The sequence below is a fragment of the Lactuca saligna genome, chromosome 8 (assembly GCF_052625555.1).
Source record: "Lactuca saligna cultivar CGN05327 chromosome 8, ASM5262555v1, whole genome shotgun sequence".
NCBI classification, from domain to species: Eukaryota; Viridiplantae; Streptophyta; class Magnoliopsida; order Asterales; family Asteraceae; genus Lactuca; species Lactuca saligna.
In genome coordinates this window covers 96,151,691-96,223,779 of record NC_136424.1, presented here as the reverse complement: position 1 = coordinate 96,223,779, position 72,089 = coordinate 96,151,691, and the positions used below count along the sequence as shown (strand labels likewise).

General features: G+C 37.4%; 3 protein-coding genes across 5 annotated transcripts; 1 reads left to right on the top strand and 2 right to left on the bottom strand.

Annotated features, from left to right (window-relative positions):
* The first annotated feature begins 43,792 nt into the window (after positions 1–43,792).
* Positions 43,793–54,525, top strand: DCL3 (dicer-like 3). Of its 3 annotated transcripts, none has more exons than XM_078971354.1 (25): positions 43,793–44,205; positions 44,303–44,347; positions 44,437–44,620; positions 44,784–44,927; positions 45,049–45,183; positions 45,270–45,339; positions 45,920–45,984; positions 46,089–46,220; positions 46,319–46,471; positions 46,557–46,686; positions 46,794–46,899; positions 49,220–49,412; positions 49,637–49,797; positions 49,878–50,096; positions 50,183–50,451; positions 50,541–50,815; positions 51,056–51,581; positions 51,665–51,903; positions 52,046–52,255; positions 52,335–52,811; positions 52,884–53,156; positions 53,348–53,674; positions 53,761–53,938; positions 54,016–54,130; positions 54,205–54,525. In XM_078971354.1, exons 1-25 carry the CDS (start codon positions 44,108–44,110, stop codon positions 54,404–54,406), a joined length of 4,926 nt encoding a protein of 1,641 aa, XP_078827480.1. In that variant the 5' UTR covers positions 43,793–44,107; the 3' UTR covers positions 54,407–54,525. The 3 variants fall into 3 exon arrangements, with proteins under 3 accessions (XP_078827480.1, XP_078827479.1, XP_078827478.1); XM_078971353.1 differs by having other exon boundaries at positions 49,866–50,096; positions 54,019–54,130; XM_078971352.1 differs by having other exon boundaries at positions 49,866–50,096.
* LOC145012557 (uncharacterized) lies at positions 54,458–58,355 on the bottom strand. The gene is made up of 8 exons (XM_078971355.1): positions 57,662–58,355; positions 56,849–56,940; positions 56,542–56,632; positions 56,042–56,409; positions 55,825–55,947; positions 55,211–55,467; positions 54,870–55,023; positions 54,458–54,787 (listed from the first exon to the last, which is right to left on the bottom strand). Exons 1-8 carry the CDS (start codon positions 57,852–57,854, stop codon positions 54,584–54,586), a joined length of 1,482 nt encoding a protein of 493 aa, XP_078827481.1. The 5' UTR covers positions 57,855–58,355; the 3' UTR covers positions 54,458–54,583.
* Positions 58,356–60,040: 1,685 nt separating this feature from the next.
* On the bottom strand, positions 60,041–62,226 carry LOC145009927 (uncharacterized). The gene is made up of 2 exons (XM_078968542.1): positions 60,756–62,226; positions 60,041–60,663 (listed from the first exon to the last, which is right to left on the bottom strand). Exons 1-2 carry the CDS (start codon positions 62,224–62,226, stop codon positions 60,041–60,043), a joined length of 2,094 nt encoding a protein of 697 aa, XP_078824668.1.
* Positions 62,227–72,089: the final 9,863 nt, after the last annotated feature.

Here is a 72,089-nt window from a genome sequence, read left to right as displayed (position 1 = left end):
TAAAGCATTATCTAGTCTATCAACAGGCAAGGCTAGTTTTCTACCAAATTCATGCGATATAAAGGAGTAGTTGGCTCCAGAATCAAATAAAATTTGGGCAGGCAATTTGTTTACGAGAAAGGTACCTGAAGCGACATCAGCTTCATCTTTAGCAGCTTCCAGTGTCATCTGGAATGCTCTCGCCTTTGGCTTTGGCGGAATGTTGGGTCTAGCTGCCTCCTTCTTCTTCGGGCAGTCCCTCAACATGTGTCCCTCCTCACCACAACCATAACAAACTTTCTTAGTGAGGGTACATTCATTGGCATAGTGACCTGGCTTTCCACACTTGTAGCATGTGGTCACTACCTCACACTTTCCATAATGCTTCTTCTTACATTTGTCGCACCATTTCGCTTCGCCCCCACTTCCCCTCGAACCAGACTTCGAGAACTTCTTTTTCTTATTGGACCCTGAAGTTCCATCGAACTTCCTCTTTTCGCCAACTTCTACCCTTTCCAGACCCTTCTCTTTCTGCTGGGCCTCCACATTCTTAGCTGCACGTACAGCCGTTTTCAGAGTAGTTGCCATCTTGACTATCGGGCCAAAGTCGCCAGGCAGTCCATTAGCAAACCTCTCAATCTTGGAGAGTTCCGTTGGCACTAGGTATGGAAATAATTTCATTTTCTCAGTGAATGCCATAGCATAGTCGTCTACGCTCATCCTCCCCTTCTTCAAGTTTTGGAACTCATTGTTAAGATCAATCAGATCTATCTCTGAACAATATTGCACCCTTAATTGTTCCAAAAACTCTTCCCATGACATTTTCAGGGCTTTCCCATGTGGCATAGTATCTGCCAACAACTTCCACCAACTTAATACTCCAGTCTTCAGTTGTCTGACTGCAAATACCGTCTTTTGTTTGTTGCTACAGTCGCAACTTTCAAATACCATCTCCATTTCGGAGATCCAATCCATTATTTCAACAGGCTTTGGGCTCCCAGAAAGACTTGGCGGTTTGGCGCCCAAGAAATTCTTGTACATTCGCCCATCGTTGTTGTTTCTCCTTTCCGGATTGTTCCTTCGTTCTTCTTGAGTCCCAACTTGACTCAAAATGCGACTATTGTTCCCTTCCTCCGACTGCTCGGGAATCAATTCAGGTTCCTCAATAGGTATGATAGGTTCGTCCCTATTGTTATGCAACATTTGTCGCATCTCCTCCCTTTGTTCGGCTAACATAGTCCGAATCATGGCTTGCACTCCAGCCATGGTGATCTGTTCTGGTGCTGCTGCTACAACAGGTATTTGCTCAATCATTGGCGGTTGATTCCTGTTTTCATCCGCGTTTCCAACGCCACTCCTTGTTCTCACCATTTTTGATCTACACACCGAATGAGGTGAAATTTAGATCTTCGATCATGATAGATTTCAAATCATCCTTATCACTCCGAAACGATTACATGCTAGTTCTAATATCGTATACATACGCTTAGAATCCTAAACACATAAACCTTCAGATCCGGTTGGCAACAAACCGTAGATCCGAACAAGTAATATCATATATGGCAACATATAACATTTAGCACATAAAAGCATTTTAGGCAACGTTCCTAAAAGAAACTAGTGCTTGTGTCTAAAATCCAACAGACACCCATCTCAAATTCCACTTAGCATTCTAAGTTTAAGTTTAGAAATCCTACAATTTCCTAGTTCGCTTAAACTAATGCTCTGATACCAACTGTGATATCCCCAAAATCATGGCCAGAAAAGACTGATTTTCATTTATGCTTTTAAAATAAATTCAGAGTAAATCCTTTTGATTTGAAAGAGTTGCGGAATTTGTTCCCAAAACAAAACATGATAAAATAATATTTATCAAAGCATTTCATCAAGAGATGAATTTTCATTATATAATTAAAACTCGGGGTGTCATGTTCCGATACAGACCATTAAGCATAAACAATAACATTACAAGTCATTCAACAAATATATACATATACAGACTTGTAGACAAAACAACTTGATGGTTCGTCCATCTTACGCCCTTGCGCCACTTCCTGTAATACAAATAAAATTGAGTGGGTCAGGCTTGGGAGCCTGGTGAGCATATAGGGTTTTCAACCCACAATAAATAAATTATATTTAATTTCACCAACCAATCACTATCCCGATTACCCATTCCCGTTATCCTCACTTTACGTCCCTAAAACAACATCTATCTCAAGGGACCTAATCTAGGATTTTCATCGGGACAGACATTACAGCCAATGGGTTTCCTCAACAATAGATATCCTAAGGCAACCATGAGGGGGATAGAGTACACCGGTGAACACATCGTTCACAACACCTACAGGTTATAAACCTGCTAGCGTTCCACGAGACTGTCTAGAAGGAGTCTGTGGTCGTTATCCATACTCCGCTGAATAACTAGGTCAACAACAATAACATCGAGGCCTCTCATCTGTTTATTACGCACCAACTATCTACCCATGTTCTACCCAACATATTAGTAGATAAAAATATATATATTTTTATACATAGTTTAAAACCTGTATAGCATTTTCATCCAATACATATTTCAGATAACAGATGAGGCATACCCACATAACACGTATTTCATAGAAAACAATTCAGATCTATGAGATTGAAAAGAGTGAATATACATTCATGCACATAACAACAAAATTATACACATAACACGTATTTCGTATAAAATACTTCATATTTATGCGTTAGAAGAAATTAACTACACACTCACACGTATAAACGATAATAAACTTAATACCCTCGAACCATACTTGTATTATTATTGCGTTTATGAAAGGTAGTATACACTCACTTGATCAGAAGATGATCGGACAGCACTACGACTTGCAGAAGTAGTAATCCACAGCAGATCTGGAAGATCTCTACGAAAATCGAACTTCTCGCGGGCAGAGCTTCGACTCGGAAACCGCACTTCTCGGGATCTTCGGGATCTCGGGACTCGCTTCGGGAGTCGGGAATATTACCGGGGCTTTGGGGTACAAACGGCACGCAAAACGAGGCAAAAGACTAGAGAGAAGGATGGAATTTGTAAAGGAACTAAGGCTGCCTTCGGATCCTTTTTATATAGGCTGGAAGCCCGAGTTACGCGGGGCGTAATTCATGTACGCAGGGCGTACGCAACGTCATTGCATGCGTATGTGTTTGAGTGACGTCAGTGCATGCATAGCTGAGGCGGTTCACGAGTACGCTGGGCGTACCCCAACTTACGCGGGGCGTACGCTATTAAGCAAACTTCAAACTTGCGTAACTTTTGCATACGAGCTCCGTTTTCGACGTTCTTTATATCCACGGAAAGGTGAGACTACGCTCTACAACTTTCGTTTAGACTCTGTCGGCTAATTTTGACCTTATTTTTATTATTTATTTTTAATAGGCCGGGACAGAAACTTTCGTTATAAATTCATAACTTATTCGTTTGACGTCCGTTCTCGCCTAACTTTTTATCGCTTTGATACTAACAACGAGATCTTCGATTCTCGTTTAGATCACTAAGGCTAAATATCGCTCTAACGTAAATTCACTTTTTACATCGTGCTGTGTCGTGTCGGTTCTGTCGCGAAACTTCGACAGGTCATAACTTCCTCGTTACAACTCGGATTTCGGCATTCTTTATATCTTCGGAAACCTTGTTTCAACTACTACAACATTATCTAAAGATATCAAGTTTATTTTACACTTAAATTTTGACGCTTATTTTTATTCTTAATTAATCAAACCACATAATTAAGCAATTAAGCACAAAACACATAATACTCAAATAATACAATCTTATTATTTCAAAACGGGTTACAAAGGTTAACCTAGACCATTACATTGCTAAAAATGGCAAGCCCGGAAACACAGGCGTTACACGCGGATAGGCGATGATCCGAGCTCGAGTTTCAGGTTGGAGATCTTGTAATCCTGAAAGTGTCTCCTTGGAAGGGAGTGATCCGATTCAGGAAAAGGGGCAAGTTGGGGACCCGGTAGATTGGACCGTTTAGGGTGATCGCGAGGGTGGGTAGGGTAGAATATCATTTGGAGCTACCTGCAGAGCTGAGCCAGATCCATGATACCTTCCACGTGTCTCAAGTGAGGAAATGTATAGCCGACGAATGGCAGTGGTACCATTGGAGGATATCCAGGTGGACGCATGTCTGAATTATGTTGAGAGACCGATAGCGATCTTGGACCGATAGGTCAAGGTTCTGAGAAACAAGGAGGTGCCTCTGGTTCACGTCCAGTGGCAGCATCGGAAGGGGTCCGAGCTGACTTGGGAGCCGGAGTCAAAGATGCAGGAGCAGCATCCGAAGTTGTTTTCGGCATGAGACTTTGAGGGCGAAGTCTGGTTCTAGTGAGGGAGAATTGTAACATCCCGAAATTCAGGTAAATCTATTTAACCCTTCCCTTTTTTCAAGTTGTCAAGATTAGTCCCTTGAGTGAGTTCTTGTAGCAAATGAGTACGTCGAGCGTACTGGGACGTACGCTGCGCGTACTCATGCACTTAAGTTGGATGCGAACCTCTGGGTGTACCCAGGGTTACGCTGGTCGTAGCGGGCCCATATGCAAACCCTAATATTTGGCTTGTGCACTATATAAGGGATGCTAAGGCTCATTTCTCAGCCTCCATATCGGAGAGTGAAACCCTAAGAGAGCCTTCCATTGTCCTTAGCTTGAGTGTGGGTGTTTTGGAGTTAAAAGTGCCTTGGTGTGTTAGTGAAAAAGGAGAGGAGCTTGTGGAGGCTAGGGCTTGAAGTGCAAGTTTGGATCTGAGATCTTCAGAGGAAGGAGCTTCATCTAGAGGTATAAAGTTCAAAACTTTCCTCTTTATTTGGTTTGATGTTGCATGGACCATTTCTAGGGTTAAAAGTCCCAAAGGTGGAGACTTTATGAGTGTAATGGACTCCATGGACCTAGATCTGTCCCATTTCAGTGATATTTGTGTTGTAGATCCAGAAAAATCCCAACTTGGTCGTTGTTATGGGGTCATGCTTGAGTTATGAGCTTTCTAGGGTTGGGAATGGAATGTTATGGGTGTTAGTGACTTGTCCAGCCATGCAAAGGCTTAAAGTCACCAACTTTATGGATTAAGAGGCTTAGGGGTGGTCAGATCTGAAAGTTGGACGTGTGTCTTAACTATTTGAGACCCCACTAGCTAGAGAGTCTGAAACTGGGAGTTACGCGAGGCGTAATCCTAGTACGTGCGGCGTAAGGGGTCGCGTACCCCATTTCTGTGAGGACGCCGGGTACGCCCAACGTACATGTTTGATACGCGCAGCATAACTCGGAGAGTTGACTTTTGTTGACTTTTAGGGTTTGGTCAACTTTAGGGCCTTTGAGCCACGAGAGGGGTAAAATGGTATTTTACACTTCTGAGAGTACTAAGAGAGGGAACAATCTAGCCTTGAGAGATGTATTGATTAAGAGTGTTTGTTTCATATGATTAGGCGGAGGCTAGATCAGATTTTTACAGAGTTCAAGATTACCGAGGTGAGTCTTCTCACTATACTTTACCTAGAGTGGTAATTAGAGTTATATGACAGAGTCTCTTGTATGCTATTTATGTGATTGTGATGCATTGCATTATTTCTATGTGATTTATGTTGTGTATGTTGCAGAGTTTACAGAGTTAGAACCGGAAGGTTCATAGAGTTAGGATCGGAGGGTCCACAGAGTTATAGCCTCGAGTGGCTAATATGTGTTATATGTGGTATTTTGGGGAACTCACTAAGCATTTATGCTTACAGTGTTGTGTTATGTGTTTCAGGTACCAGTGAGGATCACAGGAAGGCGCCGACATGATCAGTACACACATGAGGAGTTTTTATGCATTATGATCTTGGGTTTTGTTTCTATGGTTGATATGTGATACAATGACAATTTTTACAATATTTATGAATGAAAGTATGTTTTAGAAAATGTAAAAATTGTTTGAAAATTTTGGGTGTTACAAATAATGTGATAATAAAGTATATCTCGATCCTCCAAAACCACTAATATTATAAACACATATAAATCATATTTCTAAAACAATATATCCCATCCCGTCGATCCCCACATATTGACGCTATACAATGATCTTACGGGATCTAGCCTAAGGAATCGATATGAACCACAAACTGACGAAGCTGCTTCGGAAATTCCCTGGCAGCAAACGAGGATCAATAAAGACATCAAATGAGGGGAATGGAATAAGTTTCACCACGAACCTTTGTTCGTAAAAGAAAGAACCACGAGACATTTTAAGTCAGGGGTAGTTATCTAGATAACAATGCCTAGGCATGACCCGACTATCATGATGTATTATACCCCTAGACTCTACCTATCCCAACATCGAACTTTGCCTAGCAGTGTCCTGAATATCATGAGGTATTTCACCCCCATACGCACCCTATCCAACAATATAACACCAGACATACCTAGCAGTGGTCTATTACCGACACACTTTATTAGGTAGTCTACGAAGTTCCCTTAATTACTTCGTGAAAGAAAACGCTGACATATGAAGCTCGGTCGATCACTTCATAAAAGAAACGTTGACTCCAAAGCTCTCTCAAAATAAATATATGGGGAAATACTACTAGAGTACTCCCGTAACCGACACACAAAATTGTCAAAAAGACTTCGTACATGATAGTTACTTCTGGCACGTTATAGTACTCTGGTATGCGAAGGAGTCGTACCCGAGAACATAATAGTACCTTGGCACATGCAACACCAAAGACACAGAGCTTTGAAAAGGACTTCGTACATAAAATGTACTTCTGTACGTAGGACGTACTCCACCGATCATCAATCTCACAACACACATACTCTAAATAAGAGGCTACCCAATGTCCAAACTTAATGGAACTAAACACCCCTATTTAAGTCTTAACCCATCACTAGGCATGCCTATAATGCCTATAATCAATTTTCGATACTATCTACGTTTGGAAACGCTAACTTTGAGTATACTTAACACAAAGTTTTTAAGTATTAATATCATATATACACATCTTAACACATACTGGACCATAACTGGTTCGTACGTTGTATATCATCAATTATATATATAACATACGTTTTGAGCAATAGCAAATAATTCACACACACACACACACATATATATATATATATATATATATATATATATATATATATATATATCACACTTTAATCAATACTCATATTAAAATCACGTTCCTAAAAGGGACTATACACATGATACCTTATCGAATGAGCACATAGTTCAAAAATACATAATCCGTACTCCCGGATCTTAAATTTGCCTCATTACCTAATCCATAATCTCGGATCTAAAACTAGCCTCTTGATCTGACCCATACTCCCGGATCTATAACAAGTTTATCTCTTTACCCTTTTATCTCATGATCCAACTCATATTTTATCACATACTAACAATCTTATTTACCCACATTCTACCCAACATATTTGTAGATACAAAATACATATACGGTTTAACTCATTAAAACCTATATAATTCATCCATTCCACAATCATCTCAAATAAACAACAATATATACACACATAGCACGTATTTCATAGCAAATACTTAATATTTATGTGTTAGAAGAAAGTGACTATACACTCACTTGATCAGAAGATGACCAGACAACACTACGACTCTTCAAATAGTATTCTTTGGTGAAACCGGGATCACTTCACACACCGGACTTCTTGCGGGCAGAGCTTCGGCTCGAAAACTCTTTTCTTCTTGGGATCTTCGAGGCTTTGGGACTTGCTTCGGGTCTCAGGATGATACCAAGGCTTCGGGGGTACTTCTTTGCATGAAAATCGAGGTAATATGGGTGAGAGAAGGGTGAATTAGCAACCTTGGCTTGCTACCCCTTCAAATCTATTTATAGGGATAATTTCTCATTTTCCACATCGTGGGCTTGAACGTCATTGCATGCGTCATTGTCCACTTGCTCTGTCAGGCTCCAGAAGGCGTCAGAAGTCATGACACGTCGTGGGCACTGTTTCCACGTCGTGGCCACTGACACAACTTTTGGGTTCGCGCCCCGAACTTCAGAAAGTCATAACTTTCGCATACGAACTTCGTTTTCAACTTTCTTTATATCGAAACGTAGGTAAAAACAAGATCTACAACTTTCATTTAGACTTCGTTAGCTAGTTTTGACTTTATTTTTAATATATTATAAATATATTACTTTTATATTATTTTTAGTAGGTCGGGACAGGAAAACTCCATTAGAAATTCATAACTTCTTCATCTAACGTCCGTTTTTGCTTGTCTTTTTTCCGTTGGACTACTATCGACGAGATCTTCAATTCTCGTTTAGATTGTTTCAGATAAATATCGCTTGATCTCATATTCGAACTTCGGGCTGTACACTGCTAAGCCGAAACTTCGAAAAATCATAACTTCCTCATATGAAGTCAGATTTGGGCGTTCTTTTTATGAACGTTCTCGGTTTAACGAACTCTACAACATTCGTTTAGATCACTAAGGATAAATATCACTCTATCGTAAATTCCCTTTTTATGTCACACAGCGTTGTGCCGGTTCTGTCACGAAACTTCTACAGGTCATAACTTCTTCGTTATAACTCAGATTTCAACGTTCTTTATATGTACAGAATCCTTGTAACATATACTACAACTTAGTTAAGACTAATCCTCCTAAATAATCTTATATCAAAAGTTCATTTTCAACACTTATTCTCTCTTAATTGACTAGCTCGGATCTGCAGGCGTTACATTCATCACTTTCTTCGTCGAACCAGTCATCAAATCCTTCCCCAATATGATCTAAATACAGGTCTATTGGCTTTTCAGGTGATTGATAAGCAACATCGATAAACACTTGATAATCCATTTCCTTAGTTATTACCATAAGACCATTTGCCATAGTGAGATCACGTGCTAAGTAATAAAGTTTCTCAAAAGGTTCTCCAACAAATCTTTCTAGAAATTCACAACACCCGTGTAAATCTATTCCATAGAAATCATGATCAGTAAACATAAACGTTTCACCTCCAGTATATCTATGTGGGTGTCTTGTAAAAACACGGGATAGTGTAAACGCACTTTCAAGAAAATAGGGTCTGGGTTCACCATGAACTTTAACTAGAAAAGTACCAGATGAACTTTAACCACAAAAGAACCCTAGATGAGAGAAAACTTACATAAATGGGAGAGAAAAGCCCTAGAATCTTCAACACTTCAACACGATTTTGATAACCAACTGCAGTAAAGCCATTTTTTGAATAATTATACGAAGGCGTTGACATGTCATTGATGAGATGTCATTTAACTGAAGAAATCTAAAATATAAAGGCCACATCACATTTAATAAGGACAAAAAGATCGAAAAGGAAAAAAAGATCGAAAAGGACAAGATGGATGAAAATGACCAAAAGGACAAAAACCTCTTTCCTTCTTTTGTTGATAAACTCTTTTTTAGGACAATTGGATAACAATACATGTATGTTTTCTATTATTTTTTTTATAAATTTATTTTAATTAATGTGACAATAGTTATTTGTGGATTAAATGTAGCGCAACCAATTAAAAGGTGACTTGGAATGTGGATTCATAATAATTAAATATATGTGAGAGTTTGTTGAGACCGTTCAACATGATTTACAAAATAAGAGTGATTTGCATATATCAATTTTTCTATTTGGTTGTGTGTGTGCGTGTTTAAATATATATATATATATATATATATATATATATATATATATATATATATATATATATATATATATATATATATATATAATTTGTTTGTTTGTTGCAGCTTTGGAAGAAGAAAAAATATGCTTTGCGAACTTAAAAATTTAGTCTTAGAAATGATACCATGTTTAATTGACATGGTGAATGATGATTGGAAATATATATGTAAGAATTAGGATGTTTTGTAGTATTAAATGGTATTTTAATTGATGTTTGGGTTTTATTGTAACTAAACATGCAATTAGAAATTATTGGTATTTTGTGTCACTGTTTTAAAACGTATTTCTTATTTTTTGGTGCCATTGTTTTAATAATGCATTTTTCATTTTTTGGTGCTCTATTTTAATAGAGCTGGTTCCCAATTTTTGGTGCGATATCTGTAGCATCAAAAAAATAAATAAATAAATAAATAACCTCATCTAAAAAGCACCAAAAAAACGATATTTTAGTAGATTTGTTAAGGTTGTTTCCATTTTTTGATGTGTTTGTTTAATAGGCATTTCCTGTTTTTCTGGTGCTATTTGTAATATTTCCCGGACATTTTATAATGCGGTTTACAAAATTTTATAATGCGGTTTTGGAACCACATCAACAAATATGTTATTTTTGGTGCTATTCGTATTTTTTTCCCGGACATTTTCTAATGTTGTTTACAACATTTTATAATGTGGTTTTTGGAACCGCCTCAACATATATCTTATTTTTTGATGCTATATTTATTGGTGCAGATTGAAAACCACATCAACTAATAGTTTTAACCGCATCAATAAACGTCTTTTGTACTAGTGTTACCTCTTATGGTGTCATATATGAGGAATTATTGTAGATTGAAAACCACATCAACTAATAGTTTTAACCGCATCAATAAACGTCTTTTGTACTAGTATTACCTCTTATGGTGTCATATATGAGGAATTATTGTGAGTAGGCTTCCGCTTAATTAAACGGTTTGTCGTTATATATATATATATATATATATATATATATATATATATATATATATATATATATATATATATATATATATATATATATATATATATATATATATATATATATAGGATTAGGTTCAAATGGTTCTAACATCTATTGTATACCCCTAAGCGCAAATATGGACAAACGGATGAAATAGAATTAATGGTCATGATCTAATGGTCTATGATATCATAATAGGGTAATATGTACCATATAATCACACAAATTTCAACATAAAGGCATTTTAGTCAATTAAATTATATTAAAAAAAGGAAATTTTTGGATTTTAAGGGATAATTAATTCCCTTTTATTTATTTTTTTATAAATATGAGTATTTTAAATTAACTCAAATTAAATTCTAATATAATTTTTATTAATAACCGATTTTATTCTGTCAGAATGACCAAAAGTCAACCATAAACTAGTAAATATATTTTCGATTTTATTGTATCAGAATATGGTTCCATTAAAGATATTTTTTTTTATAATAAACTGCTTAAAGAATTATACAACATTTTATAAAGAATACAAATTTTATTTTTGAAGAATCACTAATTATATTAATTCATAAAGAATAAGACCAAACAATTATTACATTCATTCTTAAAAAAATATGACTACTAAGGTTTAATAATTACATTTATTCTTAAAGATTAAAACTAAGAATGGTTAGATAGAAAAAAAAACATCTAAATCTAGCAACACCACTAATCTATTCTCAAAGAATATTATTGTTAAGAAACATGTTATACATTTTGATATAATACATTCTACCAGAATAGTCTTGTTCTCCATGTTTTTTTTCCATATCCATGACAGCTTCTTTAAAACCTAAATCCATAAAGAAAACATAATCAACTTTCAAATATTAAAAAATTTAGTATATTATAATAGAATAAAATTATAAATTCTCACAGAATGTTATAGACTTTAAAGAATTATAATATACTCTAATATAATGTAATTCATTAGAATCCTAAAACATTCTACAAACCAAATTCAACAATTATCCCTAAAGAGAAATAAATCATTTATTCTTAATGCAAAAGATCAACAATTATCCCTAAAGAGAAATAAATCATTTTATTTTTAATGCAAAAGATGATGAAATTGATACAAATAGAAAATTGATATAAGAATAGTTAAAAAGAAAAAAAAAACATCAAAATCTAACAACGCTAATTCATTCTATAAAAATATTATTATTAAAAAAACCACTTTATGCATTCTGATAGAATACAAGAACACATTCTGCTAGAATATACTATTATTTTCCATGTTTCTTTCTTTCCCACATTAGAATGCAAACTATGACTATGAAATTGATTAAAAAAACTTAACAGTTGCATACATAGATAATAATAATAACATATCAAATTTTGAATTCCAAATCATATTAAGGTTACAAAAACAAATACTAAGAACAAGACAAACTCACTTTAAAATAAAGTAAATAAAAAAAATCATATTTATTTTACAAAAAGATTATAATTTTGAATTTCAAAGTAATTAGCAAGAATGATTTGCATAAAAAATGGTGATGGTAAAAGTTTCGATTGCATAGATTTCATTTTATTTAAAAAATAAAATTTATTTGCCTCATAATTTTGAATTCCAATTTATTTAGAAAAGATGATCGATTTGCATCTTGGTTTTAAATTCCAAATATTGGTTTTAAATTCCAAATCAATTACCTGGGAATGATTGCTCAACATTGAGTTGAATTCAACTTCACTTTTTATTTAGAAAAAAACCCTTCGATTTGCAAATCCACCATTCTTGTAAAAATAATCAAAATGCAATAAGTTGCATAAAATCAATGATGTCGACATACCTTAGTTTCATCAATATTGTAAAACACAATAAACTAAAAAACGAGATATATTCAATCTAAACAACGAGGAAAAGCCTTGGTTGTGATTCGGTGTTTGACTGCTGCTGTGGGGAAAGAACATGTCAGCAACCTTAGCAATGAGGAAGGAGGAGGACCGCGATGGTGGTTGCGTCTTGTTCTTGCTGTGAGGAAGAAAAGGGATCGGTTGTTTGCAAGTGAATTGAAAAGTGAAAAAAAATGTCCATTACTTTTGTGTTATAGTGGTTTTTGTAAGGTTTAAAAATTGATTGTAATTTTATAGAGATTTGATTTAATTTTAATTTTAGAATTTATTTAATATATATTCAATATAACTAATTTGCCCTTATTGATTTATTTAAAAATTTAATTTGTATTAAATTCTGATTGGTCCTTATGTGCACAATATATATATATATATATATATATATATATATATATATATATATATATATATATATATATATATATGTATCCATATTCTAATAAAAGAATAAGATTATTCTTCTTTTGATATTTGTCACCTTATTATGTCTAATAATTAATGTCATGTCACTTGTCAATATATTGATTTTCCATTTTAAATTTCAAAATTTAAATTTTCTCACTCTAATTACATTAAATTAGTAACATTATAATAAAAATTAAAATAAAGTTAATACAGTTTATACGGTGATATAATTTCACGTATTTATTTAAATCAACGGTTATAATTTTATATAACTAAAAAAAATATCTTAATTAATAATTTATTTCAAATAATTGATTAATAATTTTGAGTTTTTAGTATGAAAATTTAATTAATTTTGTAACTGTGGTTTCCACGGGTTATAAACTAGTGTGTGTGTGTGTGTATATATATATATATATATATATATATATATATATATATATATATATATATATATATATATATATATATATATATAAACACTATTACACCGAAAGGAGTGGTGCGATCTGGATCGCACTCCCTCTGCCACATAAGCATTAAACACCGCCCCCTGGGTACTCCCTAGGGTGCACTGCGGCTTTTGGAGGGTGCGCTCTATGGATGATTTTGATTGGTTGGTCACAATTGACCGTTGCAAACGATCCAAAATCTGATTTATTATTATTATCATTTTCTCTTTTAAACTTTAACACCTATTTAAACCATTGAACCCTTCTCATTTTTTATACTTATCTACTACATTACATTTCAAACAAATCAAAGAATGTCTTCTTCTGATTCTTCTGAAGAGTTTGATGTTATGTACAATATGTTTGTCGCTGCTGCTACATCTGCGGAACAAATGTATGAAGCGGCATGTAGTAGGGCATCTGCCAGTGCTGAACAGAGAACACAGAGATATATTTTTAGAGATCGTGAAGATGCAAACCAACGTCTGATACACGACTACTTTCAAGAAAATGTCACTTTTCAAGGATACTACTTTAGAAGGCGCTTTAGAATGTTCAAATCATTGTACGAACTAGGGGTGTGCACCAAACCGCATAAACCGCCCACACCGCATCAAACCGCACCGCCTAATGCGGTTTAGAACTAGTGTGGTGCGGTTTGCGGTTTGAAATTTTGTTAAACCGCATTATGCGGTGCGGTTTGTGGTTTCCAATTATAACAATGCGGTTCAAACCGCACCGCATATATATATATATATATATATATATATATATATATATATATATATATATATATATATATATATATATATATATATATATACAAACACATAAAAATTACACAGAAGATACGAATTTGGTTTTATTACTAATGAATTTTGATATCACCAATTTCAATTTTTGTAAACAAATTTGTGATAGATTATTTATCTGATTGTCTAATGTAACAATGACTAGTATTGTTAAAACATTGGCAAAACCAACTTATCTTGATTCTATAACTAATATATTTATGTATAAATTTTATGTACATAATATTAAAAATACATATCCTTTTTCAAACCGCATAAACCACAAAAAACCGCACAAACCGCCCGCACCAAACCGCACCACATAACGCGGTTTAGAACCTTCGCGGTGCGGTTTTCTAAAATTTCAAACCGCACATGCGGTGTGGTTTGCGGTTTCGACTCGAAACCGCACCAAACCGCACCGCGAACACCCCTAGTACGAACGTATACTCGAAGATGTAACGAGGGAGTGTGATTTTTTCGAGCAACAACCTGATGCTAGAGGTACACCCGGTTTCACCCCTTTATAAAAATATACAACTGCACTTCGTCAGTTAGCATATGACATCCCTCCTGATGCGTTGGATGAGGGTTTTAGGATGTCAGCTAGGACCACACGAGATAGTCTACACTATTTTTGCAAAACTATTTTTCAGTTTTATGGTCCAAAATATTTACGTAAGCCTACACGCAATGACATTTTGAAATTGCAATCTCATCATGCTAGCGTACATGACTTTCCTGGAATGTTAGGAAGTTTAGATTGTCTACATTGGACATGAGAAAATTGTCCTGCCTCACACCATGGTCAATTTACCCGAGGCTATCATGGGCATCCAACGGTCATACTTGAAGTCGTGGCATCACAAGATCAGTGGATTTTGCATGCTTTTTTTAGTTCTCCAAGATCCCTCGACGACATTAACGTTCTTAATCGGTCACCTATATTTAACAATATATACGACAGATCTGCACCGGATTCTTCTTTCCAATTGCGTGGAACGCCATATAAATATGGTTATTATCTAGTTGATGTGATCTATCCTGAGTATGCGGTTTTTGTTAAATCGTTTACGTGTCCGAATGATGTTCGTCGGAAAAAATTCAAGAAAGCTCAAGAAAGAGCTAGGAAGGATGTCGAGCGGGCTTTTGGAGCTTTCAAGAAATGTTGGTTTATATTGAAAAAACCAACAGTTTTTTTCGGCGAGGAAAAAATGCATGAAGTCATGTATGCATGTATTAATACTGCATAATATGATTATCGAAAATGAAGGAAGAGCGATATGTGAGTATGGTGAAGAGGAAACCATTTCCGCGACACAAGGAATAGAAATTGGGGGCGATGAGTACATTGAAAAGAGAGCAGATGTTCGTTGTAATGAAACATTTCACAATCTTCGTATGGATTTGGTGGAACACATTTACATGATCCAAAACATTGACCTCAATTTGGATCCGGAGGAGGATCCGGAAGACGAGTTCTCAGAGGACGACTTCATGTAGTGCGTTTACTTTAAATCGTTTAATGTATATTTTTTTTGAGTTTGTAGGTTTAAAATTTCTAGTTTTTTTTTTTGAAGTTTATAGGATTTCTATTTGGGCAATGGAAGGTAATGTTATTTTTATTTTGAAATAATGAAATGAATGGTTTTTATTAAAATTATAGTTTTTATTTAATTAAAAAAAACCCAAAGTGTGACACCAGTCCTTGGATGTGTATGAGACCACACTTTTGTGGAAATGGGTGAGGTAGCGCCTATGTGTCACTGTGGTTTCCCTCCAGCCTTATTACTCACGTCCACATGTTGGGCAAGTTTTTTATTCATCTTCTTGACAGTAGAATTTGAGGCAACTAGTTTACACTCAAATAATTTATGGGTTTCTATGATCAGCTCGTTTTTACGAGATTACTGAGTTTTGTTTTGTGTTTGTTTTTGTTTTTATTTTTTATTTATTTATTTTTTTTAAAATAAGATCCAGCTATATGTATAGTTTACTAACACTTTATGAACTGTGGATATAAAGTTATAGCAACAACCTATGAAAACTAAAGTTTGATAAGCACTTTCTTCTTTCCTTCTAATGGATAAAATAAAAAAACGATTTCCATGGATACTAACAAGATTCATCAAAGTGGAGGTCAATTTATGGAACACAAAGATTGAATTGAAAATTTAAATGCGAGGAAAAGGAGAGGAGAGTAGTACAAAGTTTGGTGTAGTACTGGTACTACACAACCTTTTTTGATCTATCTTACTCTTGATTTATATACGCAGGTTTAGCCTCCCACAAGCACCACAACTCGCCGGAAAACGCAGCTATGATGCACATGACCTTCTACTGGGGCCCAGACGTCACTCTGCTAATCGATTCATGGAAAACCAACTCATGGTTCAGCTACTTCCTCACCTTAATCGTCTGCTTCCTCTTCGCCGCCTTCTACCAGTTCATGGAAGATCACCGCCTTCGATTCAAGCTCCTTTCATCCTCACATACCGCGGTTGGAGACGTCGAGAATGTTCCACTTCTGTACACCAAGCTTTTCTCCGACCGTAGACGAGCCAGGTTTGCCGGAACTGTACTCTTCGGGATAAACTCCGCCGTTAACTACTTCCTGATGCTTGCCGTGATGTCGTTTAATGGAGGTGTGTTTGTGGTAATAGTCGTTGGGCTGGCCGTCGGATACCTGTTGTTTAGGAGTGGCGATGATGAGCTAATTCTTGTTGATGAAGATCCTTGCGCTTGTGGTTGAATTTTGCTTACTTCATTTCTGTTTTTAGTGAATAGATCGAAATCTCTCTGTCCATCCGCACGCACCAAAAAACTATTCGAGATTTTGGTTTTTAAGCATTTTGTCTCGCCACGGTTACATGATTAACTGAAACAATAAAATAAAACCAGTAAATGAATTTATGAAAAATTAGAAAATTAAGTTGTAATAAACATATATGAAAAATATAACAAATTACAAAAAAATATATATGGCAATAAAGTTTGGTTTACTAATAATAATTAAAGTTGTTTTTTGTAACAGTACTATAATCCATGTTATTTTTTGAATATGTAATTAAAGAGTCCCCGATGGTCGTTCATGTGCTTCATTTTCCGTCGACAACACCTCCCTCCGTTGGCGACTATTTTTTTTTTTTTTTTTTTTACTGGTGATTGTTTATTCATTCTTAAGGCCAACTCAATTCTCCGTCTACTATTTTGTTCATTTATGTTTGGGGAAAAATAAATCCTAGAAATGACAATATTGATATATAAGAAATTAAACATGATGGTAATGTAATAATCTTGCATAAAGAAAAAACAATAAATTATAAATTAAATGGTAAATGAAATATAATTTACAAAAATATAAATACGACATGCTGTAAAAATAAAAATCTATAAATTATTTATAAATTTCTAAAAACTACTTTATAAACAACATTACAAGTTTACCATTATTATTTTTTCTATAAATATCACACAAATAATTACGTACATATTTCCTGTATAATTATAATTGATCTTTTGTGATTATATATATATATATATATATATATATATATATATATATATATATATATATATATATATATATATATATATAATCGCCAATATATCGTAACCAGTGCAATGTATTGAAAACCGGATCAGCCAATATATTAAAAAAAAACTCAAAATATGATCAACCATAGAATCGGCCATATTATGGTTCGTTGGCTCAGTAATAAAGGGTTAATAAATCTAAGTACCCTAAAATATATTTCTATTTTTCCTAACAAAACGAATAATCATAAAAACAAACACATATATGATGGAGAAAAATAATAATTAATTTATCATTGTAATAATTACTTTCAATCCGCAAATCAAAAACACCAAAGGGTCAAATCCAAATAATACAAACAAAAAATGATAGAACAACATGAGTCTTATCAACATGACTCTAATGTTGATGAAGATAATTGAAATTGCTACGCTTCCGATCATTAATTTACATGTTAAAATTTGTGCCACATTTATTCACATGACATAGAAGAATTTTAGGAAGGATACTGACATCAATTCAATCCAATGCATATTCCATAAGTTTGTATAGTTTAACGACTTAAAACCGATAATGATCATAACAAAATCACATAAATTGCAAGAAAACCACTTAAAATGTAGTCCATGCAAGAAATAGCAATACTCCTTTTACCGATAATAACTAATTTTTTTAAAAAAAATGTCCATTCCCCACCCCCACAAGTGAATATAAAAATTCCTTTTATTTTTCTTGATTTTGAATGGGTGAGTATTTTGTGATTAAATATATCTTATGGATCACCACTATCATAATTCATGAAGAAACAAAAACAAGTGAATATGTCACGATACGACTTTATTGTGTTTGTCGCATCTATCATCTTCTTCGTCTGCAGTCCCGTTAACAAAAAATGGACCTAATTAAAATAAATACACATAAATAATCACTATCATGTATAAACGACGATGAAGCTAAACATCAAATATGATGTATAAACATGAGCGGAACACAAACAAAACGATTAGGGGTCAGAATTAAAACTTTGAAACGTTATACAAGTTTTTGGTTCAAATGTATGATATAACAAAAGTGTAATAAAAAAAATTAATATAAAGATATGCCTAAATTAAATTCGTAAATTAATAATTAATAAATTTACCTATCATTAATTTTTGTTTCTGATGAAAATTTTAATTTTCAATAAAATAATATAACGTGAATTACTTCCATATTATAATAATAGACTATATATTTATATTTTATCTTTCTATTTACATTATACAAATAAATCAACAAATAATACAAAATAATAAGCATGTTGAATTACATGATTCTACACAAATAATAAACTTTAACTAATAGGTAAAAGATATGTATTCTAGTTCAGTAAGTACTACCTATAAACTTTATAGGGTGTTGGCCTAAACTCTTAGGTGTAATCATAATAATTAATCACCAGATATTTTGTTCTCTTCTATTATCTTTTGTATGTGTTTTATGACCACCGACAGAAAAGAAAGAAATATAAATACAAAGAAAACAAAAGACAAAGTGTAACAGCCGGATTTTTCAGGTATCTTATATATTGTGTTTTTTGGTGATTTGAGAGGGGACTCGGCGAGTTGGAGCTCAGACTCGCCGAGTAGGGACGCGGATCTGGACGCGGGATCGCGCCTGGACTCGGCGAGTCCAGGATATGGACTCAGCGAGTCAGCGCTGTGTAATGAAACCCTAATTTCTCGGGTTTGAGACCTATTTAAAGGGCCTAATGGCCGTCATTTGTGCTCACCAGTCCCTTGAGTGAAACCCTAATCGAGTGTGAGAATTTGGAGGTAAGTAGGAGGCCATTATTGATCTTGGAGGTGCCATTGTTGCAAGGAAGGAGAAGAACTAGCCAAGGGAAAGCAAGTGGAGCCACTTCTGAGGGTTTGGAGTCTAGAGCATCACTATTGTGGTAATAATTTCGACTTATCTTCTTCCTTGTTGTTGTTTATCTAGATTTAGGGTTTGTTGAACCCTTTTGTGGCAAGATCTAGTGTCCTCTTGGTCCCTTATGAGGTTTGAATCATAGATCTGGACCCTTAGAGGTCCAGAGTGTCCCTTTACCCAAGCTTTTTGGGAATCAATGGAGGCTTTGGATTGGAATCCTCATGCCTTAGGTCAAAACTCCATTTATGAGCCATGGGGTGTGTTATGGGCACCAAGATAGAAGCTTTACGTGATGAATCAGTCTAGGGAGGCCAGATCTATAGATTATGGAAGCAGATCTGACCTTAGAAGCAAGTTGGAGTGGTTGCATGGCATGGACTCACCGAGTCTGTTCATCAGACTCGGCGAGTAGTTTGAAGATTGCCTTGGGATTGCTCAGTGAGTGGTCCAATCGAGTCAGGGTGAGTTGGAGAGGGATGACGAATGGACTGAGGTAAACTGGGACTCGCCGAGTTGTTCTTGAGACTCGGCGAGTTGAGTCGGGGTGGCCCCGCGATTCTTCCAGGTGAAACTCGTCGAGTAAGGGGGGAATACTCGATGTGTAGGAAGGGAATTTCAGAGGGTTGGTGAAAACGTCTAGACTCGCCGAGTCGCCGTAGCACTCGCCGAGTCCGGTCAAAGTTAACCGTTGACCATTGACCGTTGACCAGAGTTGACTAGAGTTGACCTGTGTTGACTTCTTAGGGATAGTCAAACTTAGAGATATAAAGTGTTAATTAGAGACATATAATGTTATAGGAAGATTAGAGCTCGGAGGATCGAGCACGAGGGATTTCCAGGATTCGTGAGATACCGAGATACGCGAGGTGAGTCTTCTCACTATACTTTACCTTGAGTAGGTAACCAGAGTTATGTGATAGAGTATTTGTATGCTATGTATGTTATGTGTTGTACTGCATTATTTCTATGTGATTTATGTGGTGCATGTTTATCAGAGTTAGAACCTGAGGGTTCACAGAGTTTGGATGCACGGACCCATAGAGTTATAGCCTCGAGTGGCTATTATGTGTTAAACATGGTATTTTGGGGAACTCACTAAGCTTTGTGCTTACAGTGTTTGATGTTATTGTTTCAGGTACTAGTGACGACCACGGGAAGGCGTCGGCTTGATCCGTACACACACTCGGAGTTTTTATATTGTGATCTTGGGATTTTGTATCAACCTATATTGGATAATTAATATGGTTGTTTGATGAATATTAATCGAATTATGTTTTATAAGAAAATTGAAAATTTTGTTCTGAAATTTACGGTGTTACAATTTGGTATCAGAGCCTTGGTTTGACGGATTCGGGTACACCTTCGGGAGTATTTGAACTCAAACTGAGGAATTGGAAAGATATTTTCAAAAGAAAACCTAACTTTTCTAAGAGTAAAAGATTTTCTTGAAAAAGAAACAAATTCCAGGAAGAAACGTGTGTACGATCAGTCAGCGCCCGAACGGTGAATTCCCAAAATACCTTTATATTATGTAATATTGATATTTGATATGATGTATCTGCATGCTAGAGTAGGCTAGGTATTGCTAATAGGACTTGAGTGGCCTGATTTGTGATGCCTTAGCCTAGGGAGGGGTGAGCTGCTATGAGATGCTGAGAGTGAGTAGGTAGCAGCGAGGGGCTTATGAGAGATCTATTAGAGAGTGGTCTACGCATGATAGAGTACTTGGGAATTGGGATCCGAAGAGGAAGATTTGGGGTGTGTACTGAGACGGTGTGGACAGTAGTATTGGGCTCGTACTACTGAAAGCACCGGGGCAGTGCACAGTCCAAATAAGAATCTTTGGGATACCAAGAATCAAGGAGGGGTGGATTGTCGAGTGTGAGAATGCTCGAGTGAATTCTAATTTATCGCATGTTTCATTTCAGAGGTTGATCATGGTGAGGACACGTCATATGCCGGAGGGTGCTGGAGCTAGTAATGAGGAGATTCGACAGATCATTCATGAGGAGGTGGCTGTGGTCATCAGGGCTGAGATACCAGAGATGTTCGGGTCTATTAAGACCGCGCTGATTGAGACATTTGACGAGCGTTACGCCGCTCTTTCTGAGGCTGCTGTTGCAGCGGCTACCGCAGCGATCGCTGCGGCGAGACCCCATGGAGTTGATGCGTCACTGTTTCGGGAGTTCAGCAACACCAAACCATCAGAGTTTGATGGTACACAGGATCCGATGGCAGCTATGAGGTGGATATCTAATATGGAGGGGTGCTTCTTCACTTGCTCATCTCCTGAGCATCTGAAGGTTCGGTTCGCGCTGAACCAGCTTCGCTTGGGAGCGAAGGACTGGTGGAAGTTTGTGACGGCGCATTTTACGCCTGCTGAGCTTTCGGTAGTGACCTGGGAGAGGTTCACTACCATGTTCCGGGATGAGTACGTTCCCCAGGTGGAGAGGGAGCGTTTGGTACAGGAGTTTCTGACCCTCAAGCAGGGTACTGAGTCAGTTACAGCGATCACGAGGATGTTCCACGAGAGGGCGATGTTCTGCCCTGAGCATGTGTCCACTGAGCAGGCACGTATGAGCCGCTACCTGAGCATTTTGAGACGGGATATTCGGGAGTTCTCTGCGAACTCCTCGTATCGGACATTTGCTGAGCTTCAGGTAAATGCCCGGAAGAGGGAGATTGAGCTTGAGACACAGGCCAAGGAGGAGGCGGAGTCTCTGGGGAGGGATCGGCGGTCGGCACAGTCCCAGCCGGCAGCCAAGCGGGCTAAGCCCGCTGATCCCAAACCCGGGAGCCAGAAGGGCCGCACTTGCGGGAAGTGCGGCAAGGGTCATGATGGAGTCTGTCGAGCAGGATCTTGCTACAAATGTGGCAAGGAGGGGCATATGGCCAACGACTGCCCTAAGGGGTTTGCAGTGTATTTTCACTGCAACCAGACCGGACACCGGAAGGCGGAGTGTCCGCTGTTGCGCGGAGCATCTCAGGGATCTGCCCCTGCCGCCATCAGAGCTACAGAGAGTCGGCCCGTGAAGGCCGAGGCACCGAGAGCTCGAGGGAGAGCCTTTCAGCTGACTGCGGAAGAGGTCCGCGCTGCACCCGACGTTGTGGCTGGTACGTTTCCTTCTATATATTTATTTTGGTGTTGAGATGTTATGCTTATATTATGTTATGCATAGGTACCTTCCTTGTGAACTCTGTGCCTGCTTTAGTGTTATTTGAATCGGGTGCGAGTCAGTCTTTTGTATCTTTGGCCTTTAGTCAGCATATCAGTGTTAGTCGTGAGGCATTGAGTCGGCCTCTGCGAGTTTCCATAGCTGCCGACAGAGTGATTTGTGCCACGGAGGTCCTCCGGGGATGTGTGTTAGAGATTTTTGGGGTTGAGTTTCCGATTTATCTGGTTCCTATTGCGATGGGTGATGTCTGTGTCATAGTGGGCATGGACTGGTCGAGCTGATTCGGCGCGGTTATCGACTGCGAGCGTCAGCTGGTGACCATACCAAATCCTAGTGGGGGAGTTCTTTCGGTATACGGCGAGGGTACACGTTCTGGATCAGCCTTTTGTTCGGCCGCTAGGGCGAGGCAGTGTTTACAGCAGGGCTGTAAGGGCTTTGTGGCGTATGTGATGGATACGCGAGTGATCTCCGAGAGACCGAGTTTAGTGGATGAAGTTCCGGTGGTGCGTGAGTTTCCAGATGTTTTTCCCGAAGAGTTACCGGGTGTGCCTCCCGTGAGGCAAGTGGAGTTCAGTATTGATTTGGTTCCGGGAGTCGCGCCTATCGCTAAGGTGCCTTATCGTCTTGCACCTCCAGAGATGCAAGAGTTATCCTTGCAGCTTCAGAAGCTGCTGGGGAAGGGGTTTATTCGGCCGAGTAGCTCGCCGTGGGGATCACCCATTCTGTTTGTGAAGAAGAAGGACGGCTCGCATCGAATGTGTATTGATTACCGAGAATTGAATAAGTTTACGGTCAAGAACCGTTACCCGTTACTGAGGATCGACGATTTATTCGATCAGTTACAGGGAGCATCTTGGTTCTCCAAGATCGATTTGAGGTCGGGCTATCATCAGGTGAGAGTACGGGACGAGGACGTCCAGAAGACAGCATTCAGGACGCGTTATGGGGATTATGAGTTGTGGTGATGCCTTTTGGGCTCACCAATGCCCCGGCTGTGTTCATGGACCTCATGAACAGGGTATGCAGGCCAATGTTGGATCGGTCGGTGATTGTATTCATCGATGATATTCTGGTATATTCGAGATCTAGAGAGCAGCATGAGGAGGATTTGAGGGAAGTTCTTGGGGTTTTGAGATCGGAGAAACTTTATACAAAGTTTTCCAAGTGCGATTTCTGGTTGCGGGAGGTCCAGTTTCTGGGGCACCTCGTTAATCAGAAAGGGATATTGGTCGATCCGGCCAAGGTTGATGCGGTGATGAGTTGGGAGGTGCCAAAGTCACCCTCTGGGATCAGGAGCTTCCTTGAGTTGGCAGGGTACTATCGGAGGTTTATCAAGGATTTCTCCAAGATCGCAGTGCCACTCACCAGATTGACCCGGAAGGGTGTTACATTTTTATGGGGCCCCGAGCAGCAGACCTCCTTTGAGACGCTTCGCCAAAGGTTGTGCGAATCTCCGGTATTAGCTCTTCCGGAAGGGATGGAAGATTTTATGGTATTTTGTGATGCATCGATTTTAGGGCTGGGAGCGGTGCTGATGCAGAAGGGATGTTGAAGATTATTGTGTTGCGTCTTGGGCCCTTTTGTTTTACAGCCGGATTGGGCTTGTCAATCCGTGTTTATCTAGATTAGCCTTCTTTTTCTTAGATAAACGGTTAGGGTTTTATTATAAATATATGCATGCATGTATGTGTATAGTTGCGGTCGTCACTCTCATTGATTATTGTAAACCCTAAAATCCTCTACAGTTGATGTTCTTTATCGAGCTCTTCCGAGGATTGTTTATTAAATCATTCGACACCTTTTGATCCATTAGCTTGTTCTTAATTGTTTATCTGGTTATTTCTCTACCTGTTTCATAGATCTAATCGATCTTCAAGTTTGTTTTTAAACTTATCAATTGGTATCAGAGCAGGAGGCTGTGTAATCGATACACTTCTTTTCTGTGAAAAAGCTTCGATTAGGGTTATTCCGCATTCATTGATATTTATTGAGCCGTCATCTCATAATTGACGTATCTCAATATTTATTGTTTTTGCCCTAATTTGATATATTACAAGTCTGATCTTTGAACAGGTTATTCGATCAATTATGGACGAGTCGCAATCCAATCCCATCAATATTTCAAACATCATTGGATCAACAACGAAAATTCCCATCCTGTACACCCATGATTATGAAGTCTGGGCGAATCACTTTGAAGATTATGTCATAGGATCTGAGGATAATGGATACCTCATCTGGGAAGTAATTATCTCTGGACCGTTTTCTCATTCAGCAACTTCAAGGATAATTAAAACTCAAAAGGAGTATAACGATCTTCTAAAAGATGTTAAAGATGTAGCGCAAGACGAAAAAGTTAAATTTCAGTGCAATATCAAAGCGCTAAGATTGATTAGATTTGCTCTTCAATCCGATACTTTTAGGCTGGTAAGTTCATGCACGACTGCAAAAGAGATATGGGACAGGCTACGTGAATTGTACTCTACAGACGAAGATCTTGAACACTCCATTCAAACCTTACTCTTGTCTGAGTTTGGTGAGTTCAAGCAAGGAGCAGAAGAAACGGTGACTCAAACGTTCGATCGCTTCAATCATCTTCTTAGCAAGATGATCAAACATGACATCGAAAGGAAGCTTATTGAACAGAAGGTTACGTTTTTGAACGGACTTAGGTCTGAGTGGAGAGCAATCGTGTCCACAGTTAAAGCACATGAGCAATTCAAATCCTATTCTTTGGCGAAACTGGTGGGCATCCTAAAATCTCAAGAAAAGATCGTACTACAGGAGAAAACCGTGGTTTCAAGTCTAGGTTCGTTGGCCCTCCTGTCGAAAAGCAAAGCTGTGATAGAGGACGAAGATCTCAACTTGGATGATTATGATCTCACGTCTGAGGATTATGCTATGATGGTGTCAAACCCTAAGAGATTCATCAAGAAGAGATTCCCCACCAACAGGAACCGAAACTGGCAAGGAAGCTATAGCGCTGAAAAGGTCAAAGATGAACCAAAAGCTGAAGAATCAAAGAAGGAACCGAAGGCTGAAGGAGATTCTGGAGTAAGCTGCTATTATTGTGGAGGAAAGAACCACTATGCAAAAGATTGCGTCCTCAAAAAGATGGCAGAAAAGGATGAGGAAAATGATGAAGAAGCCACATTGTTGAAAAAGCTTGATGAGTTAAGGAAGAAGAAATCTGCTACTAACCCTTCTATGAATGATTTAATTGTGCAGGGTTCGGTAGCTGATGATGAGTTCGGTGGCGTGGAGGTATGGTCAACCGAGTCCGAAGATGATGAAGTGAGAAAGCCTTCCCATGGAAAGGCTTACGTAGCGAGAGAAGAGAGCAGTGGAGGAAGATGCCTGATGGTGTCCGACGTTTCTCAGATGAGGGGATACAACACTGATGGGGGAAATGATGACAAGGAACAACAGAATATGTGTTTTACTGCCAAACCACTCAGCGTGCAGTTCAACGAACTTGATGAACTGATCAAGAAGGTACAATCAATTTTTGTCTCATTTAAAGTCCCACAATGCTCATATGAAAAGGAATTAAAAAGTGTTAATTCAAGAATCTCTCATCTAGATAGTAGTCTAACTCAAACTCGGGTCACCAATTCTAACCTAACTGATCAATTAAGCAGGGTGTCTTCGAAGAGTGAGGAACGGAGGATGTGGATCGAACTGAAGGAGTCGGAGTTAATCAAAATAAAAGATGAAAACATTTATTTTCAAAGACACAATTTAAAGCTTTTGAAATAGCGAAATGTTTTTTGTCTGATTGCCAAACGTCTTTATACTAATATTACTCAGCTTCATTTGAATTGTGAAATAGGGCAAAAGATTCATCGCATGATTTTACCTTTTCTTGAGTTTAAGGAAGATGAAATTGATGCTGATGCATATAATTGTGAGAGTATTATTTCGTCTGAGGATGTTAATCCAACATACTTGTATGGACTGGACAAAATAGAATCTTTCATAAAATCCAAGGACCACAAGAATATGCTAAAAAATCTTTTGGATGAAAATGATAAACTGAAGCGAAGAACCGAAACCATACAAAAATTTGACTCACTGAATGTCAACTTAAGCTCGGAAAACAAAATTGATGTTGAAAATGCATCTGAGCTTAATGAGGACGATAATATGAGTGAAATTTCTGTAGAGGACACAGTTGATTGTTCAGAATTTGTCAAGAATGAACCCAAGAACCACAAAAATCTCATTTCAGAAAATTCTGTGGAATTCGCTCGGTTGTCCCAACAAAAGTCCCCGATTCTTGTAGAGAAGGCAGTCGTATACCAAAAAGTTAGAACCACTCCGAATCAGGTGTACAAAGTCACAGGTGTAACCGAACATCAAACTGCTGAACTAACAACTATTGTGAACGAAGACAATGCTGATGGTTGTGACGAGTTCTTCTGGTCTGCTCCCATTGACAATGCTGATGAAACGGTAGGTCTGTCTGAAAGGACTTCATGGAAAAGCAAAGGTAGATACGTACCAGAACCTTTGAATAAACCTGATGGCTTCAACGTGGCAAGTACCAGTGGAACAAAAGATGTTCCTCAAGAGAAAGAATTTCTTGCAAAAGAAGTCACATCCCCAAGTGAAACTACATCAGTTCAGAGTGGATCAGCCAACGAAAACCAAAAACATAAAGCTAACATCCATCTTCAACCAAAACAGATGAGAAATCAAAAACAAGAAAGAAATCAGAGATACAGGAAGAATCTCTCAGAAAAAAAAACAATTTTGGCAATCGCAAAATGCCTATTTCTCACATCAAGACAGGAATTTAAAACCAAAGAAAAATCTTGTTGGATCAACGGAGAGTAATAACAACCGAAAGCAGAAGTTCGGTTCAGAACACAATGACAACCGAAAGTAGAGGCTCGGTTCTGAGCAAAACAACAACCGAAAGCAGAGGTTCGGCTCAGAGCATAACAACAACCGAACGCATAGATTCGGTTCAGAAATTGATTCCAACCGAAAGCACAGTTTTTATTCGGAAATCAAAAGAGATCAAAACTCTAGGGTTAGTCCTACTGTTAATCAAAAGCAAAAGAGTCACCTAGAATCTTCAACCAAGAAGTCATACCGTTCTGAGCTATCTCATTCTAACTCTTCTAACTCTTCAAAATCCTTTGTCTTTTCTTGTCCTAAAGTCCATTCTGTTCCTTCTCAAAAATCTCAGTCATCAGCTGAACAAAAAGGAAAACAGAAGGTTTCAGATATTGAATCAGAATCAATACCAAAACCATCAAATCCAAATAAAATCAAAGTTTTCACCATCAAAAGGAAAGATGAAACAACACCAATAAAAAGAACATACTTAGTTGACATCTCTCTTACAATTCCAATTCCGGTAAAAAAACTCACGCGGACCCAAGAAGCTCTGGGTTCCTAAATCTGCTTAATTTTTGCAGGTTATCAGTGACGAGCAGTTTGACGAAGAATGGTACATTGATAGTGGCTGCTCGCGTCACATGACAGGAAGGAAGGAAGATCTAATGGAATTCAGATCTCTTTCAAATGGTGGAAATGTCAAATTTGGAAACAACTCCTTCGGCACCATCAAAGGCTATGGGATGATTACAAACGGTGATTTCTCAATCAGGAAAGTTGCATATGTAGAGGGACTACAACATAATCTCATCAGTGTATCTCAGCTTGTTGGAGGTACTGGTCTCAAGGTCTCGTTCGATGATGAAGGTTCGGAAATTATTGAGAAGAAGACAAACAAAGTTATTCTCAAATCAGAGCGCAAAGGTGAAATGTTTCCCCTAAATCTCAAACCAATCAAAGGAAACCCAACCATCTGCCTGTTATCCAAAGCACAATCTGACGAAAGCTGGCTATGGCACCGAAGACTCTCTCATCTCAACTTCAAAGATATCAACAAACTTGTCACTGGAGGTCACGTTAGAGGTCTTCCATTGCTCAAGTATGATAGAGATCATCTATGTGCTGCATGTGAAATGGGGAAGCAGAGTCGTCAAAGTCATCCATCTATAATAAACACTAAAGTTGTTGAACCACTTGAATTACTTCATATTGATTTATGTGGTCCATCTTCTATAGAAAGCATTGGTGGTAGCAAGTATATTCTTGTTATTGTTGATGACTTTTCACGTTTTACATGGGTGTTCTTTCTGAAGCTTAAATCTGAAGCGACTCACAAGCTAAAAGTGTTCATCAAGCAGATTGAAGTACAGCTGAAGAAGGTCGTTCGCAATATCAGAAGCGACAATGGGTTGGAGTTCAAAAATAAAGAATTTGAAGAATTCCTGGAAGAAAAGGGAATCAGTCACAACTTCTCAGCTCCTTACACACCTCAACAGAACGGGATTGTCGAAAGACGAAACCGATCCTTATGTGAAGCTGCCCGAACAATGCTAAGTTTTGCTTCCTTACCTTTATATTTTTGGGCTGATGCTATTTCTGCTACTTGTTTTACACAGAACAGGTCGTATCTTAACAAACGCTTCACTCTCACTCCTTATGAGATCATCAACAACAGGAAGCCAAATGTGAAGTTTTTCCATGTGTTTGGTTCCAGGTGTTTCATTTTCAATTCCAAAGAACACCGCAACAAGTTTGATGTCAAAGCTGACGAAGGGATATTTTTGGGTTATTCTCTTACTTCCAAAGCATACAGGGTGTTAAACAAGCGTTCAAGGAAAATAGAAGAAACTTACTACGTGACTTTTGATGATAGCTATGTTAAAAAGCTAAAGGCCAACGAAGACACGGCTGGAGAAATCTTTCCTCAAACTGGCCAAGTCAGAGCCTCGATCGCTAATCTATTCGAGAAATTCATGGAGCTTTTTGATGAACCAGAGAATGCCACTCTTTTTGAAGCCAGTGCAGCAGACAACAGGGTAGATCACTTGAAGCAACTTATTGACGATGCTGCAAGAGGAATGAATGAAGAAGAATCAGGTTCACAAGACCCTCCCCAACACAATGCGTCAGTTGAGGGGGAGTGTTCACCATCAGTCGAGGGGGAGTGTCCACCATCAGTCGAGGGGGAGGATCCACCTTCATCCCAGCCAAGTTCACAAGTTGAGGGGGAGCTAAAGTCTCAACCTTCAACCAAAAGCACATTGCCAACCGAAAGTGCTTCACCATCCGAAAGTGCCTCACCAACTGAAGGTGCATCAACGCCCGAAAGCTCAACACCACAAGAAACCACTGTAGCTCAAGATTCACAAGACATCCCTGTAAGATCATTTGTCGAGGAGGAGCATGCTGATATGTCATACGACTTCGACAGTCTGTCCGAACCAGAAGAAATGATAAATGCTGAATTAGATCCATCTTTTGATCCAAACTTCCCTCCTCTCACTAAATGGACCAGAGATCATCCTGTCTCTCAAGTTGTTGGTAATATCTCTGAAACAGTTCTGACTCGATCACAACTTAAGGCAAAACAAGCATCCTTGTTCTCAAAAGTCGAATTCTGCATGTTTAACTCATTCGTATCAAAAGTTGAACCAAAGACAGTTAACACTGCTCTTGATCACTCCGATTGGGTTCAAGCTATGCAAGACGAACTGAATGAATTTGAAAGGAACAAAGTCTGGCGTCTTATTCCAACTCCTTCAGATGCCTCGGTTGTTGGTCTCAAATGGGTCTTTAAGAACAAACTGGACAAGGAAGGGAACGTTATAAGAAACAAAGCACGTTTGGTCGTAAAAGGATACTGTCAGGAGGAAGGCATTGACTATGAAGAGACTTTCGCTCCTGGAGCTAGGCTGGAATCAGTGAGAATATTTCTTGCCTATGCTGCTCACAAAAACTTTGAGGTCTTTCAAATGGACGTCAAGTGTGCATTTCTCAATGGCGATCTCGAAGAAACTGTGTATGTGGAGCAACCTCCTGGATTCGTGAATGAAAAGTATCCCGATCATTGTTACATTTTGGATAAAGCTGTGTATGGTCTGAAACAAGCACCGAGAGCCTGGTATGAAACGCTGACTAAATTTTTAAAGATGTCCAAATTCAAACAAGGTTCGGTTGACCCAACCTTCTTTCGCAAAAAGGAAGGTAACCACCTTATGATCGTTCAAATTTATGTCAATGATATCATCTTTGGCTCTACGAATCCTAGTCTAACAGCTGAATTCAGAAAGCTGATGGAGACTAAATTTGAAATAAGCTCGATGGGTCCCATTAACTGTTTCCTTGGTTTAAATATTAGACAGGGACCTGAAGGCATCTTTATCAACCAGGAAGCTTACACAAAGACTCTCTTAGCAAAATTTGGCATGATGGGAGATTCAAAGGTCAAAGTCTCAATGGTGTTCGGCACTAAACTCACTCCATCCTAGATAAACCAGCTGTTGATCTTACACTTTATCGTCAAATGATAGGCTCTCTAATGTATCTTACTGCTAGCAGGCCTGACATAATGTTTTCTGTTTGTTACTGTGCTCGGTTTCAGGCAAATCCACGGGAGCCTCACATGCTTGCAGTGAAGAACATATTACGTTATCTCAAGAGAACTACCTCTTTAGGTTTGTGGTACCCTTCTAACTCAGGCTTCTTCGTTCAAGCCTACTCAGATGCAGACCTTGGTGGTTGTGGTCTCGATAGGAAAAGCACCACTGGCGGCTGCCAATTCCTCGATGGGAAGTTGGTTAGCTGGCAGTCAAAGAAACAAACGTGCGTGTCTTTGTCTACTGCTGAAGCAGAATACATTGCTGCTGCTTCCTGTACCTCTCAAGTGATTTGGATCCAGAGTCAACTTCGAGACTATGGACTCAATATGAAAAAGATCCCACTATATTGTGACTCTGAAAGTGCAATTAGGATTTGTCATAACCCAGTGCAACACTCCAAGACCAAGCACATAGCACTGAGGTATCACTTCATCAAAGATCACGTGGAAGATGGAAACGTTGAAGTACACTTTGTTTGAACCACTGATCAGTTGGCCGATGTCTTTACCAAAGCTCTTCCTGAAGCGACTTTCAAAAAAAATTCTACAAGACTTAGGTATGATGGTAGGAGAGTCGGTCCCGAATCCTCAAATCTATGCTCTAGAGATTTAATGGAACCGAAATAGACAGACCGCTCGGTCTCTCTCTGCTCTGGAGATTTAATGTCACCGAAATACACAGATCGCTCGGTCTATCTCTGCTTCATTTTTTTTATGTTGTACATTTTATCTTTCTGTTTTTATTTCTTTTTCAGAAAAATTTCAAAATCACAATAACATTTTATCTTTCTGTTTTTATTTCTTTTTCAGAAAAATTTCAAAATCACAAAAACATTTTATCTTTCTGTTTCTATTCTGTTTCTTACTTATTTCCACCACTCCCAGTCCTGGTTGGTGTAAGCTTTGCACAGGTAAATACAAGTATCACCTTCGGTAGTGTTCACCCAGGTATGTTTTATTTTTCTCTCAGACTAGTTAGACGTCCCTAGATGCATGCTGCTGTATGTTGTCACAAGCCTCTATGACCTTGAGTAAGCCTTAATGATTCGATTAATACCTATCGTTTCTTCCCAATCAGGCTATTTTTCAACACTCGGTCTAGAGCTACCTTACTCTTCTCATTTGAAACATGAGTTGCTCTGCTTTGTCCCACTTCTATAGCAGAAGGTACATTCGGTCTCTTAACCACCTCCTCAAATTCTACATTTACCTTCGATTCCCTAAAGTAACCCTTGATGCTTTCGGTCTTTACCACTGAAGCTTATGGTTACACAACATCTGTGTTTATGATCTTGGATTCGCTTACCACGTTCCTAGTGAAACCCAACATCCAATACCTAAAATGAATTGACGGTGTGTGTTATACTCAAAATGTTACTTGGAAATCTCATTTTCTTTTTGCGTGATCTTTTATGAAATCGTCTCTTCCTAAGACATTTCTTCCCAAAGAGGTCCAGTTTAATTTTTTTTTGAGATTTCTGTTTATCCCATGCTTGTCACAAGATAATTCCCACCTACCTGTTCAACAGATCACATCGGTCTCACAGGTACCTCTGCCAACACTCAGTTTTATGTTGAGACTTGATGTTCGGTTAGAGGACAGCCACCCCACAACCTATGATCAAAAGATGCCTTTCATTGTTTATTAACAGACAATTGATCGTATTTCTAGGGAAACCACACAAGCACTTCAAGTCTCTCTTGGCTTTGAAGGAAGTGATTCTTGCCCGGAATCTTCCGCCTTCTGTCTTCTTTATAGACAACACTCACATCTCAAACACCTTTGATTTATTTCTTTATCTTTCACACTCTTATGCACGAAAATTAATATTTCCAACATTCTGATTGCTGTTTGGTATGTGGTTTTAAGTTTCAGTTGTAACCAAACAAGGGCACAAGGAATTTCAAACGGTACAAAAATATGATTTGGGCGCGTGCAATTGATTCGTTTCACACCCACGTGTGCTGACGTATTCCTGGGATAAACTATAACATCCAATCGCGCTTTTTCAGGCGACGTTTTGATTCCCTCATCATCACGATTTCTCTCTCTCCAGTGAACGGTATAAATAAGGGGTGATCGTGTTCTTTGGTATTTTCCACACACGTAATCTCTCTCTGTGAAAAGTTTCCACTGTTCATCTTCTTCTTTAATTCAACAATGGCGAGTTCTTCTTCTGCACACGATCAAACTGCATCTTCATCTTTGCTTTCCATCAAGCCTAATCAGAATATGATTATCGAGATGACCCCTTTCTTATATGATGCGTACATGCTCCATGTGGTGGAATGTCTAAAATATTCCCCATTGCTGTTGGCACTCACACAGGTGGAAGCCGTTCCGATGTCCCTGCTTTCTCAAGTCTACACAACAGCAAGTTATGACAAACACAAAGATCATATCTACTTCACCATCCATGACAAGAAAACCTTCGTTTCCAAAACCAAGTTTTGCTCTCTTCTAGGGATTGCCGTTGATTCTTCCGTCATCTCACCGGATTTTGTCACAACTACCCAGCTTTTCTCGATGATGTACGAGATGGGCTATACCGATGTTTTTACGACAATCGCAAAGGTCAAGAAATCTTGTCTTCCTTCTCAGTAGAATGGCTTGCTTACCCTTTTAATCAAGGGTTTAGCGGAACGCTGTGGTGGTTCTGATACCACGAGTAAAGGATTTCTCACCATTCTCTATGGTCTTTACAATGGCATCAACCTAGATTATGGCTCCATAATCTGGTCTCAAGTCATTCAGAGTCTAAACACCTCAACCCGGTACTCCGAGATCTCTTGCGGACGTTTCTGGACGCTCATCACGAAGAAAGCCATGGATTCCCTAGAAATCCCTGTGATGAAGGATGCTCTTCTGGCTTCAATATCTTCTTACCACACTAAGAAGATTATTGTTTCTGATCCAAGTAAGTTTATACATTATGGATTAATCCCTGAATCCATGTACAGGTGTGTCACGCCTCACAGCAAGATCATGGCTGACTATAGCACCAGAACTCCCTTGCCTCCAAGGGTTCTGTCTGACGAACAGAAAGCCGCCTTGGAAGCCCTTGATCAGCCTGCCAACCGTGGCAAGAGGGCTGGTAAAAAGGAGAAACAAGAGAAGAAAGAATCTGAATCGAAAAAAGAGAGAAAGCCAAGATCCTCCAAGCGAAAACATGATGCAGATGAACCTTCTCAGTCCAAATCAAAGAAGGTTAAGAAGATGGCTAAAAGGGCCAAAGGATCCCCTTCTCCTGGCTCTGCTCAAAATGACCAATCAGACGCAGAGGCTGCTGCTCCTCATGCTTCTCCAACAGAGCCCATTACTGCTCAGTCTCCTCAACCACCATCCTCTCCTACAGACACTCATCTTCCCTCTCCACCAGTATCTCCTATAATTACAAAACCACCCACTCCTCCACCTTCTCCTAAAATTCCTACCCCACCCCCATCACCGAAACAGAAGGTCCCACTTTCTGTTCCTATCCTCATCCCTCCCACTACAAAAGAACCAACCTCTTTACCGACTTCAACCATTCCTTTCTCTGTTACTATTCCTACATCTTCGATTCCCACTCCAATCATCACCGAATCCGTCACTACCACCTCTTCCCAACCACCAGTAACAGTCAATCTATCTGATACAGGGGCTACTACTGTGGTTGAAACCCCCGTCATCAACATCCCACCATCACCTTCTCCATCCTCCACCTCCGGTGCTACCTTGGGCGGTGATGATGAAGAGTACGATTCTCTTTATTATAGCCCATACCGGATTCCCACAGATACTGATGCTGATACCCCTATTACCAGTCAGCAGCTTTAAGAAATTCATGACAAACTCGATAGTTTGTTGGCTGATAATAAAGCCTATGGGGGTGTGGTGCTGAAAGCCTTTATCGAGTCTGCGATCAAGACGTAGACTGACGCTCTGGATCGTTCCACCGATGCCATTGACAACTCAGCCGCTTCATGATCCAAAGCTACAAAGGAAGTCTCTGAGGTTGTTCACACAACTTAGATCTTTCTTGATTCTCTTAAAGCACATGCTGATGCTAATGCGGCCAAGTTTCAGACGTCTGTAGACTCCTTTTCGGCTACCCTTCAGGGTGAAACCTCCAAGTTTGAGGCTCTGCGTGCTGACCTCAAAACTGAATCCACCTCTTTTCTCCAATCTTTGGATTCACGTTTTGCTTCTCTAGCAGCAGGCATCAGGCAACTATTGACCTTCAGAAGATACAACTGGTCCAGGCACAACAAGAAATCTCTTTGCTGAAAACTCAGCGGGCTGTTCTTCAAGGTTGCGCTGGTGATGTCAAGAATATGTTGACAACTGTCCTTGACACTCATGATCCCTTTCTTACCCTTACCATCAGACAACATCTCCAGGCTAAACTCCTTCCTGCGATTAACATTTTGAGCGAAATGAAGGGTGTCTCGGAGAAGCTTGTTCTTCCGAGACAAAGGGGAGAGGAGGGTATACCAAAGACAGAACCGAAGGTTAATTTAGCTTCGGGTTCTGGAAAACAATTACTTGTTGAGAGCGAGTCAGATACTGATGAAACTATCGCTGAAGCTCTTCAACGAAAGAAAAGAGATAAAGAGCTGGATGAAACACTGAAAATAGCTCGAGAGGCCGAGGCCAAAGAAAGAAGAATCAAGGAGGATGAGGATACTCTACAAGCCAAGAAGACTCTGTTCCCAGAATGGGACAGAGACACACTCATCAATCAAGCGATTGAGTTTCCCTCCATATATTGGTTGGAACCGATTGCATCCTTTGAGTGTGAGAATACCAAAGACTCGCAGTTTGACATGCCAATCACACGAAAGGCTTTTACATTTCATTACTTCGATGTCACTGCTGATGTCCCTCATCCAAACTTGAAGGTTGACAGAGAATTAATATATTTTTATTTGAAGTATGGTCAACCACAGTACTTGACATGGAGTGCACAGAAGATAATTAAAGTCAAGGTACTGAAACCAACACCGACTGGGAAATTTGTGAACGTTAACTTCAAAGTCAACAGAGGAACGGCCAACACAGAACATTTTATTTCTCTGGCAGATCTTCCCAATCTGAATCCTCATGATTGGATTCTGCTATAGAACATTATTCTCTCCAATCAAAGAGAGTATGAACCGATTCTGAAACATCTCAAAAGAATGTTGGCTTCCTATATCCATGAGCTTGCCACTATGGATCAGGAAATAGCAAAAATAATGAACAAGAAACTGACCGTCAAGCCTACTTCCAAGACAGGAGACGTACACAAAATGAAGTTAGGGCAAATTGACTCTTCAAATCTGACGGTCATGTTCACAAGAGGCGACAAGCACAAGTTTCTGTTTGCTTTGGTAGACAAGCATCTGTTTTCAACAGATTGTCTGGAGCATATCATAAACATCATTCACCAATGCAAGCAGAACTCTACAGCAGACAAGAAGAACTTCACTGATATGCTTCGGTGGTATATCACTTTCAGGCACCACATTCTGGCTATTATACCGAGGATTTTTGAGACGGTGAAGAAGCCTTCTGCTGTTAAAAGGGAATGAAGACTCTGTGCCAAAGACACAAAGGGGGAGATTGTTGAAGATTATTGTGTTGCGTCTTGGGCCCTTTTGTTTTACAGCCGGATTGGGCTTGTCAATCCGTGTTTATCTAGATTAGCCTTCTTTTTCTTAGATAAACGGTTAGGGTTTTATTATAAATATATGCATGCATGTATGCGTATAGTTGCGATCGTCACTCTCATTGATTATTGTAAACCCTAAAATCCTCTACAGTTGATGTTCTTTATCGAGCTCTTCTGAGGATTGTTTATTAAGTCATTCGACACCTTTTGATCCATTAGCTTGTTCTTAATTGTTTATCTGGTTATTTCTCTACCTGTTTCATAGATCTAATCGATCTTCAAGTTTGCTTTTAAACTTATCAAGGGACATGTGATAGCATATGCATCGAGGCAGTTGAAGCCTCATGAGACGAGATATCCCACACATGATCTATAGTTGGGGGCAGTGGTGTTCGCCCTCAAGATTTGGCGTCACTACTTGTATGGGGTTCATTGTACGATATACATGGACCATAAGAGCTTGAAGTACTTGATGGATCAGCCTAACCTAAATATGCGGCAGAGGAGATGTGGTCAAGGATTATGACTGTGAGATCCTGTACCACCCGAGCAAGGCTAATGTGGTAGCTGACGCGTTGAGCCGCAGGGCGGAGAGTACTCCACTGCGAAATGTATGTTTGAGATTGACCGTGATAGCTCCAGTTCTGGACGCCATTCGTGGGGCACAGGCCGAGGCTGTGCATCCGGAGATGCAGAAGAGAGAACGGGTCGTTGGTTTGGTTTCAGAGTTCGTTTCGGATAGTCGTGGGCTTATGACTTTTCAGGGCCGGATTTGGGTACCGTTTGTGGGCGGTACGCGTACTACATTGATGGAAGAAGCTCATAGATCGAAATTTTCGATCCATCCCGGGGATACGAAAATGTATTTGGATTTGAGGAAAGAGTATTGGTGGCCTTGTATGGAGAGGGACGTCGCATGGTTTGTCGAGAGGTGTTTGACCTGTCGAAGGGTTAAGGCCGAGCACCAGAGACCGCATGGCAAGTTACAGCCATTGGAGGTTCTCGAGTGGAAGTGGGAACAGATCACTATGGATTTCATCACCAAATTGCCGAGGACTGCCAGAGGAGTTGATGCAATTTGGGTGATTGTGGATAGGTTGACGAAGAGCGCTCACTTTCTTGCCATCAGTGAGAGTTCTTCGGCGGAGAAGTTGGCGGAGGTTTATGTGAGAGAAGTGGTATCTCGGCATGGGGTGCCGATCTCGATTGTTTCGGACCGTGATGTGCGTTTCACTTCCCGATTCTGGAAGAAATTTCATGAGGAGTTGGGTACTAAACTGCATTTTAGTACCGCATATCATCCCCAGACAGACGACCAGAGTGAGCGGACGATTCAGACGCTTGAGGACATGCTTCGAGCATGTGTATTGGATTTTGGGGGTAGCTGGGATACGTATTTACCCTTGGCGGAGTTTTCCTACAATAACAGCCATCATTCGAGCATCGGTATGCCGCCCTTTGAGCTGTTGTATGGTAGGAGGTGTCGGACTCCCATTTGTTGGGGTGAGGTTGGGCAGAGAGTGATGGGCAGTACAAAGATCGTGATTCAGACGACAGAGCAGATACAGCGGGTCAGATAGAGGTTATTGACCGCCCAGAGCCAACAAAAGAGTTATGCGGACAGGCGCCGGTCCGAGCTTGAATTTCAGGTCGGCGACTTCGTTCTCCTGAAGGTTTCTCCTTGGAAAGGAGTGATTCGGTTCAGGAAGAGGGGCAAGTTGGGGCCCCGGTTTATAGGTCCATTTCGTGTGATTGCGAGGGTAGGCCGGGTAGCCTATCGGTTGGAGTTGCCAGCAGAGTTGGGACAAATTCACGACACTTTTCATGTGTCGCAGTTGAGGAAGTGTATAGCCGATGAATCGGCAGTGGTTCCGTTAGAGTATATTCAGGTGGATGCAAGCCTGAATTATGCCGAGAGACCAATGGCCATCAGGGATCGGAAGATCAAGGTTCTGAGAAATAAGGAGGTACCTCTGGTGTTGGTTCAGTGGCAACACCGGAAGGGATCAGAGATGACCTGGGAGCCGTAGCGTATGATGCAGGAGCAGCATCCGGAACTGTTTTTAGAACAAGACTTCGAGGGCGAAGTCTAGTCCTAGTGGGGGAGAGTTGTAACAGCCGGATTTTTCAGGTATCTTATATATTGTGTTTTTTTGGTGATTTGAGAGGGGACTCGGGGAGTTGGAGCTCAGACTCGCCGAGTAGGGACGCGGATCTGGACGCGGGATCGCGCCTGGACTCGGCGAGTCCAGGATATGGACTCGGCGAGTCAGCGCTGTGTAATGAAACCCTAATTTCTCGGGTTTGAGACCTATTTAAAGGGCCTAATGGCCGTCATTTGTGCTCACCAGTCCCTTGAGTGAAACCCTGATCGAGTGTGAGCATTTGGAGGTAAGTAGGAGGCCATTATTGATCTTGGAGGTGCCATTGTTGCAAGGAAGGAGAAGAACTAGCCAAAGCAAGTGGAGCCACTTCTGAGGGTTTGGAGTCCAGAGCATCACTATTGTGGTAATAATTTCGAGTTATCTTCTTCCTTGTTGTTGTTTATCTAGATTTAGGGTTTGTTGAACCCTTTTGTGGCAAGATCTAGTGTCCTCTTGGTCCCTTATAAGGTTTGAATCATAGATCTGGACCCTTAGAGGTCCAGAGTGTCCCTTTACCCAAGCTTTTTGGGAATCAATGGAGGCTTTGGATTGGAATCCTCATGCCTTAGGTCAAAACTCCATTTATGAGCCATGGGGTGTGTTATGGGCACCAAGATAGAAGCTTTACGTGATGAATCAGTCTAGGGAGGCCAGATCTATAGATTGTGGAAGCAGATCTGACCTTAGAAGCAAGTTGGAGTGGTTGCATGGCATGGACTCACCGAGTCTGTTCATCAGACTCGGCGAGTAGTTTGAAGATTACCTTGGGATTGCTCAGTGAGTGGTCCAATCGAGTCAGGGGTAGACTCAGTGAGTCAGGGTGAGTTGGAGAGGGATGGCGAGTGGACTGAGTCAAACTGGGACTCGCCGAGTTGTTCTTGAGACTCGGCGAGTTGAGTCGGGGTGGCCCCGCGATTCTTCCAGGTGAAACTCGTCGAGTAAGGGGGGGAATACTCGACGTGTAGGAAGGGAATTTCAGAGGGTTGGTGAAAACGTCTAGACTCGCCGAGTCGCCGTAGCACTCGCCGAGTCCGGTCAAAGTTGACCATTGACCGTTGACCAGAGTTGACCTGTGTTGACTTCTTAGGGATAGTCAACCTTAGAGATATAAAGTGTTAATTAGAGACATATAATGTTATAGGAAGATTCAGAGCTCGGAGGATCGAGCACGAGGGATTTCCAGGATTCGTGAGATACCGAGATACGCGAGGTGAGTCTTCTCACTATACTTTACCTTGAGTAGGTAACAAGAGTTATGTGATAGAGTATTTGTATGCTATGTATGTTATGTGTTGTACTGCATTATTTCTATGTGATTTATGTGGTGCATGTTTATCAGAGTTAGAACCTGAGGGTTCACAGAGTTTGGGTGCACGGACCCACATAGTTATAGCCTCGAGTGGCTATTATGTGTTAAACGTGGTATTTTGGGGAACTCACTAAGCTTTGTGCTTACAGTGTTTGATGTTATTGTTTCACGTACTAGTGACGACCGCGGGAAGGCGCCGACTTGATCCGTACACACACTCAGAGTTTTTCAATTGTGATCTTGGGATTTTGTATCAACCTATATTGGATAATTAATATGGTTGTTTGATGAATATTAATCGAATTATGTTTTATAAGAAAATTGAAAAATTTGTTCTGAAATTTACGGTGTTACACAAAGAGACTACTTGCAGAAGATGACGAAGAATATACCTTTGAGAGGGAAATCGAAAACCGACTAGCACACAAGTGCACGACGAAGGTAAACTCTCAGCAGTCCAGCCTCCGACAACCAGCGAAGCGGGGAGAATGCGTACAGTGTGAAGGCGGCGAACAATCCGATGATCGGAAAAGAGTACAAGACGACAATGGTTTTGACGGACAACGTTGTTCTTCCGGTGAGTTTCAAAAAGGTTTTTTCCGGATATAAAATTTGGGGTTCTAGGTTTACACTTTTCAGTTTTCTTAAAAAGTTTGAGTTAAATCGTTGTAAATTTGATTTAATCTTTGGGATTTTTATAGATTTTAATAAGGATTTATTTCCTTATTTACAGATTCCTAAAAAAATAAGGTTTGTGTTTTATTTGGTTGGTGATCTTCCGAAAACTTTTTGTTATCGGTTATATATTGTTTTAGTTAATATTTAAATTGCATAATTTTAATATATTAGGTATATACTGTATGTATGTATTACAATGATTTGGAAACCGAGGGAAGCTTGTCATTATCGTATTTCTTTTTCAATTTGATTATATAAACCTTAATTAGGAGAGCAAAAAGCGGGGAGAACATGGCCCCTCTGGCCCCTAAAAGGGTCCGCCACTGTGTATAAATAAATGTTGCTCGATTAATAATACATAATCAATCATGTGTTCATATATATATTTATAAAGAATCCAAAATTTCATTCTTAATTCTTATTGATTTTGTTTTTACTAGCACAACTCTTATTAATAATTATTTTAATGTAGTGATTATTTGCGTAAAAAACTAATCGTCTCTCGAAACTAGTTTATAAAAAAACTATTTCTACCAGTCAGTTGACGCAGGTAAACAACGTGTGTGTGTGTGTGTGTATATATATACACACACACACACACACACTAGCAATGTACCCGCGCAAAGCGGCGGGGTGTGTAAATTCTTTCGGTGATATGTTTCCTCTACAAAATTGTTATGTTACAAAAGAAAGTACATGTCGAAGACAAAATAATCAAACTATGGTGTTATTTATTACATGATACATCAAATAACCGATAAAAAGAAACTGGTCAAGATGACATAAAATATGAAATGTTTAAGCAATTCAAACAAAAATAAAGAATTATAAGAATACACAAAATATGAAAATTTGTAATAACACATGACTAATTATATATTATCAATCGTGCAACACTTCTTTATACACCACATTTGATGTATAAACTTTATCACCTTTTAAATTTTCGTTAGGCTTCACTAATACTTTTGTGGTCTTAGCAGAAACAATATTATGTAAAAAAAAACATAAAGTTTGTCTTCTTTATGATTTTATTACTAACTTTGGACTTTTAAGTTTGTACTGTTTATCGTCTTTTTTTTTTCCTTAATTCATTTGTTAATTTAATGTTCTACTAAGTAAAATGCTAAAATATATAAATAATAGTTTATAAAAATAAACCTTTAGAATATCAGGTGTTGTAATTGAAAAGTCGATAAATAGGCCTTTGAGAATGCCAAAATACTCAGGTGTCAACTTGTTCATTGTGATTTTAAACCAAGTTTGGTCACAAATTAAAACATTTTCAACGATGGTATGTAATTCAAGGATTCATATTGATTTAGGTTCTCGAAACCTTAAAATATTGAACAAAATCTATATAGAACCTTATAATAAGGACAATAATCACCGTAATCAGGAAGTCTATGTGATAAAACTTGATATTATAAGGATCAATGATGAAAAAGGTTTCATTTTTAGACTAAACAATATGAAAAATATACAAACTACCTTAATCATGTCAAATCTTGTGTTTAACCGTTCTTTATTGCAAAAGTAAGATGTCAAAATATACAAAGTAATGATAATACAATGCTCTAACTGGCTCTCTTGGTTGAGTTCTTTGAACCTGCAAAGCCAACACATTAAAGAAACATAGTAAAAACATTTTTAGGAACAAACCTGATATAATAAAACCTTCACCCAATATATTTATAAGATAAAAATATAAAAAGTTAAAAATGATGAAATCAATTACAAGTAAGGATTAAAATAAAAACCTGTTAATAAAGAGCCATCTATAGGAGAAATATTTGAATCAACATGTATTTTCTGATGATTTCAAATTTGAATTATCCGAAATTCAGGGAAGAAGATACAATTTGTTGAGAAAAATAAGGATTCAAAACACATGTTAAAATTTAATATTATTTTATTGATAACTACTTGTACTGTTAGCTTAATGATTTGAACGTTTTAAAAAAATAATATTATTATATTCAATTTATTTTTAGAAATAGTGGGATTTCTTTTATAAGATAGTAAAGATATATATATAGGTTCAGGTTCATTTGAAACCATTCTAATTTTGGGAAACCGTGAGACCAAATCTAAAAATAATTTTAAAATACAAAATAAATGGAAAAATCCAAAAATTCTTTTTTTTTTTTAAATATTATTTTCGGAACTTGAATTAACTAAAAAAAATAAAAAAATAAAAAAAATAAAAATCCTGTTTTTTTTTTGAAAAATACGTGAAATATTCTAAATAAAATATTACACTGACATATTTTAAAAAATAGTTTTAAAATGCAAAATAAATGGAAAAAACAAAAAATTCTTTTTTAAAATATTATTTTCGGAACTTGAATTAACTAAAAAAAATTAAAAAAAATAAAAAAATCCTATTTTTTTTGAAAAATACGTTAAATATTCTAAATAGAATATTACAATTACATATTCTAAAAATAATTTTAAAATGCAAAATAAATGGAAAAATCAAAAAATTCTTTTTTAAATATTATTTTCGGAACTTGAATTAACTAAAAAAAAATAAAAAAATGCGTCTCACGGTCTCACAAAATTAGATCGTCTTACATGAACCTAACCCTATATATATATATATATATATATATATATATATATATATATATATATATATATATATATATATATTCTCTCGTAAATAATATTCTCCTACCACCTCTCAATCATCCCAATAAAGATTATTTTTTAACTTGGAAAACGATCCTGTCAATCATCCCAATCGTAGAGAGATTCTTTTTTTCACTTTGGGAAAGTACTTTGAACTCAGTCCTCTCCGTGAATCCTCAATGTTCATGCAAGTTTCTTCAAAAGTAAACCCTCTTTAAAACACAGCAAAAACGTACACTGGATTGATTCGTCGCACTACCTAGTGATCGATATTTTTGCAGAAGTTTTACAATATTCGTCAGATTTCTCGAGAAAAACAAAACAACACACATATTCCGTGTCTTCCCCCAAAAAAAACACACCAAAATTATTCTGATTTGGGTTGCTAATCAGTTGAACGGAAACATGCATTCCTCTGAGATTTCAGGAAACCCAACAAACCCTTTGAAGAGAAGTTTTGAAACGATGATTTATGATTCATCTAATAGCCAACAACCCAGGCCGTAAGTGTTTTGAGTTTCTTCAATTTATTAATCCTACTAAATGTGATATCATATAAAACTAACTATGTCTTGATTAATGTGGATTTATTTGATGAAGCTCGGAAGACGTGATTATTCCCCAAACAAATTTGTCACCCAGAGAGTAAGACTCTTGGATTGATTATGTTTTCTTATCTGCAGTTCTCTATTTCTATTTGATTTGATATCCTTTCTGCTAATCTTGAATTTTAGGTATCAGTTGGATGTGTTTAATGTGGCTATGCGGCGTAATACCATAGCTCATCTGGACACCGGCGCCGGAAAAACAATGATCGCCGTAATGATCATCAAACAAGTTGCACTTTCTCTTAAAAATCAACTATCTGAAAAGAAACTGATGATCTTCTTGGCCCCAACTCGTAATCTTGTTGAACAGGTATAGTATGAACACCATTTATAAAAATATTGGGTAATTTACGTTTATTAGACTCTGCCAACTTAGTTGAAGATAGAGAAACGAGGGAGATAGATAAGTGGTAAATTTTGTTATGAAATCCAAATCAAATTTGAAGATAAGTGGTATCTGTTTTGAATTGCAGCAATGTAAGGTTCTTAGGGAAAACACAGATCTTATGGTTGATTTTTACCATGGGACTAAAGTGGGTGTTGGTAAAAATATCGATGGAAAGAAGGTTGATGAATGGGATGCTTCCATTTGGGAACACGAGACAAGTAAAAATCAAGTGAGTTTATTTCTGATTTTATAAAAGATTAGAAGTTCGCATCATCATTTTCTTATATTTTAATAAAAGCTTTGCGTATGAGTGCTGGTGTTTTCATATCGTTTTTGTTATATTTTAACAGATAATGGTTATGACTCCTCAAATTTTGTTGGATTCCTTGAGGAATGCGTTTGTGAACTTTGAAAGAATATGTTTATTGATTATTGATGAGTGTCACCGAGCTACTGGTAATCATCCTTATGTAACCATAATGAAGGTAATTAATTATCTTTCACTATTAATATAAATGATTTTGTGATGAAAAAAATATGTTGGTGAGGTTTTATCTTGTTCTTTTTGAAGGAATTTTATCTCAAAGCTGTTGACAAGCCAAAAGTATTTGGCATGACTGCATCCCCTGTAACTAAAAAAGGTTAGTTTTTTTTTTTTTTTTTTTTAGTTTCTTCCATCTTTTTAAATCTAAAGACTTTGAAATTGTTTATAACATTGGGGCGTAAGAATGTGAAATTCTCCACTCATGGGGTCTGAATCATGTTGCATTTCTGTAACAAGGTAGACGTTAAATATGGGTGTTTCTTGTTATCTTAATGCAAAGAGAACAACTTAATAGAGAAAGTGAAGGAAAGAAGTCTTTCCCCATTATGTCCTAACTTCTAACAAATACCTATTTAACATCTTTTATCCAGTGAACAATTGATGTGGAAATAAATCAATAATAAGAAACAAGATCTATCATCCATGATTGTCTCAAAACTTACATTTCATTCTGCGTTGCTCAATATGATTTGCAATACACGGATCATATTCAGTGATGCAGGCTGAGAACGTGAGTAGCAGGGCACACATTGGTGGTGGATGTTGTTCTTGACATATTTCCTTTAGATACTTTTTTTTTTTTTTTTTTAAATTTGTATTTATGCACAATTTTTCCAATATTGAAGGTAATCAACATATAACTATATACATCTTTTGTACTATAATTTCTACATTAGGTGTCTCTTCGACTGAAGACTGTGAAGCACAAATGACAATGCTTGAAAGCATGTTGGATTCTCGGGTAGTAGAAATCACAAATCATAACTCACAAGTTTAAATCTTTATTTAAAAGTTATTTGGAATATGAAAATTTGTTGATTAAAATTGTTTTTTGTGAATGTGAAGGTTTACACAATAAGAAACAGGACAGAGCTGGAGAATGTCACCCCATCTGCCTCACATTCCTATTGTTTCTATGAGCCATCTAAGGTTTCTCATTCAGAACTAAAAGCTAAACTGGAATCCTCAAGATTTAAGGTGGAATATGTTAAAAATTACGGATTTTTTTACAATAAAAACTGAACCTTGAGAAATAAATCATTCCGTTTTCTTTTGTTCCCCTGTTTTAATGACAGTTTGAAGCACAACTGCTGGAGTTGCAAGTGTCGCTACAAAGTAATTACAAAGATACCGATGAAAAACATGAAATTCTAAGAAAGAGGTTGTCTAATGATTACACTAAGGTTGTTTATTGTCTTGATGAGTTGGGGCTTTTGTGTGCTTATGAGGTATTGTTTTTTAAGCAATTTAAAGAGTAAACTTTTAGTTCAGAATCACTAGTTTAGCTCATTTATATTATTTATTGTTTTTTAGGCTGTTAAAATTTGTATAGAGCATGCCCCCAAAGCTGTAGAAGAATGTGATTTTTTTCAGAAAAGCTGCTCACAATGTTTTTATTTCCTTGAGGAAGCTTTGTCTATCATTGGGGAATCTTTGCCAAATGGTATGCTATTTGGCAACTTTTATTCTTTTTGACTATCATCTTTCATAGTTGAGAATTTTATGAATTTGTGGAATGATTAGTTTTTAAATTTATTTTCATATATTCAGGCCATGAACATATATTTGATGCTGGATGTGATTATAAGAACATGGTTGCAGCTGGTTATATCTCACCAAAACTATATCAATTCTTGCAACTTTTCCTGTCATTTGGGTAATTAAATACTCCCTCATTTCATCATGGAGTCTCTCCATCTTTATATAAAGGGTTTATTCCATAAAAGACCCTACATTTTGTCATTTTTCTGTTTTATACCTATTTTTTTTTTTTTTCAAAATAAACCCAACTATAACCTTTTATTTGTTATTTCATTAATGGAGCCGGTTACCAACAGGTAAACCTATTGGGTTTATTCTATAAAAGACCTTACATTTTGCCTCTCTTTTTTTTTTTTTTTTTTTTTTTCCGGATTTTGACCTAAAAAAGAATTGATTCTAAAACTAGGTCATATGTCTCCTCCTTCTTCTGCACCACATTAGGTCCCCTGAAATGCTTATTCCTTGAGCATCAGGAACAAAAACTTAGTAAGGATTGCTGAAATGGAATTCTGTTATTGTGAGAATGAAGCTCCTCTATTTGCCTCCTATCCCAAGGCTGTTTTCACAAGAATGAGTTTGTTTTTAAAGGTTGTCCTAATGTTGTTTTCACAAGGTTTTATGTCATGTTCATTTTAACAGTGTATCGGGATTGTTTTAGAAGCAATTGCTATTTTTTACCTTTAAACCCATTTTGCATGCCATTTTATTTTTTCCCAACAAAAAATATCTTATTTGCAAAACTGTCCGAAAACATATTATCGGTCATTTTAACAGTGTATGGGACTGTTTTGCAAATAAGTTGCTATTTTTTGTTAGGATAAAAATTAACTGTCATGCAACATACTTGGGTCAAAATGGGTTTAAAGGTCAAACTTGCTTGCAAAACAGTCCCCATATACCGTTAAAATGAACATACCATCAGAACTTGTTAAAACAACCGTGGGATAGCCTTTGACAACAGACTTGGTCTTGTGAAAACAACCTTGTTACAGGAGGTAAATATGGGGGATTCATCCTCACAATATCATAATTCTATTTCAACATTCCTCACTATGTTTTTGTTCCTGATTTGCTTGAGGAGTAAGCCATTTTAGGGGACCCAATGTGGTGTACAAGAAGAAGACAAGAAACATGACCTAGGGTTTTAGAATAAATGATAAGCCCTCGAACAGAATATAAACAGATAAGAACAGAACAATCACGTAAAGGAAGAAGACTTCAATTTCAGAGGTAACTCTCCATTCTTTCGAGAGGAATGGAGCTCTCCAAATGAGTGATAAACACAAATTTCTTCCCTCCCTCACACTAAGACTAGGCATGCTTAAATACTCACAGGCATGGAATGGTCCCCAAAAAGCCTGGCTAGACAACGTTAGTGCTAACACCACGACACTACGACCCATAACAGCAAAAAAACACTAAAAGAACATTCCTGCAGAGGGCACAAAAGACTAAACTGCCCCTGCCACTTATTTGGGCTAAGTGTTGTTCACGTGGGCTGATCCAACGTTTGCCTTATGCTTCCTCCTTTGGTAGACCTTCAACTGCTTGGGCTCATCAATAAAGTTCTTCTTTTAGGTGATCTATGATTAGGATGCACGTGACCTAGGGGGGGATATAGGGTTACCTGTTACCTTGGTAACATACTCCATTAATAAAATAACAAGGTATAGGTTAAAGTTGGGTTTTTTTTGAAAAAAAGAAGTTTTAGGTCTGAAGTGGAAAAAGGCCAAATATAGCGTCTGTTATAGAATAAACCCAATTTACTTGTTGGTTTCAAGCTCCATTAATGAAACAATGAGGAATAGGTTAAAGCTGGGTTTATTTTGCAAAAATTTTTTTAGGTCTAAAACGGAAAAAGAAAGAAAGTATAAGGACTTTTATGGAATAAACTCTTATATAAATGAGTATTTTGCTCAAAATATAAGTGTTTGGGTATCTTTTCTTTGAGATGCAAATAAAACCACTTATACATATTTGAAGTTCACTATCACTAAACACCTTAAATTATTATGTTTTTGGTAGATTTTACAAGGGCAAATTGTAGGAAATAGCAATGCACTTAACTCTTTTTACCAATATAGGCAATGTACTTTATTTTTTACCCATAATATCTATAAACCTAAATATACCTACCCATAATAATATTGTACTCACATTGTTTACTGATAATAGCAATTAATAGCAACGTACTTACAATTCCTTACTTATAATAGAACATATTTACATTTCTTTACTGATGATAGCAATATGTAACAAATAAAGTACAATGTCCAAATCAGTAACAAAATATAACTACATTGCTTAATAAGCAAAATATGAAATGCATTGCTATTATTGGTAAAGAAATGTAAGCACGTTGCTGTTATGGGTAAAAAATAAATTTCATTGAGATTTAACAAATCCAATAACTAGTTTGGGGATTTTGCTTTCAGGGAAGCTACACAAGTATTATGCCTTATTTTTGTAGAAAGAATTATAACAGCTAAAGTCATTGACATAATCTTGAAGAGAGTTGAAGACTTGTCTCATTTGACTGTTTCATATTTGACTGGTAGTGCAACATCCGTTGATGCAATGTCTCCAAAACTGCAAAAGGAGACTCTTGATTCTTTTCGCTCTGGGAAGGTATACATATTCATATCTATTATGTTCCAATTTCAAAAAACTGCTGTAGAATCTTCTTATAAATTTTAACACATTAATAAGGTTTACATTTGATATCCAAGTCCATGATAGCAAATGCTTACCTCTTTTAATGTCGTTTATGCATGTAGCCATAGGCATACTTGTTATTTTGTCCCTTTGGTTGAATCTTAAAAGTGAAAATGAGGTGTCTCTCTCTGAATCAGGTGAATCTACTAATTGCTACGGATGTTGTTGAAGAAGGGATTGATGTGCCAAAATGTTCAACTGTCATCCGTTTTGATATCACAAAAACAGTTCGTAGCAATGTCCAATCACGTGGAAGGGCTCGTCAAACCAACTCCAAGTTCATCATCATGCTTGAGAGGTAATCATCATCATCATCATCATCATCATCATCATAACTTCTTCCCATGAAAAGTTATATTTTAGAAGATGTTTCAATAGGGGAAATGCAAAGCAAAGGGAGCATGTTTGTGATATCATTCGAAGTGAACAGACCATAATGGAAAGTTCCAAAAAAAGAGACCCCAACACAGGCGTTGTAGAGCCATGCAACTTCAAAGAAACAGAAGCTTACTTTGTTGAGGCAACAGGAGCTTCAGTCACTGCAGATTCTAGTGTTAGCCTCATTCATAGATATTGCTCAAAACTCCCTGGCGACAAGTACGATTGATTCCTTTTTTTATTAAAAAGTTTATGAAGTTTGTGTCTCAAATTCTCAAGTTTTGCTTGCTTGTGTTGTGCCATAGGTTTTACACACCCAAACCAGATTTCCAATTCTTACTGGTGGAGGATTCATACGAGTGTAAAATGACTTTACCTCCCAATGCTGCATTTCAAACCATAACGGGTCCTCGGTCTAAGACCTCACATCTTTCAAAGCAGCTTGTATGTTTGGAGGCCTGTAAAAAGTTGCACCAAATGGGGGGACTCAATGACCATCTTCTCCCTAACAATGAAGATCCTTCAAGAGATATCACATCTGCTAAAAAGACTAAAGAACAATCCTCTGGTGCAGGTGCATATTAGATATGGAATGTATATTCATTTTAGGGTTTCTTTTTAATGTAATTTGAAGCATCGTTTCATGTTGTTTTGTTATGACAGGGACTACAAAGAGGAAGGAGCTACATGGAACCACACTCATTCGTGCACTATCAGGGACTTGGGGAGACAAAACTGATGATGGGGCAAATTTTTTTGCTTACAAAATCATTTTCTCATGTAGTGTTGTCGATGTGCAATATTCAAGTTTCGTTCTTTTGGTTGAATCTAAACTAGAGGATGATGTTGGCAATATTGAAATTGAACTGTTTTTGGTTTCAAAATTTGTGAAATGCACTGTTTCTTCATCTGTGGAGTTGCATCTCAATGGAGAGCAGGTATGAGCAAAAACTTATATTTAACACTCACTTTAAAATAGTTTGTGAAAGCCAAGGTTTTAGGTGGGACAAAAAAGCTGCAATTTTTGTCCCATTGAAATCAGTCCAAGTCATACTCCATGTCATACGGGCCATATCCTATCATGTGTTACAAAAGTTTTAATCATTGACAAATCTTTACATCTTTGGTAACTCTTGACCTCCATCTTTTAATGTTATGTTTTTGGTTTCTTTTACTAGATATCAAAAGCAAAGTGTTTCCAAGAAGTATTCTTCAATGGTATATTTGGGAAGTTGGATATCGGATCCAAACAAACAACATTGTGGAGCTCATCATACATTTACTTGTTGTTGCCTTTGGAATCAGTAGAACCTTTAACAATCAATTGGAAGACAATTGACTCTAGTGTATCCGCTGTTGACTTCATCAAGTCTCGTAATGACATAAGTGAAGTGAAGAGTTTGGATTTAGTCATGACTGATTCCAATCACACAGAGATTGTTCACTTTGCAAACAAATCTGTTCATAAAGATAACATAAAGGACCTTGTAGTTTTGGCTTTTCACACTGGGAAAATCTACACAGTTCTCGAGGTGCTTGAAAATGAAACCGCAGATAGTCCTTTTGATGGAAATAGGTTTTCATCATTCACTGACTATTTTGACAAGAAGTATGGAATTGCTCTACTACACCCAGCACAACACATGGTGCTGCTAAAGCAAAGCCATAAGGCACATAACCTTCTTGTGGACTTCAATAATGAAGGTTTCTTGAAATATACGATGTGATGATTTTAACCATATAAAATAGAATTCGTTAATTAACGATTTGTTTGTTGGTATTTTTAGGTATTTTACATGGAAAGAAGATACGTTCTGAGAGTTGTAAGGTGAATACAGAGAGGCAGAGATACAATGCTCGCATACCACCTGAACTTTTAGTTGTTATTGATGCAAGACTTGATGTTGTGAAACCTTTTTATTTGCTACCTTCATTCATGCATCGCCTTGAGTCCTTGATGTTGGCTAGTCAGCTTCGTCAACAGATCACTTCCCATTCTACTGACATACATGTCTCCAGCTCATTGGTTTGTACTTCTATTATCTTCATTGAAGCTTTGCGGGTTGTACTCTAGACATACATCACTACCCCGGGAGTACAACCCACAGCTGCATATCTAAAGGAATGTTTGCAATCCCATTAATATCATGATTCTTGTCTCCTTTTAGATTTTAGAAGCCATCACGACTCTTCGATGCAATGAAAGTTTCTCCATGGAACGATTGGAGTTGCTTGGTGATTCAGTGCTGAAATATGCAGTCAGTTGTGATCTTTATCTGAAATACCCAAACAAACATGAAGGACAGCTGTCTTCTCGGAGATCATGGCAAGTTTGTAATTCCACCTTGTACGATTTGGGAATCGGCGTCCATTTACAGGTATGCTCTAAAGATTGTAATCCATTGCTAATAATATTAGCAAAATCTCTGAAACAAAAATTTCTTGAATTGTTTACAGGGTTTCATAAGAGACAGTGCGTTTGACCCTACTCGATGGACAGCGCCAGGTCAGCATCCTTCAAGACTTTACCCGTGTGATCATGGCATCGAGACGACAGATGTGCCAATCGACAGCAAATACCAGAGTGAAGATACGAAAACTTTACTTGGAAAGTGGTGTGATGTGGGCCACAGGTGGATGGGGTCAAAGACAGTGTCGGACTGTGTTGAGGCCCTGGTGGGAGCTTATTATGTGGAAGCTGGTTTGACCGGAGCTCTTCACTGTATGAAATGGTTGGGTCTGAGTTGTGAGCTTGATGAATCGCGCATCAATGAAGCCATTAAAATGGCTTCACTTCATGCATACACCCCAAAACTTCAAGTGCTTGAGTGTGTAGAGTCGAAGATTGGGTATGAATTTGTGGTGAAGGGTTTGTTATTGGAAGCCATCACTCATGCTTCAGGTCAAGAGCAAGGAGTTGGATACTGTTATCAGGTAGGCTTTCTTATGACTTTGCCTATCATTCCTTTTTATTACAACATAATAGTAATAATGCTCTACTTTTAGAGGTTGGAGTTTCTTGGGGACTCAGTGTTGGACATACTGATTACATGGTATCTGTACAAAAAACACAAAGATATTGATCCTGGAGAACTAACGGATCTACGTTCGGCATCGGTTAATAATGAAAATTTTGCATATGCTGCTGTCAGACGCAACCTTCATCACCACCTTCAGTATCGCTCTGGCTTTCTCAAAACTCAGATTGAAGAGTATGAGAAATTTGTGGCCACCTCTTCCACTGATACAAACTCTCTCCAAACCAAGAAATCCCCTAAGGTTAGTTTACCACTTCTCATCTTCTATTTCTTGCATAAACTGGACACCAGTAGTGATTGATCCAAATCCAATGCATAGTGTTTGGATGATGGATATGTAACCAGGGAAGGAATGGAATGGCTCATTCCATTGGGTCCCTAAGTGTATATTATGGTCTAAGCGGGCCATTGCTTTATTGGTTTGTGATGTAGGCACTTGGTGACCTGGTTGAGAGCATTGCTGGGGCCATATTACTTGATACCAAGCTCAATCTTGATGAAGTTTGGAGAATCTTTGAGCCATTATTATCTCCAATTGTAACACCGAATAAACTTGAGCTTCCTCCTCTACGTGAGTTGATGGAATTATGCGACTCAATGGGTTATTTCACTAAAGAAACTTGTAGAAGCAATGGCGATATGGTAATTTCTGAGCTAAGGTTGCAGCTCAAAGACGCCCTGTTGGTTGGTAATGGAACAGGTCAAACCAGGAAAGTTGCAAGGGGTCAAGCTGCTCTTCAATTGTTAAAACAGCTAGAGGTTTTTAGGGTTTTCTTTTTATTATTCATTTTGCCTTGCCATTATTAATGTTGTCTTTGACATGTTTATGTGATTTGATTCGACAGAAAAGAGGGATTTTGAGGAAGGATAATCAAGATGGGGAAAGCGATAATGAAAAGAATAAGAAAAATGAGACAACCCCATCAAAGATAAGTCCTAATAAGGATGCTAAGATAGCTCTGTTTGATCCTCAGCCATCAATGAAGGAGGAATTAGGATCTAATTCCAAGGTTGAAATCCCAGGTAATCAATCATCATAGATCTTTGTTAATTTTGATCTACAACAGGTTTTGAATTTGATGTTGGTTTGAATGGCATAGCAGTGATAGAGTGTATCAACATGAAGAAAGGAGGACCAAGGATTGCACTTTATGAGCTGTGCAAGAAAATGCAGTGGCCCATTCCCAATATCACAGCATCAGAACAAAGATCAATGTTAGTAAATTTTGCTTCATATTATTTGTACATAAATGACACAAACAGCTTCCAAATGAATCATGATTTTGCAGATCTCTGGTTGAAATTGGGGAAGGGGTTGAGAAAAGAACAGGGTTTAATACCTTCAAGTCACATATCAGCTTGACTATTCCTGATTATGGTGTTATACAACTCACGGGGGACCCACGTGCAGATAAGAAGACTTCTTTTGATTCTGCTGCCTTACTCATGCTCTATGAGCTCCAACGACTCAGAAAGCTCAAAATTGGCTAGAAGAATGAAAGTGGACATGTTTGTAGATAAATAAATAAATAAATAAAAGGATTTAATGGGGAAAACTTGCTTTCTCTCATATTTTCAGTATTAAGTCAAAAATAAACATCCATACATAATACATAGCTTACTAGAATAACTCTTGTTCTCATAAATGAGGTCAATTTGGAACAAGTACTATGATCTGGTCAACAACTCGTAGACATTTTTATTGTGGTCCCCAGATACACGCTTGAGCATCTGAAACCTTCTTCGACTCCCTAAGAAGTCAATGCGTTTGACTTCTACAACTTCTTTGGTGGAGTAGTTTGACCGTAGTTGTTCAGCATGTCTAGAATCGGTGTGGATGGCTAACTCTATCTCGGATGTTGACATGTTCTCCTAACAACAACAAATGCTGAATAGTGAGTTTTAAGCAATGAGTTGACTCAGTCTTAATTGTTGGGTAGAGAAAAGTGTTTACTTGATAAAAGGAGTAGATGTGATGTAATAGTTGCCAACATGTGAAGCCTGTGTTGTTGAAGAACGTCCTCGAATACGGGCCCATCTCCCCAAACCGGTCCACCGGAAACAATATTGTAATGAAATGGTTTCCAAAAATCAACTCATTTTTTTCCCTGCACCAAAAAGAACAATATATATATATATATATATATATATATATATATATATATATATATATATATATATATATATATATATATATATATATATCATAACATAAAGATACAAATGGGCTAAGCCTTGTGACCTTACCAAATTAGCACAAGGTAAAAGAAAAGAAAAGATGATGTGAAAAGTAACCTTTCGGAGAGTGGTTGCAAGAAGTTCACGAAACAAGCATCTGGAACAGATGTGTTGGCATCATCAATACTGAATGAGTTGTTGTTACAGATATATGCGGTCAATGATGGCTCCGACATAATCCAGTTTATTGAATCCAGAAGGACGCTTGGAGCTGATGGTTTTATCGCCTGAGCACGGCGATTCCTAACTCCCATTTTAGCATGCATTGCAATGCTTTGATTTTCTTTATGGCTAGATTTCATGATATTTCCATCCTAAAACTCATCAAGTTACATATACAATAACAATATGGAACGATTAATAGAAATCATTAGTATCTAACATTTACTTTTTTTTTAAATTGATTTGCCCATGTTACCATTTGTTGCAAAGACGATCAAGGCAAGTCATTTACTTTGTTATATTATTATTAATTTATTTTAATAATATTATCATATCGTTCTTATTGATTCATGAAATTGTTTATGTAACTTTTTATTCCATCAATATTATTGCCTTGTTGGAACTTGGAAGCATTGATACGATACTTACGAAAGTTTTTGATGTAAATTGACCAAAATACCATTTTGCTCCGGTAGATACAACAAAATTAAACTGGGCCGATTTTATACCTTTTGATCGTTGCCACCTGGAACATTCCGCATCGTCATTCCTAGGTGGCGTGCCAAGTCAGCAGACAAATGGACAAGCCTCTGTGTCCTTGCCTCCTTCACAGTCTTCAGAAACCATAGAGGCTGTGGTCCATCATTTGGTATTGATCAGTAAAACATATATATACAGATGATGAGCGATATATACGTATCATATTATAAATTTTGTAAAACTTACAGTAATAAGATTATTGTTGGATTGACCGAGATACTTTCCAACCGAAGAAGCTTCACATACCACATGAGTTGCCTGTTGACCAACCAACCATTCATTCACTAGTAAACCACCTTCGTCCCGAGCAGCCTCCACCACCTTGTTCCTCAGCTCAACCGGAACATCAGGGTCAACATACACGCTTTCACCCGAAAACATAGAACCTCTTCTTTTCTTCTCTTCTAAATGTAATCTTGTTCTTTGTATCAGTTTAGATTCTTTAACATTATCCACCATAGCATTAGGAAGACAAGAATTTCGGTTTAGATCCTTCTTAGCCATATAATCCTCTCCAAAACTCTTAACACCGTATAATGATTCGTTCAATCTCACTAAACACAAGAAAAAAAAAGAGCAACATTAGTTTCTACGAAAAGGGCTATTCTTTTGGGAAGCCTTGAGCTGGCCCACAAGCCCAATCATGACAAAGAAGAATTGATGAAGTATATATATATATATTTTACCGTTTTTTCTTACGCTATCAACAAACCATCCAAGTGTAACGATGAAGAGATCGTGCTTTGATGCATACGCGGATTTACGTTCATGGAAGCTGTAGATATTCGTTAAGTTACTCATCAAGATCATATACTCTCTCCATTTCCTTTCCCAAAAAGAGTTTTTTAAATTAACTGATAGTATTATATTGATATGGGTTCTTCGCAAGATCTTTTTGTTAGATATTTAATTTGACAAATAGTTATTTGGCATAATTATTCAAGCGTGTACACTTTGGGTATAAATATCAAACTAAAAATGGAAAAAGGATATCTGAACCACCAAATGCGTACACTTTGGATGTAAATGGGAACTAAATTGACCACCCAATCGCTCAGTTGCATGCATCACTTGTTTTCTTGCTTCTGTGAGTCGGTCAACATCAAGAAGAAAATCAAAGAAAAAGTCAAAGATTTGGCCAGCAAGACTTCTTCTAAATCTTATGTAAGACAGGTAGGTGAAACCAAACAGAAGAGTTCGTTAGTTCAAATAAAGTAATAATGAATGCACTTCGTGACACAAGAATGGAAGATGTAAAGAAAAACAAGAACATTAATAAGTCCAAAAACCATACTTTTGTGGTCAAAGTAATCAATTTCACCATTCAAAATTTAGCATCATGCAAATTAAAAAGAAAAGAAGGGATTGTGTTCGATTATGAAAATACTGAAGTTTTAAATTTCAAAGTAATAACATAATCATTTAGGCGTGAATTTGAAAATTAACTTTCATCATAGCAAAAGTCAAAGTTTTTCTTTGGTGTTGTAACAAAAGTCAAAAGAAAGATCAAGGATGCATGGCATGTTCTAAATATTTAAGTTGTTGAATCACAAGGGAAAGAAGCGAATCGAAGTCATAAAACATTATTTCATTGTTCATAAAGGTTGCAACTTTTATAAAATTCATATTGTTTGACTACCAGTTAAAATATCCAAGAACACCAAGATCAATATGATTACAAAGATAATAAGTACTTTAAATCGTTGAAATTTGTACGATAGAGAGATGACAAAAAATAAAACAGATTGATCAACCAGAAACGGTTAAAGATCAAAAGAAGAGATGATTAAAGGAAGACTGAATCACCTTTGGATAGACCAGTAACACAAATAACAAGACCAGAAAATGGGGAATTCGAGGTAGAACGAAGAAGAGAAGGACGTGGAGGTTGAAGATGAAGATCTCTGGAAGAATTAGTATTCAATGTACAATTCATATCTGAATACATCTTTGAACAACCATTGCTAGTGATCACCTCCGATATACCACTCCCAACCATCGTATTTCAATAATTTAACGACAAATCTGAGATGGGTGTTCAAGATTTTTGCATAATTGACATGGGATTTTGAACTTAAACCAAATACCACATGGGTTTAGGATTTAAACAGGAAATACAAAACAGAAAGATGAAATTGAAGTGGGGTTTTGAAAAGAATAGAGAAAGGGGAAGCTTTTTATACGGAAAACACATAAACAAATAGAATGAAGAATGAAGAGAATGTTGGAATCGTGAAAAAGGGGACGAGAAAGTAAGGGAATATCTATTGGAGATTGGTATTCAAATTCATGAAACCAAGAAAGGCTCTTTGTGTCAATTTTTCAGAAATTTGCATAACAAAGTGATAGTGAGCATGAGTTCTTAATGCTTTTTACACTTTTTTTCTGGTGGTGTCGGGTCAAGAAAAGAAGAATTTGGGTGGTATTAGAAGCGACGAGTGAGGGAAAAAGGGAAGTGAGGGACTTTATGATGGGTCTTTTCAGAATCACGCCATGGCAATCTTTTGTTTCATCAATACGAAGTGATCTCCACCTCTTTTTTAATCTCTCTCCACCTTTTAAATAAGATTACTACTCAATCTATTATCCTTAGATACGTGAAAAATTATTAAGTTCATGCCTATGAAAATGCTTTATAACAGACAAACCATTGAGAGTCACCGTAGCTTAGCAAAACCGAAATTGAAAACCAAGAAACCGATAAAAAGTGACAAAACCAAAACCAAACCCAAATCGTTGGTTTTGGGTTAAGATTTTTAAAACCGAAAAGTTCGGTTTTGGTTCGCGTTGAACTTTTGTTACCGACACACAAACTGAAACCGACCCAATATATAAAATTGAACCATAAATCGATACCAATCTATACATTATATAATTAGGTGTGAGCCCGTGTAGTACACGGGTTGATTTAAAAAAATATTAAACATTAAAGCGTAAATAAAAAATATTTTTTAATGTAAAACTTTAAAATAAAAAAGAAATAAACATATTTATTGCAATTTAATATCATATATATGATATTTAATACTTTACATATATAAGTATATGGTTTTAATTTTAAAATTGAAACAAACCAAAAATTGACAAGTGGATAATATTTATTTCAAAAATACCACAAAATGACAAGTGTCAAAACTCATGAGAGATTGACACGTGGCAAAAAAAATCTTCATTTATTAAGGAGGATATAATATATTATTAGTAATTATTGTATAGTAGAAGGTAGAACTAGAAGCATAAGTTAGTGCTTAAGCATGAGTTCATATATTATGAATAATTATTGTATACTAACTTACTAAGTTGAAACCGAAAAACCAAAACCCAACAACCCATTAGTTGAAACCGAAAGCCGATCTAAGAAACAAAAAACCGAACTCATTCAAAAATCGTACCGAAATACCTAATGGGTTTCAAAAGCCAAAAGTTGAACTTGTCGGTTTAGTTTCAGGTTTACCTCAAAACCAACCCATGCTCAACCCTAAGAAAAACCCAACCAATTATAACTCATTGCACAAAAAACTATTATGTAATTATTTCGTACAGTAAACCTGTTTTATGTTCTGATTTTGTATAATGAAACCTTTATCCGACCCTCCATTCCCCTGCCCTCCATTCCCTATATGTTTCTCTTCAGAAACATCTTGCTATTATTAGAACACTTTTCTGAATCACAAATACATAATTATCCCTTAGAATTTGTCATAAGTTCATCATAGATCCCTACTAGTCACTTCGTTACCAGTAATTTGCAAGTTGAATGGATTCAAACCATAGAAAATATATATATATATATATATATATATATATATATATACACACACACACACACATACACACTACATACCCATAAATTTTAGGCCCCCTGGAGACGTGGGTCCTGGGCGGTCGTCGGGGTTGCCCACCGTTTGGACCGGCCCTAAATAACAAATATTGTCTCAAATTTTTAGACTTGATTTTAGACCCCACATGCAAAAGTTACACAATTTACAAATATTAATAACAAGTTTTAATTGGTCGAGTATATTATGCCTTGCAAATCCGCTTGATCGAGTGGATCCACCGCAGTGGCAGAGCTTGAACAACTAACTTGGGGGGGGGGGGGGGGGGGGATAAACTGAAATTAACATTCTTAAAAAAAACAAATTGTTTTCAACAAATAAACACCAAAAACACATAGAAAAATGATTACAACTCAGCCCGACGACCTTTAATGTCTTTAAATTCATCAATTACAGACTTCGAATCAATGTTTTCAGCAATTTCTCTTTCTATGTAAATCACCAAGTTGTTTGCAAGAAAATCATCTGACATCTTATTGCGAAGACGGTTCTTGAATATTTTCATTACTGAAAATCCCCTCTCTGTTGTTGCGTTAGAAACCGGAAGTGTTAAGATTAACCTAACCACTCTATCAAGCAAATAATATGTCTCACATTTCTGAGTTTCCACAAGACGCGTGCATAGGTCAGCAATAGTTGATACACCACTTAGCCTTGGATTCTTTGTCATATAAATATTAAAAATCTCCAATTGATATCGTAATTGAATCCTCTCTTGCTCCGTAAAATCTTCAGGATAATACTTCTCAACAAGAAGACAAATTTGATCAACGTTAATCACTTTAGTAACTAAAGTAGAACTAAGACTTAAAAACTCCATCGCCTGATCATTGAACCTACTATTCAACTCATGTAACTGTTTGTCCAATGTAGCTGTAAACAAATCCACTCGATAAAAATGTTCAAAAGTAACATGATTATCTGTCTTTCGAGACCGATATCGAGTAGAAGTATATGGAGCATTCATATCTGGCATATTTATTTCATATTTTTCACAAAAAAAAAAAACTTTACTTGTGCAAGTAAAGACTCCCATCCTTTGTTTCTGAAATCATTTAGACCCTCCTTTGTTGCTGAAACTAACTCCATAACATTAAGAATATCTTGGGATTTCTTTTGTAGAGCTTGAGAAAGTATATCAGTTTTTCCCATTACTTCCTTTATCAGGTGAAGAATAAACATAAACTCAAATGATTTCAGATAACAGTAAGTTGCATTAGCATCTCCACGTTGAGAATAAGTAGCGGATACGTCATCAATTATTCCTTGGAGAACAACACGAGTACAAGCAAACATGTCAATCAAACTGCAAACGGAACGAAAATGAGAACCCCAACGTGTATCACCGGCTCTTCTTAATGTCCCAACTTGTTTCAATCCTTTACCAGATTCGATTTCACCTAGTTCCAATAATTGTTCAATCTCTGTTTCCTTTGCCTTTTGTAACTCATCATGACGCTTACTGGAAGCACCAACTACGTTAATTGTAAAAATTAAGTTTCTGAAAAATTGGTGTACCGGAATAATTTCCCTTGAAGCAGCCACCAAGGCTAGCTGAAATCTGTGAGCAAAGTAGTGAACATAATATGCATAAGGACAATCCTTAAGAACAAGTGCTTGCAATCCATTCCATTCCCCTCTCATATTACTAGCACCATCATAACCTTGGCCACATATTTTACTAACATCAAATTGATAGTGTAAAAGTTGTCTCCACATATTTGTTTTCAAGGTTAATGATAAGGTATCCTTAACGTGAACCAAATCCAAGAACCTTTCCTGTATGATTCCTTCCGCATCAACAAATCTCAAAACTATCGCCATTTGCTCTTTTTTAGAATCATCCCGTGACTTATCAACCATGACACAAAAGTATGAATCCCCCACTTCACTACGAATATGCTTTCGAACTTTATTTGTAATAATACTAAGAATTTCTTTCTGAATTTCCCTAGAAGTATACTTTGAATTATAAGGAGCTTTCTCTAATATAACATTTGCAACTTCATCATTAAAAGATGCTAGAAGTTTTAGTAGTTGGAGAAAATTACCACAATTTTTGGAATTAGGAGTTTCATCATGTCCTCGTAAAGCACAAGCTTGGAAGGTTAACCAACGAACCGTGTCAATTGAAACTGTTAATCGTAAACGGGTTTTCAATATTTGTGCTTCATTTTGCTTCACTATGATATTTTCAATGTGTGTTGCTTGGTTCATCAAGTTTTCAGCGAATGCAACAACATTTCTATGTTGTGAGCAACCAATATGTTTCAAGAATGCACAATTTTTCCCATCATTAACTTTTTTCCAATTGTCAAATCCTTCAACAGTAAATGCATCGTAACCATGACACACACTTGGTTTATCATTAAATATATAACAAATAAAACAATAAGAAGCATGTGTTGTTGGAGAATACTCTAGCCAATTAGGGAAAATGTTGAACCAAGAATATTGGAATCTACGAGGATGTTTCGTTGAACCTTTAGCTTGATACTCCTTAAGACGTATTTGGAAAGGTCCTAAATTCATATAAGCTCATCTCACTTGTTCCCTTAAATTAACCGGATAATCCCACATTTGCTTTCGTTTAGCGGGATCTCTTTCTAGATTCTTCAAATCAACTTCATTAGGGTTTTCCTTTTCTTGTGGTTGTGGCTCATTCTCTTGTACATTTTCCTTTCCTTGCAGTTATGGCTCATTCTCTTGTTGATTTTCCGTTTCTTGCGGTTGTGGCTCACTTGTTCATGCTCTATGACCTTTCTTTTGTAAAAATAATCTAAGGTTTTCATCTTTCCCATGATTATATCTACAAAAATCAAAATGAAGGAACAATTATTCAATCAAAATCAAAAATATAACAATAACCAATAACTCATTTAACAATTAACAATATGTGAAAACTGAAAAATGAAAAAAATGAACTAAAATCAAAAGTGATTAAGTGAAAACAGATCAATGACCAAATGACCAAATCAATAATCTCTTATTGATTTTCAGTTTTGTTTGAAGCATAAGTGCATAACCAAATGACCAAATCAATAATTAGTTTTGTTTGAAGCATAAGTGCATAACCAAATGACCAAATCAATAGTTTTCTATTCCTTTTTGGTGTCCTAGAGCTTACATTAAATCATAAGTCATAACTATCAACAATTAATTTAATCCAAAACTGAAATCAAAAGGTTATTAATTGGCATTTGGCAAATGAAAGCCAAGTTAAAAAGAAATTCTAATTCCTAATTTGGAGTTTGGACCGAGAGAATTAGGGAAACTCAGAAACAGCAAATAGCAGTAGCAGCACAACAATGAACAATCAACATTCAGCAATCAACAATCAAAAGAATCAAAAGAATTAAAGAAAGAACACAAGAAGTAGAGAACTAGAAAAGAAAGAACAGAATTCGGGAATCGGGATTCCATACGAGACCATACCTGATTTCTGATTTTCTGTGAATGGCGACTTCAAGACTTGGCGAATGGCGATGGCCGATGGAGAGACTTCAGACTCGAGAATGAGACCAGGCAGAGACAGGGACAGTGCGACACAATGAGAGACAGCAACAAAGGTCACAACAGAAAGCGAGAAGCGATTTAGCGAATTGGGAAATTGGATGAATGATTTTGATTTCTTGAAGAATCGCTTGGAGAATTCGTATATTGGACTATTGGATATTTGGAGTATGTGAGGGATCGGGAGGGGCCAAAGCCCAAATTTGAAAAGAGCAGGCCAATAACAAAAAAAATTTGAACTATAATTCCTACTTCTAGCCCAAAAATCAGGGGGGGGCACATGCCCCTCTTGGCCCCTAAGAAACTACGCCCCTGATCCACCGGACAACAACATCTCAAAGTTTAAGAACTTTTAAGCTCTTAAAGCATGTCTAAACTAATCCTAACTTCCTTCTTTTTATTCCTAATTGCCTTATATGTTTGGCTAACATTCATTTACTAGTTTTAAATGCTAGAAAACATCTTAATTCATCATTAATCTAATGATTCACAAGCTAAAAATAAAGATCCTGTGGTTTGGATTTCTAATTTCTTAAAGAGTCCATGGGCTTCATTTGGTAACTTCAAACTATATTAGTGAAATAGGTTAATAAACCAACTAATCAAACATATGTATATGCGAATTTAGATTTAAAATCATCAAACGAACTCATGACTCCAAATTTAGCTTGAACTCATGCATTTTACAAATTAAAAGTTGTTAGCCTTATTTGGTATGAGATTTCAAAGCACAGTTCTAATCTAATTTAATCATCAGTTCCAATATATCATATATTAACATTTCATTAATCTAGGCTTATGAATGTCAAAAACAACTCAAGAAGTTGATATCAATCAACACCAATGAATGTTTTTGATAATTAAAGTGTACATGCTTCAAGAGAACTTCAATTAAGCATCTAATTCACTTTTTATCTACAAAATCATCACTCCAAACTCACTCTCCAGTTTCCCAATCATGTTATGAGAAAGATATAAGGGAGTTCGGGGGGTTTATATTCTTAACTTTTCCAACTTGACACTTATGGTCCTTAAACTTACTGTTTTCTTCATTTGGCCCCAAATATAACCCTTATTAAAGACTAGCTTTTTATATTTACTATACACTTTTCTTGTTTGAAATTTTCGTTTTCTGGAAAAGATGGCTGGCAATTCATTGAAAGACATGAATACTTCGTTTGGCAAATTGGAGAAATTTCAGGGCCAAGATTTCAGACGTTGGCAAAAGAAGATGCACTTCTGGTTGACTACTTTGAAAGTTGTTTATGTTCTCTCTACTCCAAAACCAGAAGAGGTTGAAGATACAAGTCTGGAACAAATAAGAAGGAGAAGCAAATGGGAGAATGACAACTACATCTGCCTTGGTCACATTCTTAATGGTATGTGTGATTCCCTCTTTGACACTCATCAAAACATTGAAACTGCAAGTGAATTATGGAACACACTTGAAGCAAAATATATTGCAGAAGATGCTTCAAGTAAAAAGTTCATTGTTTTTTATTTCAACAATTATAAAATGGTTGATTCTCGATCTGTAATGGAACAATATAATGAAATCCTACGAATTTATGGTCAATTCAAACAACACAACATGTTCATGGATGAATCCTTTGCTGTTTCAAGTGTGATTGATAAACTTCCACCCTCATGGAAGGATTTCAAACACCATCTGAAACATAGAAAGGAAGAAATAAGTTTGATTCAACTTGGGAGTTATTTGAAAATCGAAGAAGGACTTCGTGATCAAGAGAATGATAAAGGAACTGGAAAGGGCAAATCTGATTTTGGACAACCCCAAGTTCATATGGCTGAATGTGATAAAGAAGACAATTCTAATCACAAGGGAAAGGGTAAAAAACGTAAATATGAGGATCACAACAAGAAGTCCAACAAAAAGTACAAGGATTCCAAGGATTCCAAGGAACTTGTGTGTTGGAGATGCCATCTGAAAGGGCATATGAAACGTGACTGTCAGGTGAAACTTGGAAATAAAGGTGCAAGTGGTAGTGGAAAAGATGGTGCTGGTGGTGGCAGTGGATCTCATGATCAATCTGCAACCAAAGGTCAAATTTCTATTGATCTTGTAAGTTCAGTATTCAATGTTATGCTACTAACTCCAGAAGTTTCTTTTGTACAGGGGGTTGACACAGATTCATGGTGGCTTGATACCTGTTCTACACATCACGTGTGTAATGATGAACGGTGGTTCACGAAGTTGAACATAGTAAATAAAGATTCTGTCTTACATATGGCGGATGAAGGATCAAAGCCAATTTTAGGATCTGGTGTTGTAAGTATTACGTTTACTTCTGGAAAAACAATTAATTTGTTTGATGTATTGTATGTTCCAAAGGTTCGAAAGAACCTTGTGTCTAGTGGTTTGTTGAATTGTATGGCTTATAAACAAGTGATCGAGTCGAACAAGTATGTGTTGTCTAAATGTGGAATATTTGTGGGATTTGGTTATTATTGTGATCGTGTTTTTAAGTTAAATGTTATAAGTTGTTTTGCATCACATGTCAAATCTACTTGTATGACTTCTGCATTTAATCTTGATAACTCTATGTTATGGCATAATAGATTAGGATGTGTTCATATTAAAAGAATGATTGAAATGTCAAAATCCGGATTGATTCCAGCTTTTGACATTAATTCTGAAAAATGCAAAACTTGTATGTTAACTAAAATCACGAAATAACCGTTTCCAAATGTTAATAGAAAATCCAAATTGTTGGAATTGATTCATAGTGATCTATGTGATTTCCATGCTACACCTTCCTTGGGAAATAAAGAGTACATTGTTACCTTTATTGATGATTCAAGTCGGTTTTGTTATGTATACTTGTTACATTCCAAAAATGAAGCTTTGGAAAAGTTTAAAGTATATAAAACCGAAGCCGAATTACAGTTGGGTATTTCTATAAAATGTCTTCGGACAGATAGGGGAGGAGAGTACATGGATTCTGAATACTTTCAATCGGTTGGAATTATTCATGAAACCACAGCTCCTTACAATCCACAGCAAAATGGTGTTGCTGAACGGAAAAATCGAGTTTTAAAAGAAATGGTAAATTCGATGCTTTCTTTTTCGGGTTTAAGTGAAGGCTTTTGGGGTGAAGCTATGCTTACAGCCAATTATGTGCTAAACCGGGTTCCTAATAAACGGAACAAAGTTACTCCTTATGAACTTTGGCACAAGAAAACACCAAATTTGAATTATTTTCGGATTTAGGGATGTCAAGTAGTTGTGAAATTACCCGAACCTAAAAAGAAAAATTTAGGTGAAAGAGGAATTGACTGCATATTTATTGGATATGCAGAACATTCCAAAGCTTATAGGTTTTATGTTATAGAACCTAATGAGGCATATTTCATTCATACCATTACAGAGTCGCGGGATGCGATCTTTGATGAGTTGCAGTATTCTTCAATTCAAAGACCAAAAGATCTGACTCCAAGCTCAAGTGAGGTGCCTAAATTAGATGGTAAGGAAGTTGTTTCAATTCCAGAAACATAGCAACTTCGTAAAAGCAAACGAGGTCGAGTCGCAAAAAATTTTGGTGATGAATTTCAACTATTTTTAGTTGAAGGTTCGAGGGATAAAGTAAAGAAACAATATTCATATTCCTCTCATCTTGAGACTGATCCAAAGACTTTTAAGGAAGCTATGAAGTCTCGAGATGTGCGTTTTGGAAAGAAGCGGTTGATGAAGAGATGTCATCCATTATGGAGAATAATGTTTGGGTGTTATCTGATATACCTCCTGGTTCTAAACCTTTAGGATGCAAATGGATTTTCAAGAAGAAAATGAAGGTAGATGGAACCATTGATAAATTCAAGGCTCGTCTGGTCATACAAGGTTTTAGACAAAAAGCCGGTATCGATTATTTTGATACGTATGCACCCGTAGCACGGATTTCTACTATTAGATTGTTGCTTGCTTTGGCAGCTATTCACAATCTAGTGATACATTAAATGGATGTTAAAACAGCCTTTTTGAATGGTGATCTTGATGAGGAAGTTTATATGAAACAACCAGAAGGTTTTGTTCTGCCTGGAAATGAGCAAAAAGTGTGTAGACTTGTAAAATCATTGTATGGACTTAAACAAGCTCCAAAACAATGGCATTTGAAGTTTAATGAAGTTATTTTGTCTAATGGTTTTTCTTTAAACCAATCTGACAAATGTGTTTACAGCCATTTTGATTCATCTGGATCCGGTGTGATCATTTGCTTGTATGTAGATGATATGTTGATTTTTGGCACTGATCAGAATCAAGTTAATGCAATAAAGAATTTATTGTCTTCAAAATTTTCTATGAAGGATATGGGGGAGGCGGATGTAATCCTTGGAATAAGGATTAAACGGATGAACAAGGGACTTGCTATTACACAGTCACATTACATTGAGAAAATTCTCAAACGGTTCAATTACAGTGATTGTACACCTGTTAGCACCCCTATGGATTCAAGCATGAAGTTGATGCCTAATAGAGGTAGATCAGTTTCTCAAGTGGAGTACTCGCAAGCTATTGGTTCTTTGATGTATGCTATGACTAGCACTCGTCCTGATATAGCTTTCGCAGTGGGAAGATTGAGTAGATTTACTCATAATCCTAGTACTCAACATTGGCAAGCGGTTCATCGTGTTTTTAAATATTTGAAAGGAACCAAGGATTATTGTTTGTGTTATTCAGGATTTCCTTCGGTATTAGAAGGATATTCTGATGTGAGTTGGATATCCAATAGAGAAGATCATTCTTCTACAACTGGTTGGGTATTTTTTCTTGGTGGAGGTGCTATCTCATGGGCATCTAAGAAGCAATCTTGCATAACTAGTTCAACAATGGAATCTGAGTTTATTGCTTTGGCTGCTGCAAGTAAGGAAGCAGAATGGTTAAAGAATTTGATTTATGAGATTCCATTGTGGAGGAAACCGATTTCACCATTATCTATTCGTTGTGATAGTGTTTCTACCATGAGTAAAGCTTATAGTCAAGTTTATAATGGTAAATCGAGGCATATTGATGTTAGACATGGGATGATTAGAAATCTAATCATGGATGGTGTGATTTCGATTGAGTTTGTAAAATCACAACAAAATTTGGCGGACCATCTCACTAAGAGTTTGGCGCGAGACTTAGTACACAAGTCTGTTATAGGGATGGGCTTAAAGTCCTTATAAATTCTTATGAATGAGACACCCAATTCCCCTCTAATACAATGTTAGAGGTTGAATTCAATGAGGAAAGCTTATTTATATGAATTGGAACACACATTATAACTATCCCAAGGTACGTGTGTTTGAACCTGTAGAGACCAGGATGAATTTGATTTCTTAATGATTCTTTTGATAAAATGTATACAGGTACATGAATAAAAGAATCACCTATATGATCGTGAAGTGTAGCCGCACTTCAAAGAGCTTGGGGGCTTGGCTTTTATACGATCAAGAATGGATTGGGACACATGACTTTATAATTAGTGTCAAGTTATTTTGTTGAGATGATTATAAAACTAATGTGTATATTATCTTCAGATATTCAAAAGAGTTGTTGGGTTCAATCTTTAAGATACCTTGATTTCTCGAATGTTTGAAATGTGTAATATACTAACATGAAAATTCAATCGTATCGATATTTTCATTTATGCATTAGTTTCGTTTTCTTTTTTGTTTTAAGGTTGTTAATTCAAGGTTACACTAAAATAGGGGATGATTGTTGGTGATTTAATCACCAAATATATTTTAGTGTAATGGATTTAACAAGTGTTTCAAGAATAGTGTTTTAGTTATAATACAAGTTAGGAGGTGTGGGAGTGCACACTTGTATTTACTGAACATTGTTAGAACAATACGAGGACTAATTTGTCATTCTTTAAAGATGCAAATTCAAGGATTAATTCGTATTTTCTGAAAGTTGAAAATTGTTCTCGTTTTATCCGTTGTGTGGATAAGTCTGAGAAATGTATGACTTCGTTGAAACACAGAAAACTGTAAGGACGCTTTCTTCTTCATTCTCTCTCAAAATTAAATCTATGTTTTGTGCCTAAAATCAGAATCGTTTCTTCAGAAATTATCCTAGTTTGGATTTCGTGATACCCAATGCAATTAGGGTCGAAATATCAAACAAGGAAAGTGTATCACACGATTCCTGTTTGTGATCCAGATTTCCTATAACCCAATTTCGAAATTCCACAACAATCTACAAAATCATCACTCCAAACTCACTCTCCAGTTTTCCAATCATGTTATGAGAAAGATATAAGGGAGTCCGGCGGGTTTATATTCTTAACTTTTCCAACTTGACACTTATGGTCCTTAAACTTACTGTTTTCTTCATTTGGCCCCAAATATAACCCTTATTAAAGACTAGCTTTTTATATTTACTAAATCTACCCCACCGAACTTAATTAATAACAAAAACTAATCCAAAATGTTAAATGAGCTAGGCTTCACCTAGTTTTTCCTAATTTAAGAAAACAAACTCCCAATTTCCTTAAATATGACCCAATGTTTATATTTCAACTGTTAATATTACTTAATTACACTATTGGTTCTTATTTTTGTTATCTTTTATTTAATTTTAATAATGGTTAAAAATGTCTTAAAAACTAGGTGTTACAGTACATGTAACGACCCGTTCCCGGTATGTTGATTTATTGGTAATTATAGTGAGTTTTTCAAGAGGGACTCGGCGAGTTCTAGCCTGACTCGCCGAGTAGGGTCGCGCCTGAGGGCACGCGTGAGCCGGGGACTCGGCGAGTCCATATCCCTGACTCGGCGAGTCCATCTGTCTGGGTGAAACCCTAAATTCCCCGGGTTACCCACTATTTATACCACCTTATAGCCCCCATCCTCGCCTCCCTCACCCTGAGAACACAATGAGAGAACCCTAATCCTCCCTTGAAGAGCTTATATGTGTTTTGGTGCCATTTTGTGAAGGTGTGAAGAAGGAGAAGAAGGAAGAAGCAAGGAGAAGTGTTGTAGTGCAAAGATCCAAGGCCAAATCAGAGTTAATTGAGGTATTTTCGGAGTTCCATCTTGTTATATGCTTTAAACTTCCATTAGAGCTCTCCTAAGAGCTAGTTGATGCTTGTTCCAAGCCTTACACTTGCATGAACGTCTTATTAAGTCGGAATATCTATGGATCTGAATGTTGGGGTGTTGTAGAGCCCAGATCTACTGTCTTTTTGGAGTTATATTGCATGATAACCATAGATCTACCCATTTTATGCATCTTTTAGCCTTATTTCCCTTATTCATGAGGTTGTGCACGTAAAGTTGGAAACTTTACGTGGTAAAACAGCTTATTGGACTCAGATCTATCAATGGTATGCATTGGATTCAAACAAAATCGAGTAAAAATCAGTTGCATGGCGGCAACTCGGCGAGTCGGAAGAACGACTCGACGAGTTGGGTCGCGAGTCCCGAGTTCTTCAGTTTTATCAGTGTTGAGTGGACGAGGTGAGTTAGAGAGTGGACTCAGCGAGTTGAGGGTGAATTCAGTGATGGAGGGACTCGGCGAGTTGTTCATCAACTCGGCGAGTCCAAGGCAATCTTCTTGGGATCAAGAACAACTCTTCGAGTCTGTTCATCCGACTCGGCGAGTCGGATGAAGATTGTCTGAGTTCTTGGATCAAGAGGGTACTCGTCGAGTCGATGCCAGACTCGACGAGTAGCAGTGAGTAAAAGTGAAAAGTGAGAGTAGGACTCGGCAAGTTGGGTGGCCCAACTCGGCGAGTCAGCCCAAAGGAGAGTTGACTTTGACCAAGGGTAAAAGAGTCATTTTACCCCAAGCGCAGTGTTTAGTATTTGATTGAGTGTGTTTATGGACTTGTAGCCGAGGAGATTCAGGAGCAGCCGCCGTTAGCTTTCCGAGCCACACACTCAACAGCCAGCTTACGAGGTGAGTTTCCTTCCAGTAGGAACGGGTCTAAGGCCACAATGCCGACCCGTTCAGTTAGCAGTAGTTTCCGGATTTAGGTCCGATGCAGTAGTTAGTGTGTTCGATGCCTTCGTGGTTCGAACAGGATTTGTGTGCTATGTTTTATGTGTTAAGTATTATGTGTTCCGGGCCACGGCTCGATGTAGCATGTCGTATATGTGTTATGCTATGCCATGTTCAGTCAGTCAGTTCCGGACTTAGGTCCGATGCAGTTAGTTCCGGACTTCGGTTCGATGCAGGGGACAAGGTCCCAGTCAGTTCCGGACTTCGGTCCGATGCAGTTAGTTCCGGACTTCGGTCCGATGCAGGGGACAAGGTCCCAGACAGTTCCAGACTTCGGTCCGATGCAGTTCCGGGCTTCGGCCCGATGCAGTGGGCAAGGCCCAATATGTGTTTATGTGTTATTGTATGGTATGTGGTAGTTTGGGGGAGCTCACTAAGCTTCATGCTTATAGTTTCAGTTTGGTTTCAGGTACTTCCGCAAGCAAGGGAAGAGCTCGGGGTGACAGCATCGCACACATCACAGCATAGCTTTTATCCTGGGGATGTCTTTTGATGTTTTGGATTGATGTTGTATGATACAGTTTTCCGCACAATATTTTATTATGTTTTGGGGATACATCGCGTGTGTTTTATGTTATGATACTTATATTATGGGTCTGATTATATTGAAAAACGAAAATTTTTGGGTCATGTTTTTGGGTCGTTTCAAGTTGGTATCAGAGCCCTGGTTTGAGGGATTCGGATACACTTCCGGGTGTATCTGAACTCAAACTAAGGGAAATAAAAGATTTTCGTAAAATAAAAATGTGTTACAAAAAGAATTTTGAAAGCACTTAGAAAGAAAGAATTGTTTTTAACAAGATAGAGGTGTGTGCATGCGGTCAGCCGAGCTCAAGTAAGTACTCCCAAATTACCCATACAAGTTATTTGTTCA

What these genes read in the sequence shown, in the direction of transcription:
- DCL3 (XM_078971352.1), top strand. Translation starts at nt 44,108, where the DNA reads ATGCATTCCTCTGAGATTTCAGGAAACCCAACAAACCCTTTGAAGAGA. An exon ending in AATTGTTAAAACAGCTAGAG is followed by an intron (nt 53,675 to 53,760) that starts GTTTTTAGGGTT and finishes TTGATTCGACAG; the next exon opens with AAAAGAGGGATTTTGAGGAA. An exon ending in TTCCAAGGTTGAAATCCCAG is followed by an intron (nt 53,939 to 54,015) that starts GTAATCAATCAT and finishes TGAATGGCATAG; the next exon opens with CAGTGATAGAGTGTATCAAC.
- LOC145012557 (XM_078971355.1), bottom strand. Translation starts at nt 57,854, where the DNA reads ATGGTTGGGAGTGGTATATCGGAGGTGATCACTAGCAATGGTTGTTCA. An exon ending in TGTTACTGGTCTATCCAAAG is followed by an intron (nt 56,941 to 57,661) that starts GTGATTCAGTCT and finishes ACCGACTCACAG; the next exon opens with AAGCAAGAAAACAAGTGATG. An exon ending in TTGCAACCACTCTCCGAAAG is followed by an intron (nt 55,024 to 55,210) that starts GTTACTTTTCAC and finishes TTTTTGGTGCAG; the next exon opens with GGAAAAAAATGAGTTGATTT.
- LOC145009927 (XM_078968542.1), bottom strand. Translation starts at nt 62,226, where the DNA reads ATGAATTTAGGACCTTTCCAAATACGTCTTAAGGAGTATCAAGCTAAA. An exon ending in AGTTTCAGCAACAAAGGAGG is followed by an intron (nt 60,664 to 60,755) that starts GTCTAAATGATT and finishes TAAATATGCCAG; the next exon opens with ATATGAATGCTCCATATACT.